At 34.0% G+C, this 69683-nt stretch overlaps 8 protein-coding genes and 1 long non-coding RNA gene across 13 annotated transcripts; 7 read left to right on the forward strand and 2 right to left on the reverse strand.

Annotated features, from left to right (window-relative positions):
- The first annotated feature begins 4115 nt into the window (after positions 1-4115).
- On the forward strand, positions 4116-12510 carry LOC105123728 (histidine kinase 4-like). Its single transcript, XM_011023434.1, has 11 exons — positions 4116-5373; positions 5870-6103; positions 6199-6368; positions 7310-7528; positions 7622-7808; positions 7909-7960; positions 8052-8281; positions 8591-8689; positions 8936-9648; positions 10578-11084; positions 11775-12510. The coding sequence occupies exons 1-11, from the start codon at positions 5032-5034 to the stop codon at positions 12040-12042; spliced, it is 3021 nt and encodes a 1006-aa protein (XP_011021736.1). The 5' UTR covers positions 4116-5031; the 3' UTR covers positions 12043-12510.
- A 6443-nt stretch (positions 12511-18953) lies between these two features.
- Positions 18954-23276, forward strand: LOC105123729 (probable receptor protein kinase TMK1). The gene is made up of 2 exons (XM_011023435.1): positions 18954-21553; positions 22352-23276. The coding sequence occupies exons 1-2, from the start codon at positions 19273-19275 to the stop codon at positions 22861-22863; spliced, it is 2793 nt and encodes a 930-aa protein (XP_011021737.1). The 5' UTR covers positions 18954-19272; the 3' UTR covers positions 22864-23276.
- A 5150-nt stretch (positions 23277-28426) lies between these two features.
- LOC105123730 (U-box domain-containing protein 21-like) lies at positions 28427-30370 on the forward strand. Its single transcript, XM_011023436.1, has one exon. It carries the CDS (start codon positions 28616-28618, stop codon positions 29942-29944), a length of 1329 nt encoding a protein of 442 aa, XP_011021738.1. The 5' UTR covers positions 28427-28615; the 3' UTR covers positions 29945-30370.
- Positions 30371-32319: 1949 nt separating this feature from the next.
- Positions 32320-35095, reverse strand: LOC105123732 (uncharacterized). 3 transcript variants are annotated; one of them, XR_841930.1, is made up of 3 exons: positions 34687-35095; positions 34127-34394; positions 32320-32330 (listed from the first exon to the last, which is right to left on the reverse strand). It is a non-coding gene; the product is annotated as an uncharacterized LOC105123732 (long non-coding RNA). The 3 variants fall into 3 exon arrangements; XR_841928.1 differs by lacking the exon at positions 32320-32330 and having other exon boundaries at positions 33948-34394; XR_841929.1 differs by lacking the exon at positions 32320-32330 and having other exon boundaries at positions 33948-34394; positions 34619-35095.
- Positions 35096-37094: 1999 nt separating this feature from the next.
- Positions 37095-38630, reverse strand: LOC105123828 (putative clathrin assembly protein At2g25430). Its single transcript, XM_011023568.1, has one exon. The coding sequence runs from the start codon at positions 38511-38513 to the stop codon at positions 37095-37097; it is 1419 nt and encodes a 472-aa protein (XP_011021870.1). The 5' UTR covers positions 38514-38630.
- A 2777-nt stretch (positions 38631-41407) lies between these two features.
- LOC105123733 (putative receptor protein kinase ZmPK1) lies at positions 41408-44264 on the forward strand. Its single transcript, XM_011023437.1, has one exon. It carries the CDS (start codon positions 41599-41601, stop codon positions 43978-43980), a length of 2382 nt encoding a protein of 793 aa, XP_011021739.1. The 5' UTR covers positions 41408-41598; the 3' UTR covers positions 43981-44264.
- A 4424-nt stretch (positions 44265-48688) lies between these two features.
- On the forward strand, positions 48689-54763 carry POD1 (POLLEN DEFECTIVE IN GUIDANCE-like protein). 2 transcript variants are annotated; one of them, XM_011023438.1, is made up of 11 exons: positions 48689-49300; positions 49395-49546; positions 49661-49764; positions 50426-50514; positions 50682-50755; positions 51554-51704; positions 51837-52004; positions 52370-52467; positions 52581-52703; positions 53757-53834; positions 54224-54763. In XM_011023438.1, the coding sequence occupies exons 1-11, from the start codon at positions 48778-48780 to the stop codon at positions 54428-54430; spliced, it is 1767 nt and encodes a 588-aa protein (XP_011021740.1). In that variant the 5' UTR covers positions 48689-48777; the 3' UTR covers positions 54431-54763. The 2 variants fall into 2 exon arrangements, with proteins under 2 accessions (XP_011021740.1, XP_011021742.1); XM_011023440.1 differs by lacking the exons at positions 53757-53834; positions 54224-54763 and adding an exon at positions 52963-53744.
- Positions 54764-57580: 2817 nt separating this feature from the next.
- LOC105123735 (uncharacterized) lies at positions 57581-59353 on the forward strand. Of its 2 annotated transcripts, none has more exons than XM_011023441.1 (4): positions 57581-57848; positions 58153-58413; positions 58560-58718; positions 58900-59353. In XM_011023441.1, exons 1-4 carry the CDS (start codon positions 57684-57686, stop codon positions 59143-59145), a joined length of 831 nt encoding a protein of 276 aa, XP_011021743.1. In that variant the 5' UTR covers positions 57581-57683; the 3' UTR covers positions 59146-59353. The 2 variants fall into 2 exon arrangements, with proteins under 2 accessions (XP_011021743.1, XP_011021744.1); XM_011023442.1 differs by having other exon boundaries at positions 58909-59353.
- Positions 59354-64914: 5561 nt separating this feature from the next.
- LOC105123737 (RNA-binding (RRM/RBD/RNP motifs) family protein) lies at positions 64915-69125 on the forward strand. Its single transcript, XM_011023444.1, has 6 exons — positions 64915-65100; positions 65952-66038; positions 66341-66444; positions 66520-66595; positions 67409-67492; positions 68339-69125. Exons 1-6 carry the CDS (start codon positions 65086-65088, stop codon positions 68903-68905), a joined length of 933 nt encoding a protein of 310 aa, XP_011021746.1. The 5' UTR covers positions 64915-65085; the 3' UTR covers positions 68906-69125.
- Positions 69126-69683: the final 558 nt, after the last annotated feature.

A 69683-nucleotide genomic window follows, 5' to 3' on the forward strand; every position in this document is an offset into this window, starting at 1 on the left:
TAAAGCCGATTCTCAAAACTTTAATTGATTTAAACAAATAAAAAATAATTTTATTTTACAAAATCGGCTGTTAACTTAGCAATGAAGTATTAGTTTGACACCTCAACGTCCTCGTTCATAGATATTCAAAACAACGCGCAAGCAAAGCCTAAAAACCCACATTATTATGATATTAAAGGGTAAATTAAAAAAACATAAAGTAAAGGACCAAAATATAATATACCTAAGGATAAAAAAAATAATAACAATAAAAAATCACCGTGGATCACTGTTGTAAACCATAATTATCTGTTTCACAGTGAACAATAACTTCTAGGGCTTGGGATTGTATTTTAAAAGTGTTCTTAAAAATATTTAATTTTTTTTATTTTGAATTAATATATATTTTTTTATTTTTAAATTATTATGATGTGTTGATTTTAAAAATAATTTTTTAAAAATAAAAAATATTATTAATATATTTTTTTAAATAAAAAATATTTTAAAAAACTAAACAACTACATTTCTAAATATAATATTCACCACGAGGCTTTGTTTTTTTATTGGAATCTGAATTGTAAGTGTAATGATCATATAATAATTTCCAACTTATTTATCAATACAAGTTTTTTATAGAATGTTTTCCATTATTAATCATCTTTCAAGAATTTAAGAGTATCTCGTGATCGTGATTAGCTATGAGATATTTTTTATTGATTATGTTTTTCAAATATCATCAATTTAAAAGTGTAATGATGTGCTTACTTGCAAATCAAGGGGTCAGTTCCAATTTATTTTATTCTGTCAGCCGAACAATAATGATTTGTATTCCATGCCTTCACCTTTTTTATTTATTTAAAAATACAAAATATATTTTTTATTTTTTAACATCAACACATTAAAATAATAAAAAATTATTAAAAAGTCAATTTATTAATTTTTTAAGGAAAATATACTAAAAAACAGAAACTATCAATATTCAAATTCTCACCAAACGTCTTCTTTACCGTCTGAATTTTTTGAGAAATAAATTTTGAATATGCTTCTTCCTTTTTCTTTTTTTTTTTTTCCTATTCTATCACGAGAAAGAAAGAAATAAATTTTGAATGCAAGTGAGGTTCTAGCCTAGCGGTGGGAGGGGCTTGTCCCCTTCCTCCGCACCTGGGTTCGAACCTCACCATGCACGCCTGTCACCCCCGCGGTGCCTTACCTGCTCACTGGGCTTGCAGGATGTTCAGTGGGCCGTGAGGATTAGTCGTGGTGCGCGTAAGCTGGCCCGGACACCCCACGTAAATCAAAAAAAAAAAAAAAGAAGGAAAGAAGATAGTGTCGATATAGAACACGAGAGTGGAGTCGCTTCACGACATAGAAGGAAGGGTAGAGTTGTAAAAGACAGGGATAGAAAAAAAATAGCTGGGAATGAGATCCATTGCCCTTTCCCGGTGTCACCATCCCAAAGATATGCGATAGTGATATTTGGCCTTCGCCCTCTATTCATTTATTTTTTTATTTTGCAAATTTAGATTCTTTCTGCCATGAATTGTTTTATAGCGTGTTTGTTCCATGTTAAAAAAATATTTTTGAGAATTATAGATTTAAGGTAAATTTTAATTATTTCCTGGGTTTTAGTGTCTTTGTCAATTGATCATGTATTGTTTTAATTTGTTCAGCTAACCCCTATAGTTCCAATCTGCCCGGTAATCTTTTCTGTAAGATTGGAACAATTCATTTCTCTGCTTTACTTTTTTTTAAAAAAATAATAATTTGTATATAGGTTTCTCAAACATACATAATTTTTACCAATAATACATCGTCACTTATTTATTTTGAGGGAGACAATCTTTGTAGTTTTGTTTTTTAACTGGAAATTGAATGGTAGGTGAGAATCCAGCCTTTCTCCCTATTAAAGTCTTCAATAAATCTAACAGATTTCTCAAGTAAATTAAAATTAAAAATCACATTAAATGACAAATTGAAATTATAAATGGATAGTTGACAAAAAAAAGATCTTCAAATTAAATGAGATATGGAAGTATGGTGGTTAGCTGACATTTTTAAGTTTTCACGGGAATAATTGACAAAACAACAGCGTGATGAAGAAAAATTGGAAGCGAGGGAGAGAGACAATAATAACAATAACAATAAGAATAATAATAAAGAACGGAGAAGAAAACTCACAAGCACAGTTCAAATAAATTAGAGAGAGAGAGAGAGAGAGAGAGATTGATGTGCGGAGTGATAATCAAACGAAGATCTTGAATTACCAAATTTGAGAGAGAGAGAGAGAGAGAGAGATTGATTTGCGGAGAGATAATCAAACGAAGATCTTGAATTACCAAATTTTTAGTTTTAAAATTCATGAACCAAACCATGGTGTTTTTTTTTTTCAGTTCGTACTTGTTTCAGATGGTGAGTCAAATTTATTGTTCTGCCTCTCAATGTCAGCCCTCTCGGCGGTCTGGATAGCGTTTGACAAGGAAGTGAGCATTCATGAATTTGTTTTTATAGGAGCAGCAATTTGACCGTCGAAATGGATGATATGATATGCAATCACAACTCTCAATTTTTGGATTGATTGATGTTCGAGAAAAATAGTGTTTTTTAAAAAAAATTGAGTTTTTTTTTATTAAATTACACTCTCTTTTTTTAATGTTTTTTTTATTATTTTAATATATTAATATAAATAATAATAATAAAATATTATTTTAAAATATTATTTAATAAAAAATATTTTAAAAAACAATTATTATTACACTTGTAAAATGATAAAGAAGATATAAATAAAAAAAATTAACAAAATTAAATTAGTAAAGTTATTATTAGTAAACTGAATATGATTTTTTTTTGTTTGTGATTATTTATTAGGAGGTATTTGAGAATATGGTAATTATTAATTTTTAAAATGTTTTTTTATTTGAAAATGCATCAAAATAATATTTTTTATTTTTAAAAATTATTTTTTATATTATCACATCAAAAAAATTTAAAAATATATAAAAATAATTTTAAATAAAAAAACATGTTAATAAAAAATACAAAATAAATACTTTAAAACTCATACCAAATACAACTTTTCAATAGCAAGTCAACTTTTTCTTTTTTACAATTATTATTGCTATCGTTGATGATATATATCTTTATATTATTTTTCTAAGGAGTGAAAATGCTATGTTTATTTATGTATTCAATTAAATTAAAGATAAGAAATCCATATATTTTATATTGATATCAAGGTTACAATAATTTTGATTATTATTACATGTTTGGTACTGATAATGTAACACATATAATATATTTTTAATTTAAAATATTAAAATAATAATATTTTTTATTTATTTTTATTTTTTTAACTATAATACATCAAAATCATGTTAAAGTGGTAGCGTGGAGCATTACTCTTATGTTTGGATTCTAGAAGCCACTTTGTGCTTATTTGGTAGTGTGCTTTGAAAATATATATGAATATTTTTAAAATGTTATATTAATATTCTCAATGCAAGATTTTAATATGCTAATATTAAAAAAATACCAAAAAAATATTTAAATATATCTTTAAATAAATAACATTTTAAAAAAAAACATTATACACCAATACACGCTTCTATAGCAGGCAGTCTTGAATTTTAATGCCAACCCAAGCTAGAGATTAGACGAAAGTAAGAGGAAAAACAAAAAGTCATCCAAATAAAAGCAAATCTAACCACAGAAAAGGCAAAAAACGAGAATTGAAAATGCATCCTCTTGCTGTGTTCTAGACCCATAAAATACAGGCAAGGAAAAAAGTACCAATGTCAAGTCAATGCGAAATGCAGACTATAAACAGAAAGAGAGAGAAACAAGAAGGGGGGAGGAAGTATGGCGTGGGAGATGCCCTAATAAAATAAACAAGAAAGACAGAGAAGAGAGAGAGAGAGAGAGAGTCAGTGAAGACTCATGGCTCTCATAAGAGAGAGTAGGAGTTATAACTCATAGTTTAATAGATTGTGCAAGGAGGGAGGGAGTTGGCGTATCTCCAAAAATCCTAAAAATTCGATTCAGTTTGCTTTAAAAAGCAAGGGGCAGATAAAAGTTTACATATCCACAAACGTTATATTATAAATAAATACAAAACCCAAGATCAAGACTGTCCAAATCAAGTTAAAATAAATAAAAAAAAACTGCGTGTAAAAACTTAGCCATTATTCAAAGCACCTCCACCTTTCTCTCTCTTGGACTACAGAAAAACCCACCATTGTTGATTGAGTTTGTTCCCTTCTTTCAACACCCTCCCTCTTATCTCTAAAAAGCATTTTGCTCGCTTGTGCTTCGCTGTTCGTGTTCTTTGGTCAATATGTGTTTAGATTTGTAGTTAGTGCTGCTAATTTTTATAATACTAAACGAACAGCAGTGAACGTGCTTCTTCCTGTCTCGTTGCCTCTCGCGCACACTATTCCCCTCTCTCTTCCTGTCTCCCATGCATAGTTAAAAAAAGAAGTGAAAGTGAAAATTAAAATTAAAAATACTAAAATCTTCACGCCTGGAGATGAAAATGATTAGTGTTTTTTCTTTTTATACAAAACAGTCTGTTTTGAGAAGTGAATGAAAGAGAGAGTCTTTGGAATTTGGGCTGTTTTCTACCTTTCGAGACTCATGCTTGTGTCTAATTAACAATCCAGAACTCTTTTATTTTCAATTCCGGGTCTCTCTATTCAGTTCTTCAGATGGGTTTCTTGAGAGGGATTTGTTTATTTCTCTAATTTCTTTTGTCTTCCTCTTTTGCTCAAATCACGCTAAACAATGCTGTAAATGATAATTTACTTGTAGTTAAGCAACAGCAGTGCCACTTTTCTCTGTACATCAGAAGAAGAAAAAAGGTCTCTGTACATCAGAAAAAAGGGTAGCTGCAACATTGCTGCCTTGTTAAGGAGTATTACCTTAGACATACATGGCTGTTTTGTGTCCCTGTGTTATTGGGTTTTGTCCTTGTTAGATATGAACTGGGGGTCAGAGAAACAAGGAGAAAATCAAGAAGAAACTGAGAGATTTTAGTTCTTGTTGTGCTCGAGTCCATCTATGGCGTTGAATATACAGCAAAGCTACCGCCACTCAGTGGCTGTTAAAATGAATGGGCAAATGGGGACCAAAAGGGGGTATACATTTATACAAGCCAACAGGACTTGGCTTCCCAAGATTCTGTTGCTCTGGGTCATGGCCATGGCACTTTTTAGTTTGACAATATACAATGGCATGGATGCTGATAATAGAGTGAGGAGGAAGGAGGTGCTGAGTAGCATGTGTGATCAAAGGGCTAGAATGCTGCAAGATCAATTCAATGTTAGTGTCAACCATGTTCATGCCCTTGCCATTCTTGTCTCCACTTTTCATTACTACAAGAACCCATCTGCAATTGACCAGGTTTGTACTCCCTTCTTTCTCTTGAAACTTTTGATTTCAGTTTTTGTTAGTTGAATTTTGAAGGTTCTAAATGGTTGCCGGCGAAAAAGACAAAAAATAAAAGAAGGGAAGATGATTTTGGAATCTCAGTTTGTTTGATGTTCTGTTCCCAGACAAAAAAATAAATAAATGGAAAACTCACTTCGATTTAGCCACTAGTCATGGAAGGTTTAGTTAACTTCGATTTCTGCAGAATTTTTCTTTCTTTCTTTCTTCTTCTTCTTCTTGTTTTTTCTTTTTTTTTTTGCATTGAAGTTGTTTAGGCTGTTTTGTTCCTCAACAAATTATGGTGAAGCCATTGGAAACTTACATTTTCTTGCGATTTGGCTTGCAAGACGTAAAAAAAACTCGATATGACTTCGTCAAATGTTTGTATACGACTAGGGAGTTCTTTCATCCTTCGATACCTTGTTATCCGATTGTGCATGCTGAGATTTGATTTTGACAAAAACTGCAGGAAACCTTTGCTGAGTACACTGCTAGAACTGCTTTTGAGAGGCCATTGTTAAGTGGCGTAGCCTATGCACAAAGAGTGGTCAATTCAGAGCGGCTGGAATTTGAGAGGCAACATGGGTGGACAATAAAGACAATGGAGAGGGAGCCTTCACCCATTCGAGATGAATATGCACCTGTTATATTTTCTCAGGAGACGGTCTCCTACATTGAGTCTCTTGACATGATGTCAGGGGAGGTAACTTTTTGAGTCTGTGACTTGAATTTGGATCCCTTGTTTACACCATTTACGTTTTAGTATCTAGTTTTTAAGTTTTCTTTGGCATGATGCAGGAGGACAGAGAAAACATACTGAGGGCTAGGGCTACCGGGAAAGCTGTTTTGACGGGCCCCTTTAGGTTACTAGGTTCTCATCACCTCGGTGTTGTATTGACATTCCCTGTTTACAAATCTAAGCTTCCTCCAAGCCCAACTGTGGCCCAGCGCATTGAGGCAACCGCTGGGTAAGTGTTGGTTTATATTAACATTTTCAATTAAATTCTGTTTCGATTTGAAAAATATATAGGCTGACTAGAAGATTCGACAAAACATGGTTCTATGATGTTACTCAGAAAATTCTCTTTATGCTTCAGCAGTTTATTTTAGATACTAATTTTGAGCTTAAAAGTTTCGCCTTTTGGTTTGTTAGTGTGATGAGATTATTTGTTTGATGCCATTAAATTTGATCTGTTGGTGCATAATAAATATGACATTTTGAGACTTTGTTTCATCTCTCCTTTTCCTTGTTTTCCTATCTTCTTGCTGCAATGCTGCATATCTACAATATCATATATTAGAAAAAGAAAAAATCTCGTTCTGTTTCACAGAGACAGTTTTGTCGCTTCAAAATGATTCAATTGTTTTATTTTTGTAAAATAGCTTAAAAGATTTGGCAAGGTAAATCCTTTGTTACTCTATATGCTTGTCATTGACATGAAAATTTGGCAACCGTTATTGTATCAGCAGGTGTGCAGTTTAGATTGAGGTGTTGTTTCTTCGATATGGATATGATGGATTTTATTTCCCCCATGCTGCCTCTGAATTTTAGCAATAATTTTGTGTTTAAATGCAAATTTGCTCCTCATTGTGATCGTTGTTCTACAACCTTGAACCAATTTCTGATTTTTCAAGTGTACCTCTCCTGAGCTGTCTAGAGATGGAAATTTAAAACTTCTTATTGAATTGCATTTCACTATTAGCTATTAGAAAACAGACAGTCAAATGCTCTTTTAGGCCTGTGGTAGTGTTTGATGTTATGGCTGGAATTTCATCCACGTCACCTTTATTTCCTGGCTATTTGGGCTCCCCGTGTTGGAATGCTTCATCCCTTACAGTTTGGTTGATGCCATGTATTTTGTAGAAAATATGGTATCATCTATTAATATAGATTTCAAATTGAAAGCAGATACCTTGGTGGAGCCTTTGATGTCGAGTCCCTTGTGGAGAATTTACTCGGACAACTTGCTGGGAATCAGGCAATTTTGGTGAATGTTTATGACATAACTAACTCTTCTGACCTTTTAATCATGTATGGTCACCAAAATCAAGACGGTGACATGTCTCTTTTGCATGAAAGCAAGCTTGATTTTGGAGATCCATTCAGAAGGCATCTGATGACATGCAGGTAAATGTATCAAATCACTGATCTTGATTTCCTAAGATAAATGGAAGAGTGAGTTTCCGGCATACAAATGCTTATAATTTGAAATCTCAGCAGGTACCACGAGAAGGCACCCACTTCATGGACTGCACTCACCACAACTTTCTTATTCTTTGTGATCGGTTTACTAGTGGGTTACATCTTGTATGAAGCTGCAATTCATATTGTAAAGGTCGAGGATGATTTCCATGAAATGCAGGATTTGAAAGTCCAGGCTGAAGCTGCTGATGTTGCTAAATCCCAGGTATTTTTCTCAACATTTCTGTGATGAATATAACTGAACCGCCCTTGTTTTCTTGCTGTAGCATCTTCTTACCTGAGTATCATTGTGTTCTTGATGCCAGTTTCTAGCTACTGTATCTCACGAAATCAGAACACCTATGAATGGCATCCTTGGTATGCAAGATCTCTCCTTTTCTGGAATATGAAAAATATTCAATGTTCTTGTCTTTTCATAATCAGTGGTATGGTCTGTGCACAATTGCAGGAATGCTTGCTTTGCTACTAGATACAGATTTAAGTTCAACCCAGAGGGACTATGCTCAAACTGCTCAAGTCTGTGGAAAGGCACTGATAGCTTTGATAAATGAGGTGCTTGACCGGGCAAAAATTGAAGCTGGAAAGCTAGAGCTGGAAGCAGTTCCATTCCATATTCGATCCATAGTAGATGATGTCCTTTCTTTATTTTCTGAGAAGTCTAGAAACAAAGGCATTGAGGTAAGTCTTAGGGAAACAGAATAAGGGCAAGTCAGTAAATTCATATCTTTTCTTGTTAGCTGAAATGAATTCTCTTAAAGGGACCAAAGACTTGTTTCATTCTTTTCCTTGGGTTGAAATATCGCGTCTGGTTTTTGGATTTTGTAAAAGACAAACTGCCAAGTTTCTCTTTTATGTTTAATCTGACCTTTTCTTTTTTTCTTCTTTTCCGTGGACTCCTGATGTCAATTGGTGGTGGCATTCTGGATGTGTTATCTCATTGTAAAAAATGCCTGAAACACGGTTGCGTAATCAATTGTGGAAGTGCAGCTGGCTGTGTTTGTTTCTGATAAAGTTCCAGAAATTGTTGTCGGTGATCCTGGGAGATTCAGGCAGATTATCACAAATCTGGTGGGGAACTCTGTTAAGGTTAGTGTATTGCTTGAATTTTGTTATACAGTTCAACCTACTAGAATGTATCTGTATGATTTCTTGTTAGTTTATTTATCAATTAGCCAACAGTAATAGTGATAGAGGTTTGTCTTAGCACAAATATTATGTTTTACTATGCAGTTTATGATGAATCCAATAATGATTTTTTTTTCACCATTAGCTTTATTGCTTTCTTTAGAATTCGACCTCTTGTTATAATTGACATTTAATTCTGTTTGGCAGTTCACTGAAAGAGGACATACATTCGTTAAAGTTCATCTGTATGAACATGCCAAGGCCACGACAGATACAAAAGCAGACACTTGTTTAATTGGTGGGTCCAATGAAAGTGTGCTTATATCAGGGTCCCAAAAGTTCAAAACCTTAAGTGGTTGTGAAGCAGCAGATGATCAAAACAGTTGGGATGTCTTTAAGCATCTTTCCGATGAAGATTTCCGATTTGATGCCTCAATAAATGTAATGACCAGCAATGAAGCTTCTGAAAATATCACTTTGATGGTATGTGTGGAGGATACAGGAATTGGCATCCCCTTAAAAGCCCAGAGTCGTGTTTTCATGCCCTTTGTGCAGGCAGACAGTTCAACATCAAGACATTATGGAGGAACTGGGATTGGATTGAGTATAAGCAAATGTCTGGTTGAGCTCATGGGTGGTCAAATAAGCTTTATTAGCCGACCTGAGGTTGGAAGCACATTTTCATTCACAGCTGTTTTTGGCACGTGCAAGAAAAATGCTTTCACCAAAATGGAAAAACGCAATGCTGAAGATTTGCCTTCTGGCTTTAGAGGATTGAAAGCATTAGTTGTTGATGGAAAACCAGTTAGGGCTGCTGTAACCAGATACCATTTGAAGAGGCTTGGTATCCTAGCTGAAGTTGTGAGTAACCTCAAGGTGGCTGCTGGTAGCTGTGGGAAAACTGGTTCTCTAACATCTGGGTAAGTTCATTTGGCTGGCTTTGCCCCTAATCATTTTAACTTAATTAAGAAATTGAAAGGTTCTAATGAAATAGCAAGAAACATGTGTGAATCTTCTGCCCATCACCAATGTCCATGGTTTGTGTTTTGGTTCGATCTTAATGAAAAAACACGTTAAATCATTCCACTTTTCATGCCACTTTGTGTCTTCAGGAGGGTAAGCTCGTTTACTAGATTGTGGCTTCTGTGTTTTAACTTAGAAATGACTTATTTTCATGTCTTTGCTGCTATGATGCACATCATCTGCCCAAGATTCAGATTGCAGTGTGTTTATCATATAGAATTCATATCAGGAACAGTGTTGGGAGTGTGTAGTTGTAATTGAATTTTTGCAATGCCAAGATTTCTACTGAAACTTTATTGCACTGAGTTGTTGGTTGGGGATGGTTTATGGATTTTTTCTCTCTCCTTATCTTTCTTGACAGCTTTGGCCTAACTGTCAAGAGTGAGTTCCAATGTTCACAAAATAATTTCGAAGTAAGATAACTGTAGGCCGATCAGCAGGGTTTTTATGTGAAAGAGTATGTTAAAAGCATAAAAGCCTATATTTTTCCTTCACTTAATAATGTAAGCTTTTTTCATAAAAACTTTTGGATTGAAATTTTCCTTGATAGGGTAACCAAAGAAAATTACTCTCTCATGGAGTGTCTCCTAAATTCTTTGGAGTGCACTTCTATTGTGCAAGCACTTGTAGTTTTGGCTGATACAGAAACCGTTAAAGAATTGATCTGAATCAGAAACGTATCAAATAATAGTTTTTATAAAAGATAACTCGTGAAGTAGCCGATAAAGATAGATCATTGATAGAGCTCCTACATTTACATTTTGTTGAGAATTTGAAATTCCATGCTACCTTGTGCTTGGCATAACCTCTTTGTTTTAAATTGCAGAAGTAAAATCCAGCCAGATATAATTCTAGTCGAGAAGGATGCATGGATTTCTGGGGAGGATGGTGTTTCAAGTGTATGGAAACTGGACTGGAAACAAAATGGACATGCGTTGAAGTTTCCTAAGATGATCCTTCTTGCTACGAATATTACCAATTCTGAATTTGATAAAGCAAAGGCAGCAGGTTTTGCCGATACCGTGATCATGAAACCTTTGAGAGCAAGTATGGTGGCTGCATGTCTTCTTCAGGTGCTGGGCATGGGCAAGAAGAGATCACAAGGGAAATGCATGCCAAATGGATCTTCTTTCCTTCAGAGCCTTCTCTGCGGAAAGAAGATTCTGGTGGTTGATGACAATAGGGTAAACCGCAGAGTTGCTGCAGGTGCGTTAAAGAAGTTTGGAGCTGATGTCGAGTGTGCTGACAGTGGTAAAGAAGCACTGAAATTGCTTCAACTACCACACACTTTTGATGCATGCTTCATGGATATTCAAATGCCAGAAATGGATGGGTATGACTTTGAGATTTTGTTTTGTGATTTTGGATTGCAATGTCCTTTATTTTTCAGCTCTTCTTCCTTGGTTGCTTATAGCATGAAATTATTTTTGTCTATACCCATTTCTCATAAAGCCAAACTGATCGATGTCTTTGATTACCTCTCTTTTTTTTTTCCATTTTTTTTGTTAATGAACCTTTTTGGCATCAAATAACAATATTGCATAAGAAATTTTAGTTCGTATATGGAGAAATTATTAGGTCAGGTGTGTTTTTAGTTGCTCCAATTTGTGGTTTGCAAGGAGCAATGTAATCTTTTTGGCTAAAAGAAGCCATGCTTGTGCCAGTCATATTTGGGCAACCAGAGCTTGGGATCAGAGCAGTAGTGGGAATGGAAGGGCATTTGGTCCTTGTTTCTGGAGATGAATTGCCTGGTTCTTGTATCTTTTCATCTGATTGAAAAGTAACTAGGCTCCATTACTTGTTAAAATAAGTTTAAAGAGCAAATTTCATGCTCCCATAAGTTTCAAACCTTGAAGGATACACAAATTGGTGATCTAGGGGCGTAGGACTCATATTCTCTACCACTACTTATGCATACTTTACAGATTTGATTGCACAGCATCAGGAACTAAGCAAGTACAATTGGCATGCTTTGCATGACGTTTACATTCCAAGTACCATTTACATGGGTTTTTTTCTCCAGGTTTGAGGCAACACGTCGTATCCGGCAGATGGAGAGCCAGGCAAATGAGCAGATGAATGGTGAATCCATGGTAGAAGGAGGAACAGCTAGAAAAGGACAGTGGCATATTCCAATACTAGCAATGACAGCTGATGTGATACATGCCACACATGATGAGTGCTTGAAATGTGGGATGGATGGATACGTCTCAAAGCCTTTCGAGGAAGAAAATCTCTATCAGGCAGTTGCCAGGTTCTTTGATGGCAAATCCACTTTAAAGTCACAATAGGAATCCCCTTGCCTCGTGGGAATTGGGAAAATCCAAATTGGAGAGTTTCTTTGGTTGATCTGAACCAGCAATTTTGAATCACCCGCTGGTGCACTTGGCTCGAGTGGATAATGGACGTTGGTTTCCTTGGATTTTTGATGATTCGTCATCGAAAATAGTTACAGGTTCGCTCAATTATTTCTAACCAACTTCAGTTTAACTTGAATAGATGCTAAGCACATGTATACTAGTAAAGAAGCCTCCGTCCCCACTTGTATGTATAAATCATTGGGAGGGGGGAGGAGCAAAAGTTGTAAATCTTATTCTCTTTTTCCTTTTTTGTTGCTGAGGAATCTTCACCCTTGTTTTGTATTGTTACCTATTCAGCAAGACTTATTGACTAGACATTGCTTTGCCATAGAAGGGTAGTTGAGAGTGAAACCATTTGCATCATTGCATGCGCATTGCCTTGGATAATTGATGGAGAAAGCCATGTTATAGGAATTCATGCTCAATGAAACTTTTCTGTTAATTGCACCATCCAGGGAGTTGCTGGAGCGCGCCTTGTTTTAGTCCCCCTCCACAGGTGGTTTGATATCTATCCCCTGTCATTGCTTGGAAGCTTTGGGATTAATAAAGACAATTTTCTAACGTGCCAATAACGAGTTTCTGTTGAAAGCGCGTTCACAGCTGCGGAATTAGAGCTCAGCATACTTCTCTTTTGATGGTTGCTTGCACTCTATGATTTCTTAACCTTGATGGGTTGTCCTCCTATATATGAATATATTTTGGAAAAATTACAAGTAAGTCCACTAAGTTGAATACACAATAACTTGTAGGCTATTTTTAGTTTGGGAAAAATATATTTGTGGGCCATCTATTCTCTCCCTCTTGTTTTCGTTAGTTTTGTTTTGTAATATAGACCCGAAAGAAAGGGTTAAGATGTTTTTCAGCTCCGGGTGTTCCTGTTTGGTATCAAAATAGCGATTGAGTCGTTTGGAAATTCCTGTTTGGTATTAAAATAGTAATTCAGAAATAATTTTTTTACGTTTTAAAATTTGTTTTTAATTGGATCTTCAAAACAATTTAGAAATATCAAAAAAAAATAAAACAAAGAAATAAAAAAAATAAGTTTTTTCAAAAACTCCAATGAAATGCATAAATAAACGCTTTTTAATTAGTAAGCAGAAGTTGATCGGTATGGTCAGTTAGCTATGGACGGAGGTCGAGTTGTCAAAACCACAACTCGCCGCAAAGTTGAATGTTGATGGACATAAGGTGTCATATGAAGACCAGACCTTCCTCGTAACAGTGGTTCAGAAGGATCGCTTTTCACATATGCGGCGGCGGACATTGATCAAAGTGAATTGGGAGAGGTAGAAGTTTCCTAGCACTTCAATCCAGCTCATCCAAGTTGTCTAAATTGCTAAAATCACATGCTTTCTTCTTCTTCTTGATACCATAACATCAACTATACTTCCTTGATTTCAATACAATAACTAAAGTCGGTAGAGGACGGAATTCACTTATTTAAATAATTATATATTTTGTTTCATAAAGAGGGAAAAAAAGAGTTACTACTAGATATTTATATATACGTTGTCCCCGCTCAACTTTTACCTCACCACTCACCAGCCCTCGCCACCGTAAGGTGGAGACCAGGCCTGAATAGCCATCAGCCCATTGCTAGACTTGTTTAGCTCTCAGCGCGATTTCTAGGCCGAGCATGAGCCCATCAATCCAAGGCACGCCCTAGATTTGTTAAGAGGATAAAAAGAATCTAACGATTTGTTTGTTGATTCTAGAGGCACAGAGAGTTAATACTGGGGATTTCTAGTAATTAGTTGAGCAATAATAATCATAATAATAATTTATTTCATTTCACGGGCGATTTATTTCATAGGAAATATCCGTGATGCTTTCAATAAAAGAATACGTTTTACGAATCACCATTTTTATATAAATGTGTGAATTGCTTGAACAGAGTGATATGACCATGTGCTAGTCGAGGGGGTTAGTTTGGGATTTTAATTATGAAAGAGGCTATTGGCGCAACCTTCTTTATTTTTGGCACATGGAATGCTCAAATTGTCCCTGTGTTCCAGTCACTGTAATTAATAATATTTATTATTATAGCTATAATTAATTAAAACCAAAACCATGATATCCATTGGATATATCAGGCCACAGCAAATTCCAGCCATGTAACATCACAATTCCTTGATATAGCCAGATCATTTAATACCCTTTTAAAATAGAGATGAAGAGTCAGATCACCCCCCATGGATTTCTGGCAGAGATAAATCAGATTGCGAGAGCCCATAAACTGTTTGATTTTTGGAATCTAAGGACAATTGATGTATTTAGTATAAATAAAAATATAAGGCTGTGCTGATAGATAGATAGATAGAAGGGTGTGCCGATAGCAACTCCCTTTAATTGTATGCTGGGTTTAGCATTTCTCAGCCTTCCCGGAACAGTTTCTGACAGCATTAAAATAGTCCGTCGAATAACAGTTTATCCGTTCAGAGGACGCTATGCCCCCCAAGGCCTCGATCTTCTATGGAGGACTCTGTTGGTGGTGCAATTATGCAAGCCCTGGAATGCCCCGAATCCACATGCACCTTTGTTTTTTCTTTCAATTTTTTGCTGCACCAAACGCATCATTTCTCCTCGATTGCCTTCATAATGTCATGTCCCAAATGCATCTTTTTACTCAAAACCATTCATAATGTATGATTTGTTTGGGTACAAATGTAAGAGATAAGAACAATCATACTTTATTATATTCACGACAGGTATGCGATTTGGTGCACCTTTCGAAAAGAGAGGGTGGGGAACGAGTCCAATTAATCTATTAATTGCGGACAAAGAATAAAATGTTCCACTCTGTGTTTCATCCAACTAGAGAATCGGCAATATTATGCTTTTAAAAAAGGCTGGTTCTCCTCGGAAACTCCACAAATAGATATTATAAGGCTGGTGCGCACGCTAAGATGCGGGTTCGTATTATTTGCCCGCTATTATATTTTGGTATTCGCCAATATGTTTTGGAATAAGAAGAGAAATACAGTAACTCAGGTTATTATCTTAACCAATTAAATAAGTTGGAATAATACAGTATTAATTTGGATTAAAAGATAAAACTATAAAAAATTATTTTTTTATAAAAAAGGTTAAGAAAAAAGACTGGAAGATTTTAAGAATAATAATCAAATTGAAAAATACCTTATATAAATTTAAACATGAAAGATTTTTCAACATGTTTTTTTATATTAAAAAATAATAAATATAAATTAAAAAACTTATACATGCATAAAATCAAATAAATTATAATTCATTTTGTAAATAAATTTTACAAAAAAATCATGAACAATAAATACAAATGTAATTCAAGAAATTTGAAAGATCAATATAAATTAAAATATTTAATATCGCAACATAGATTGTTTACATAATTGTGTTTAATAAAAAAAATTTATTAAAATTAATTTGTAATAGAAATCAACACATATAATAATAAAAATACTATGCAAGACTGCATGTATTAAAAGTAATATATATATATATATATATATATATATAGAGAGAGAGAGAGAGAGAGAATGGAGGTATTAATTAAAACATATATTTATAAATTATTTTACAAAAGATATACAACAACCGGTATTAACAAAAAAAATAGATTTTTAATAAAAGAGACTAGGCATTGTTTGACCTATATCTGGCTCGTTCATAAAAAGTTTCGTATATTGGCCTTTAATTTTTTTACTCAATTGTCTGTATAAGAAAAACAAACATCTTCTATAGCTCTTTAGAATCTAGCCACTAGCACGCTTTAAAAAAAAATGAAGTTCTTATTTTACCTAAAAACCTATTTTTTATCCAAAACATCAATGAAACACTTTGAAAGTTTTGTTAAACCAATATATTGCATTCAAAAACATGGAAAAAAAAAAAAGCTTTTTAGAACTCAATATTGAAACAAAAAATCTTTAAGAGTTTAAATTTGGTTTTTTATATGTTCTCAAAGTGTGTGTGTGTGTATATCAAAATGAAATCTTTTGACATAAGAATAAATCATTTCGGTGACCAAAATCTTATCCAATAACAACATTTTCTCTCTAAACTAGAATGTAGTGATTTTCTCTATCCTCTCCATTCAGAAAAGGATTGAAAAAAAATATGAAGTCTTGTGCCAAAATGAAATGTATAACAATTATAAAAAATGGTTACTTAATAGCTTAAAAAGTTAAAGGATTAAAATAAGCTTTGCAAACAAATTGTAGAGACACCATCTATTTTTCTTGTGTTCTTTGATTTAGTTCTTTATCTTTCAATTCAATTCTCATAAAAAAAAATGTACAATTAAGCTTTAATTTAGACTAAAAAGATTGAATTATATAAAAAAAAAGTTTGATGATGAAATTTATAATTTTCAAAAAAAATTCCACCCAAGAGAAAAAATAGGTAGTTTCACTGTGCAATTTATATAATGAGACATTGAGCTTTTTTAGCTTTATATATAATATATAACTAGTTAGGTATCATGTTTTTTGTTGCGAGACAAACAATTTTTTTATCTATAAAAATTGCATAAATATTGTTAATGCTTAAAATAAGATTAAAAAAATGATTTTGTATCAAATAAATTTAATTCATATTATTGTATTTAATTTTGAGACTACGTCATATTAGATTGACACCGATTAAAACAGTTTTATCATAACCAATTTTTAACCCCATATTAAAAAAGAAATTTCTCAAGAATTTGTAAATTTCTTAAAGTAAGAAATTTCAAAAAGAAATTTTTAACCTCATATTAGATTGATCAATACTTGAAGCATAACAATCTCTCTTTTCTAAGTAAGAATTTAAAAAATTTCTCACGGTTGTTAATATGAATTACTGTTAGAGGTCGGACAAATCCGACGACTTGTGATTTGTAACAATCTAACATTTAAAGAATTATTCAAAGTCAAAAAATATTAGATCTTCAAATAATAAATTTATAAATAACTCTAGATTTGTCGAACGAAATCTTAAGACTCCTGAATAATTTTATTTTATTGTTTTCATTGCATGTGTGAAATTTAGAAATCTAATAGCAACCGCTATCACAAGTGCCAGGTCAATCTCTATGACCTTCTTTCTTTAGCCTCGACTTTGATCCGCCTAAGAAATAAGTTGAAATAATAGTTCTTTTTTTTCCAAGGTAACTCAAAGGTCACAATTTTGATTCCTCCTAAAAAATTGTTGTTTTTTATTGGCTTATTTTTGTAGGTTCTAGTAGCCACATGAGGAGCGCACACTACCATCAAGAACAACACATGACTTGTAAGCACTTGACTAGCACACACTAATATTATTTCTTCTCGATTCATTATGTTTTGCTTATTTTTGACAGCTCAGTAGGTTAATTATTAGATTCTGATGAATATATTTTTATTAGCTTTGAATATTTGTAATATGATATTAGATAGATTCTTATTTAAATTGATGATATTGCTCCCCTGTAAAATTGCTACTTGATGTATAGATGACTTGTTGTGTGATTTTTTGTCTTTGCATGTGTGAAATGTCATGTGTAAATATTTTTTTTTGAAGTGTTGATTTGGGATTTTCCTAGTGTAATGCATTTGCTATATTTATGATGTTTTTATTTTAGTTTCCAATGATTGCTTTTTTAATAAGGAGGTAGGAATATTTTCATTTATCTATCTTGAAAGTTTGTGTGGATTGTCATCAAAGAATCAAGCCCTACTTGTCCTTAAATAAGCCATGTCTATTGGATATAAAAACTTTGTTGCTTTTCTAAAAATAGCTTCTGATTTGCTTTCAAACCAGGGATAGCAAGATCTTAGAAGGATTTTATTTTTTACTAGGAACTGAAAGTAAAAGAAATCTACAAGTCTTGAGAGACCAAGCAACAAGGGCATCCTCGGAGGCTGAGAGATCACTAGATGCCACTCGTCACATTGTTGATCGAGATCTGGGCTATGGACGTATAGAACACGAGATGAGTAGTCATAATAGTTGTATACGATTAGTTTTAGTTGTAATACAGCTGTAGCTGCAGTGCGTAGCTCTAAAAGCCATTACATGCATTCTTTATTTATTTATTTATCTATTTATTTATTTTTGAAGTTTCTCCTCAAATTGATGGGTCAAGGCTTTGAATATTTCCATGTTTTGAATGAATGAAAACTTCCCAAGATATATTACTCAATGTTTCGAAGTTAAATTTCTGAAATTCGAAGGATGATGATTTATAATAGGAAATGCTTCCAGTTATTATGCAATTAAAAATCCTTTGAATTTTCAAATGAAGCCAAAAAGGAAATAAAAAAATATCAATACCGCGTCGAGTCGAAAAATAATAGGTTTGTCTGTTTGTTTATTTGTCGGATTAATCCAACAACAGCAATTAAAAAAAGATTGAATGTACTGGATCAACGTGAAGGATGTGTTTTTAATATTTTTTTAAAATAATTTAATTTATGTAGACATATAAATTAGTTCGAAGAATCTCTTATTGTTGAATAATTTCTTTTATGCACCACAACAAAACAATTTGAATGTGAAACATTTAATATTTAATTTAAATATGTGAAATATCTGTTTATATCTATAAATTCAGGATATTGAAGGTGTTCATGGAAAATATCAAAAGTCAGAGATGATTCCTCGATATTTTCCTGGTTTAATTAATTGACGGTGGAAGACTTGCTTTTTTCTTCTATTTATCAACCCGTTTGTTTTTTTTATTTTTAAAATATTTAAATTTTTATCTATTTAAAAAATTTTAATATATTAATATCAAAAATAATTTTCAAACAGTAAAATATATTTTCAAATAGAAAACACGAAATATTTTTAAAAAGAAATTCAAATACATAACCCGGAAGAGACAACACAAGGCTGGACTCACTCACCTGTGCCAACTGTAATCCGAGAAAAAGATCCAACGTGGAATCCGTAGAGTTTTCAGTTCAAAATACATACAAGGAAGCTTGCGTTCCTTCAGTCCACGGCAACAGACAGAAAAAGGGTTTCATCTTTTTTTTTTTTTAATTCACACTGTTCTCGCCACTCTCTTCCTCACCTCCATCTCCGCCTGTTTTCCTGCCAAAATTCTCTCTCCCTGCAAATAAAACATAAATAAATAAAATCTCTCTCTCATCTGCTTTCGTAAACCCTAGCAGATAACCCTCTCTCTCTTAAAAAACAAAAATCTCTCTGAAACGCCACATGGGTGTTTGGCTTTTCACCAATTTCTCACTCTTTCTTTCCCTGCTACTATGTCTAGCCAATTCTCAGCAGAACGACGACGCAGCAGCCATGATGAAACTGAGAGACAGCCTTGGCAACCCATCTACTCTCGGCTGGTCTGGCTCTGACCCATGTAACTGGCCCCACGTGGCTTGCTTAACTAACCGGGTCACTCGGATCCAAATAGGCAATCAGAATTTACAAGGTACTCTCCCCCCAGAACTCAAAGACTTGACTCAGTTAACTCGGTTCGAGGTCATGAACAACCAGTTAACGGGCGCATTACCGAGTTTATCAGGTTTAAGCTCTCTCCAAGTCCTCTTTTTAAATAACAACACTCTCTCTTCAATTCCTCCTGATTTTTTCGCCGGAATGACGTCCTTAACCAGCGTCTATTTGGATTACAATCCTTTTGAATCATGGGAGATACCGGAGAGTGTCAAGGATGCTAGTGCTTTGAAGGAATTCTCGGCGAATGGTGCTAATGTAGCTGGCGAAATCCCTGAATTTTTTAACAGCGATGTGTTTCCTGGCATGGAGACTTTGCATTTAGCTTTTAATTATTTAGAGGGTGGATTGCCCCTCAATTTTTCGGGGTCTACTATACGATCTTTATGGCTTAACGGCCAAAAAAGCAATTCAAGGCTAAATGGTACTATTTCTATCCTGCAAAACATGACTTCATTGAAAGAAATTTGGCTCCAAGGAAATCATTTTACGGGTCCTTTGCCTGATTTCTCTGGGATGATTTCATTGGAAGATTTGAATTTGAGGGATAATAGCTTGACTGGTGTTGTTCCGCCATCATTGCTGAACATTTCTACACTTCGTGTTGTCAATTTCACTAACAATAAGCTCCAGGGACCGACGCCCAGTTTTGCTAGAACAGTTGATGCGGATATGCTTCCTGGGACTAATAATTTTTGTTTGGATGATCCTGGTGTTGCTTGTGATGCTACTGTTAATGTTTTGTTGTCGGTTGCAAAAAACTTTGGATACCCTGCTAGTCTTGCTGACTCTTGGAAAGGAAATGATCCTTGCACATCCAACCAAGCCTGGAAAGGAATTACTTGTGTTGGAGGGGATATTTTGGTGATTAACTTGAAGAAAGCAGGACTTAGCGGTACCATTTCTTCAGACTTTACTTTGATGTCGAGACTACAGAAATTGATTCTTTCTGATAACATGCTTACTGGTACGATACCCGATGAGCTTATAAGTTTGTCTAATCTTGCTTTATTAGATGTTTCGAATAATAAACTCTCTGGTCAAATACCCAAGTTTAGAAGTAATGTGCAAGTGGAATATGGTGGAAATCCTGATATTGGGAAGAGTAACACTAGCTATGCTCCCCCTGGTGCTCCTGGAAGTACACCTTCTGGTACAGGTGGTGGTTCGGATGATAGTGGAAACAAGAACTCAGCTAGTGGAAAGATTGTGGGTTCTGTGGTTGGTGCTGTTGGTGTTGTATGTGTGGTTGGGTTAGGTGTATTCTTTTATAGTAGGAAACAAAAGCGATCTAGTAAGGTTCAGAGTCCAAATATGATGATTATTCACCCGCGCCGCTCATGGGATCAGGATGCGGTGAAAATCACTGTTGCTGGATCAAGTGCAAATAGTGGAGTTGAGAGCTTTACTGATAGTGTTGGACCCAGTGACATTCAAGTGGTCAGGAATGAGAATATGGTGATCTCAATTCAAGTTTTAAGAAATGTTACGAATAATTTTAGTGAAGAAAATATATTGGGAAGAGGTGGATTTGGGACTGTATACAAGGGGGAGTTGCATGATGGAACAAAAATTGCAGTGAAGAGGATGGAGTCGGGAGTGATTAGCGAGAAGGGTCTGGCAGAGTTCATGTCTGAGATTGCAGTGCTTACTAAGGTTCGACACCGCCATCTAGTCGCCCTTCTAGGATATTGCTTGGATGGAAATGAGAGGCTGCTTGTTTATGAATATATGCCTCAGGGGACTCTTAGCAGTCATCTTTTTAGTTGGAAGGAGGAGGGTGTCAAACCGCTCGACTGGACTAGAAGATTAACTATTGGCTTGGATGTTGCTAGAGGCGTTGAGTACCTACATGGGCTAGCACATCAAAGTTTTATTCACAGGGATCTCAAGCCTTCCAATATTCTTCTAGGAGATGATATGCGGGCCAAAGTGGCTGATTTTGGATTGGTTCGTCTTGCTCCGGAAGGGAAAGCTTCAATTGAAACGAGACTAGCTGGAACTTTTGGATATCTTGCTCCTGAATATGCAGGTAAATAAGTTTTCAACTTCCATACTTCGCATGCCTAGAGTTATTCTGTTATTTTATTGTAGAGTAACCAATAAAAGAAATAGACGAACATTAGGTTGTGAGAAAAACCATAACTGAATGAATAAAAAAGCATGAGAAGGACAGGGGAGGATGCAGCAAAGAATTGCAATTGAGTTTGGTACTTTTATTTCTTTTTTTATTGGAAGGATTTTCTATTTGAAAATTCCTTTTCATGCAGGCTTTTAATGTGGCTAAAACATTGCGGAAACAACACCAGAGTTTTCTCTCTGTCAATGGACCATGTTGTTACCTTAAATAACTAGAAAGAAATCAATAAAGTGAATAAACCTGATCTATGGTATTGTATTGTTTGTGCAACATTTGTAGGTATAGGAGTACGAGATTTCATAAAACTATAAAAGAGCCTCTTCCTACACAGTATTGGTCCTTGTTTTGACACATAAATGATCTTTGTGTTTGCATGCTTATGATAATAGTTAGCATGACTGAATTGGCTGAGATGAACGATTCACTTTTCTTTATTGTATTTATTGGGCACACTGAACTGAACTGGAACATATTCATTCACTTATAATGTCAGCTGGTGCTCCCTTTTGTATTTTATTTTCTTGGTTTTCAATTCAAGTGGGTCACTGGCAGCCAAATAAATTCCTTGCATTTCAAATGATGAATGATCCACTCTTCTTTGTCTAGACTTCTCAGCATGTTAAAGGAATTTTGTATCTTTTGTTTGATAAGTCAGGAGCTAAACCTGAATTCTTCTGTACGTCTTGGCAGTGACTGGTCGAGTGACTACCAAGGTTGACGTGTTCAGCTTTGGAGTCATATTAATGGAGATGATCACAGGAAGGAAGGCACTGGATGAGACCCAGCCTGAGGACAGCTTGCATCTTGTTACTTGGTTCCGTAGGATGCACATCAACAAAGACACCTTCCGTAAAACCATTGACCCAACCATTAATCTTGACGAGGAAACCCTTGGTAGCATTAGCACAGTTGCCGATCTAGCAGGCCACTGCACTGCAAGGGAGCCCTACCAAAGGCCAGACATGGGTCATGTGGTTAATGTTCTGTCATCTCTTGTTGAGATTTGGAAACCAGCAGAACCAGATTCTGATGATATGTATGGGATTGATTTTGAGATGCCCTTGCCCGAAGTGCTCCTGAAGTGGCAGGCATTTGATGGAAGCAGCTCTTCATTTCTTGCCAGTGGGGATAATACCCAGACTAGCATACCTACTCGGCCATCTGGCTTTGCGGAGTCATTTACATCAGCAGATGGACGGTAGAGAAGGAAGGTAAAGGAAGTCATGTGTCTAGCGATATCAGTCTGTAAGCAGGCGGTTGTGGTAGGAGTGGCTCTCTCTGAATGCTTAGCTTGTGATTCTTACCACCCTCACCCCTTGGCTTGGTAGTTTATATTTTTCTGGTGCTTTTGAGTGTAGGAAATGCAGATAGACAGGTATTTGAAGAGTGGATTAGCTTCTATTTGTTCGTCGTTTTTTTTTTCTTCGTCTCTTGTTTCATTGGGATCTGACACAAATGATAATCAATCCCTTTTGTTCAATGTGTTTCCCAGCAGCTCTTTTTTTTTTTTTTCCTGTATCCAACAGTTATGATCCCATCCTGTAGAGGAAATGGCGGGAATTCTATTTATTGGGATGTCATCATCGCCTAAATCATGAGCTGCTGCTTTATTTCATGTCTCCCTTTTCCATGTCTTGTGCTTAATCCATTGCCAGATAATGACGGGTAGTGAAAAATGTGGTTGTTGGGCCCTGAGGATGAAGTGGCAGTCCCTTCTTAGCCTTTGCATGTGAAGATGGTTAGGCTCCGTTCGGCTACAATTGCACCCGTGCTTCCATATGCATTATGCTTTTTATTTAGGAACACAGCAGTAAACTCTTGTTGTGCAGTTGCGCTCTTGTTCCAAATAAATTATTTTTTTAATTTTTATATTTTTAATATATCGATATTAAAAAAATAAAAATTATACCAAACAAGTAGTACACGACACGGATTGAGGTAAGTCAAACCATATCCTATTGATTTCAACATGTATTAGATTGTGTGAAAACCATGTCACATGCAAGTATCCTCTCTCTCTCTTTTTTTTTTTTTTTTTATTAATGTGGAGTGTCCGGACCAGCTTACGCGCACCACGACTAATCCTCACAGCTTACTAAACACTCTGCAAACTCAGCAGACAGGTAAGACAGTACGGAACTGATAGGTATGTAACTCCAAAACTCGAATCCATAACAGCGGAAGGCACAGGACGCCTACCACCACTTGGCCAATGCCTTGGTGCCTCTCTCTTTCTTTTTTAATAAAAGCTTAGGTGGTGGATGATGTGATGGATTAAGACGGCATCTGCACTCTAAAATACTCTTCGAGTGTCATGCCAGATAAAACAATTGTATTCTTTCTTTTTAATTATTCTATTTTCCTGGGTGAGCGGGCAAGTGCATGAATGGATATGACAATTGTCTGGCACGGACCTGCTCGGTGGCTTCACCTGCTTGCCAGCTGTATGTATAGTTTTGGTTGCCAACATTCTGTCCACCCGGACAGCGACTGACAGTACTTGATGATATCTTCAACTTTATCATCATTATTCTATAATCAGCGGAATTGGTGGCCATCTTGTAAATAGTTAATAATAATTAATATCTCAACTAGAGGGTCAACTATTCTTAAGCCGGATATTAAGCCTCAATTTCTGGCGAGTTTCTTTTCTTCTTTTTATAATCTTGCAATTTACGCAGTTAATGTTTTTCTTCATGCCTCTTCCATTCTCCTCAGGGTCGCCACCCATTCCAAGTGTTGAGAAATATTTCTCCTGTGTTTACGGGCATTGAAAAATAAGTTATGACTACTAATATATTTAATCAAAGTACTACTCGAGGAGAGTATATTTCCTTCCTGAAGAGGTATTTTCCGAAACTACCCTCTTATAATCATTAACTGACACCGTCAACATCATCATCGTTGTCCAGGAACGACTGAGAGTAATTTAGAAAAAAATAATACCCAATGCCTTGGTTACTTGCTGCGTCGGGTATAACCCTATATGAATCTTCAATGATCCCGAAGAGAAAAGAAAAATAGAAGGGGAAAAAAAACACTATTGTCAAAGGGAACAACAACATCGTCCTGGTGTCCACATGACAGCTTGACAGCTTAATATGTACTTGGAAAAGGTGCGAAGACCACATTTTGTTTTGAACTTTAATTACAAAAACACAGTACTGTTTTTAATCTTCGCAATTATCAGTTGTTACAATCACATGACAGGCCGCGAGCAGCTGCTGCTGCCGCCACGCCTAGACAGTAGGAATTTCTGCTGCCTACGTTGCGTTCCCATGGGGGCGGTTTCCATATAAAAATAAAGGTTTTTTTTAGTATTGAGTTTTAATTATTTTTTTGTCAAAATTTAAAAATATTTATTTTATTTAAAATTAATTAATTTAAATGTTTTTAGATTATTTTAACCTTAAAAATAAATTTTAAAAAATAAAATAATATTATCATTATATATTTTAAAATAAAAATTATATGCATTATGAATGTGTTATTATTAATTGAGCTATCATAAATAATTAAAACAATAATTATTATCATATTTTCGAATATTATATATATGATAAAAATATAGATCAAAGTCCAAGTCTAAAAATTTTAAAGTAAAATGTTTTAGCTTTAAATATATGATTAAATTAAGTGTAGTTAATTGTGTTATGAAAAATGGCAATCGGAACTTAAGCGAGATAATCGTTCTCGTTATTACGAGCTAGTGCCCTGACTTGAAATAATATTAGAAAATCAATCAAATGTACTGGGTTGGGGGTTATGCATGGAGATAATATTGGAAAGTAAGTTCCGAGGCGGTCATTATATTACCTCACACTTACGTCACTCTACGGAGACCAGAAGGCCCCATGTAGGTCCATGGCCTCCAAGCCCGCTTGTGGGAAGAACCGCTTTCAGACGAGCATGGAGCAGTGTTTTGTCATTATCAATTGAGCAGAGCTACTATTTTCACAGTAAATTTCTAGCCAATCTTCTTCTTCTCGGGTGGAGAGCACGGCTTGTTGGCGCTTCATGATTTTATTTTATTTAAAAAAAAAAGGGTGTCGTATCAACTCTACAATTTCTTCCTCCTCAACTTTTCTTGAGTTTTAATCTCGACAAAGTTAACCTTCAAAGATATCCATAGCACGAAAGAGATTAACAAAAAATAAAATAAAATAGAGGATGAGGGGTTTTACTTGCCTCTCCTCCCGTGATGTTGCTCGTGAGAATTGTTTTTTTATTGATTTATTTTAAAAAAATTAATTATATTTTTAATATTAAATTTATTAAAAAATAAATTATATAATTTTTTAAATTATTTTTTATGAGATTATCCAAAGCTCATAATCTAGATAATAAGTTTAATAGATTAATTAAATTGATTTGAGTTTTTTTTACTTGATTTTTCTCTTGATTTCATTATTAAATACTTGATTAACGGGGAAATAAATTTTATAATTTATTTTGGTTTTCTTTCTATAAGTTGTTCTCTATCTCATGACCTGGATCATAGATTTAACAGGATAATCCGAGTTGTTTTTTTATATTTTTTTAATTGATATATTTTTTTATTTTTATATTTCATCAATTGTTTAATTGAGAATCTAATTTTATAATTTATTTTGATTTGATTTGTATGGGGTTATTTTGATCTCATGGTCGTGAATTTAGCAAATTAATTCAGGCAATGTTTTCAATTGATTTTTTTTTCAGTTTTATCTTTCAATATGAGGTTATTGAAAAATAAAATTCATAATTTATTTTAACTTAAATTAATCTAAATTGATTTGTTATGATTTCATAATTTGGTATATGAATGGAGAGATTAATCTAAGTTAATCTAAATTAATCTAATATATTATAATCTTAATATTTATTAAAAAAATATATCTTAAATATTTATTCTGTATCGTTTTTACTAGCTACTCAAATTACTCTTGAATTTTCCAAAACTATCCAGTTATATTAAATTAATTCCCATACCTTTTTTTTCTCTACTTGAAAAAATATTATCAATTCCAAAGTCTTTTTGACGACATTGGCATTGCAATAATCCAGTGGATATCTATTCTCTGAGCCATTCTCCTTACTCCCGATCCTGATAAGAAAAATGGATATACGGGCCAGGATGGATCAGAGTTGGCATAGAGACATTCTCAAAATAGGAATCCTTTCATGTTCAAAAATAAAACTGGGCTTTGCCTAACACTTCAGTGTAGTGTACAGAAACCAAGCAGTCCTCCAATCCGAGGAGGGAGGCTTGGGCCTACGGGACTTTCAAGTTTCCCAGCAAAGATTCGGGCCGAACAAACAAGTCGTCGAAATATCTATCGGGTCCAAGTTCCTAATTGTCAGACAGTTAAGTCTTCACTTGACTGCCCCGCATTTCTTCTTCTTTTTATTGTTGGTGCGTCAGATCTTGTTTGCTCTGCTTCTTTGGGACCTTTTCGCTTTCGGCATTCGCGCTAAAAATTGGTCCAACCAGCTTTGTATGATTTTTCTTAAAGAAACAAATCTGGTCAAAGGGCGATGATCGGAACAGCTTTGACACACAAAAAAATCATCGAAAACTATACTATCAATTTTGCAACTAAACAGTTTTTTACATCAACTTTTAAGATTTCTTTTATCTATATTTTCATTTAAATTTACTCTTTTTTTAAGAGATGATGTTATTTTATAAAAAATAAAACTTAATATTTTTTTTTGTTAATGATTCTAACTGAGGTATTCATTTAATTGAGAAATCAAATAATTTAAGAAAAAAACTGATATAATTAAAAATAGTTTTGACGCAGAATTAATACTAATATGCTAGCAATAATTTAAGAGTATATTTAAGCTGGTTTGCCCAAGATTATCTTCACTCTTCAACCCCCTCAAATATAGGGTATGTGCTCCTCCACCAACGCAAATTTAATCTCTTTTTTTAATGATCTTTTAATAATCAACAAGACAGAATATCTTTTTGGTCGTTGATTATCAAGCTAACTCTATTTTATAGCTGATCATTCACTTTTACTACATGCCAGTTCTATTTTCTTCTAATCCCCTGGTTTATAATTTTCTTTTAGTCCCTCCTCCTAATTAAAAATGGGGAAAATTACTTCGTATGTTAGAATTTGTGTACTCCCCCCCCTCCCTCTCTCTGTGAGACAAGCATGAATGTTGAAACCCAATATATGCTGAATAACTCTTTCAATTAAAGATTATCCCAATAGTAAGGATATAAAGCGTAATTAAGAAATGCAAATCTAATTAGAACAAAACTAAAAATATATAAACATTTTCTTCGTGTCATCAAATACTAGGAGACTTCAAGAAATGGGCAAATGCCGTGATAAAGAGGACGGACATGGTATGGGGTGGGTCGTCCCCCTAAATCCAACGGCGCAACCATGTGAAAAAATAGAAAGCAAAGACAAAAATAAATCTGGAAACCCAGCCCAATCCAACCCAACAAAAGAAAACCGATAAGCAGCTTTCTTTCCCTTCTGACAGCACATGCCATAGAATGGATGGACAGTCAGTCCACACCGGCCCTGGCGTTGACGACCCTTTTATTTCTTGTGCGTGTCAGAGTGTTGATTCTTCCTTTTGATCCATTCTATTCTAAATTTTCTAAAACCACCACCCCCTCTCCCTCGTGACAGTTCATATCTTGTACCATTTCAAACTTCAACGGTCAAATATTCAAAACCCCCTTCAAAGCTAACACCTCCCTAACATCATATTTCATTATTTATTTCATTCAACATTATAATAACTCTTAAGTTTCCAATGTTGAACAACCGTGTCAATCTACCACATAACACTCACATCTATATATAATTCCTATCTACCTACCCTTTCAATTCCCTAGCACAAAGCACATACGTTCATTCTTCCTACCACGAAAAAATCCCACCACCACCATTCCTTCTTTCTTAAGTTAGTTGTTTCTAGCTCAACATCAACTTTAGGTCCATGATGATCTCTACATGGAGAAAGCGAAGAGCAGCTCGCCTGGCCGGCAAGCGGCGACTAGGGAGCGAAATGGGAGACATCGAAGTGACAATACCAAATCATTTTCGATGCCCGATTTCGCTGGAATTGATGAAAGATCCGGTCACCATGTCAAGTGGGATTACTTACGATCGTGAGAGCATCGAGAAGTGGATAGAGGCTGGGAATGTGACCTGCCCCGTTACCAACAGGGTCTTGAGGAGCCTTGATCCTATACCAAATCACACCATACGTAAAATGATACAAGATTGGTGCGTCGCAAATAGTTCTTACGGGATAGAAAGAATTCCAACGCCTAGAATTCCCGTGAGTTCTGAAGAGGCTTTGGAGATTCATTTCAAAATTAAAACAGCTTGTAAAAATGGAGATCAGATTGGGTGCCAAAATTTGGCAGCGAAGATTAAGGCACTAGCGAAGGAGAGCGAACGTGACAAGAGCTGCCTCGTGGCTACTGGAACGGCTGGTGTTTTATCATATGCTTTTGAAGAGTTTTCAAAAGCTTCTTTCGAAGAAAACGTTGCGGTCCTGGACGAAATACTGTCAAGTTTGGCAGTACTTCTGCATCATGACAAGGCAACGAATTGCCCTGGCTCAGATGCTTCTATAGATCGCATCGTGTTGTTCTTGAAAAGTGAGGATTTGTCTGCGAGAAGAAATGCAGTTCTGGTGCTGAAAGAGCTTGTTCCAGTATTGGATTACAGAAAAGTAGACATGTTTCTAGAAATTGAAGGAGCCATGGAAGCATTGTTTAAGCTAATTAAGGCACCCATTTGTCATGCTGCAACAAAAGCTTCATTAATGGTCATTTATCATATGGTCACATCACCATCTCCTTCAAGCGCAAAGATCATAGCTAAGTTCGTTGATTTGGGTTTGGTCTCGTTGCTATTAGAAATGCTTGTAGACGCAGAAAGAAGTTTATGCGAGGAGGCGTTGGGCGTTCTAGATGGAATTTGTGGCAGTGATCAAGGGAGAGAGGAGGCATACAATCATGCTCTCACGATACCAGTTCTCGTCAGGAAAATACACCGCGTCTCAGACTTAGCAATGAAGTTCTCTGTCTCTATTCTATTTAAACTCTGCATGAATGAGAAGAGAGAAAATGGAGGTGTTCTAGTCGAGGCTATTCAAAGGAATGCTTTTGAAAAGCTTTTGGTTCTCTTACAGGTTGGCTGTGATGAGAGAACAAAGGAGAAGGCAACTCAGCTGTTGAGGGTGTTGAATGCTCATAGAAGCAGTGTGGACTGTATCGATTCTGTAGATTTCAAGAACGTCAAGAGGCCCTTTTAATTCAAGGCAACCGCCACCGTAGCAGTTTTGTAGACAAGAGAGTTTGCCTGTTAGGATCTACATCCGATTATGATATCCAGTTTCATGTACAAAATACAAAAGCTTACCGTAATTAATTATACCGTCACAGATTTTGACAGTCCAATTCTCAATTCAGGACATTTTCATTTTGCGCTGTATGGTTTTTTTTTTTCCCTCCCCTTACTGATGGGATATATGCATGACATTAATAAAAGTCGGACTGGATTATATGACATGCCATCATAATCAGACTGGTTGTTGGTTTTTATTAGATCCGATCCAACATAAACTAATGCTTTCACATTTTATCTGAAAGCACCTTACTTTTATTTTTATTTTTTTCTAGGAATATGTTATGTTTCTGAGGAGTTATGAGGATAATAATAATGCTTGTCGGACCATTTAGCTTTTAAAAGGACTTCATCTTTCTGATCAGGATTTAAGATATTTCTATAAAATGAGATTCACAGGATGTAGATATTTCATCCTATCGAATAAATAGATAAATAAAATAAAACAATAACTAGTCGTAAGTGAGTTTCCTTGTACAAGTGCTTGACCCAGTCCCTTATACTCTTAACAATTTACGGAGTAATTCTGCGGTGCTCGTATAATACTGTCCTTTGCTCTTGAATTGAAACCACACGGTTTCCTGTTGTATTTTTTTTTTTTCAAATTATATATTTATCAGTTAGTTCCGAGATGAAAAGTTGAGATCATCTAGTTCCACGTATTAACACCAGGCTTCTTTAAAATTAGAAAGGTGACCAGACGTGGAATAATCTCTAAATTAAGAAACCTGTTCATATATCTTGTTGAGTTGTTAGGTGGGAAGACCGCCATTAATCATTGTGTACCTAACTTGGAGGGCATATTTTGTAGCAGGCAGAGGAATAGAATGAAAAGAATCACAGAATTTTAACCATCTAATTCAACGACTCGTTACATTTCTTCATTTAATTAGTTGTAAGATTCTTCAACATATAATAATTACTAAAAACTAGTGCTTAAGAATCAAGTGAGTTGTTAAGGACGAATCATGGCTAAACGGACCGGAAGAATATAATTACTCATTCTATTACATGGTCTGTTTATAGGACCAAACATGGCCTTATGAGTTCTCCAAGGGTCGCATGAAGGTGAAGTAGTTTACCATGCTCGCTGCTTTGGTCTTATGGTTTACACTGGTTTTGTAGTTCCAAATTGAACTTCGAAGGTTCAAAAGTTCAAACATTGTTTGCTGCAGCTCCCCTCATATTTAATATAATATCATCTATCATTTTTTCTCCAATCTGAACCTTCTAAAATAAATGAATGACTAAGATCTTAGTAAACAATATTTTTTTTTTAAAACCATCTAGGTGGTGGCCAAGTGGTAAGGATTTAGGATCAAGGGGTTTGCTCCCTTTGTGGTCTCAGGTTCGAGTCCTTGGTTGCTCATATGATGGCCACTGGAGGCTTACATGGTCGTTAACTTCAAGGCCCGTGGGATTAGTCGTGGTGCGCGCAAGCTGGTCCGGACACCCACGTTAATTAAAAAAAAAATATTTATTTTTTTTTTAAAAAAATTGTAGTTCCTTTGACCAAACGTACACATGATGAGTAACAATATTGCTATGTGTGGACATAATTAATTATTTAGCGAGTAAAAGAGGTTGTCGTGATTAGAAAACAAAAAAAATAAAATAAAAACTTAATTTGTAATAAAAAATAAAAAAATAATAATAAAGAAGGAAAGACATCATATGATATTTAATAGCTTTTATTATTGTTTAATAATTGGTATTTCTTAACATTTTTCACACTAGGTAGAGGAAATCATCTTGTCTTGGACAAATATAAATCTTCATCTCAAGCTGACTTTTAATTAGAACTCCATGATCAGCTACGCAGGAGAAATTCAAGTTCAAACGATGGTTATGAACAGTCATCCATCCAGAAAATATGAAAACAAATTAAAATAATAACAATAATTCTGTTTTCTGAAAACTTTCTATTAATTATATATATTGGCCTCCCAACATAATTTGCCTTGACAATACTGTAGTTTTTTTGCGTCAGTCTCTCATATTAATGAAATTCTATCTTTAAAAAAGAAGACTTAAAAAGAGTTTTTTTTTTTCAACCAGCGAAATATCAACGACTTTAAATATAAAATTCACAAACAATTCTCATATAGTGAGAAATATTCAATTTTGTTTTTGGAGAATCTTAAGAGTTATAAACTCATCTTAAGCATGTATAGAAAAAACAGCTGTAAGTATTTTTTCGTCAAGGTTTTGTGTTTACTTCCTTTATCTTGTCTAGACTTTCCATCATGAATTTTAAAATGTATGTAAAAGGTAAATATTAATACAATTAACATCTTAATTTTAGTGTTTAATTAAGTAAATATTGGCTACTAAGATATTGGTCATTCATTTATTTTAAGATTTTTAGATTAAAAAAATAATAAATCATATTTTCTTTAACGTGGAAGAATCTCCATCAAAATAGAGCCAAAGGGCCATGAAATATAGTAACTAGTTGGTGGATTTCTTTAGAACCAGTTACCTATAATTCTAAAATAATTGTAATTTTTCATGGTGCTTTGTCACTGTTTATACGAATAATTAAGCAAGTTAATATAATTGTTTAATCTAGATCACAGCAACTCTATGTTGCAAATGAGTAAGTTAATGGGCCATCTAAGCCTCGAGTTCATGGGTTCGAAAGCTGGCATGGATTATAATTGTTTAAAGAAACATACAAAATGTTATCCATGTTTTTTATTCAAAAAAATAAAGCAGGGCTGCAGCCTCTCGGCCATGCACTATTAACAGGGATGATGATTTCTTAAAAAAATATAAGTAAATCAGTTTTTTTAAAAAAATTAAAATGAAATTCAAAATCCGTTCAAATCAAATAGTTTTAGTTTAATATGTTTATTTAAAAAAAAATATATTTAAACTGGTTTGATTCGGTTTTTTCTAGTTGGCTTAGTTTTTTCTGCTTTGACTCGATTTTTTATTTGACTTCAGTTCAATTTTGTTTTTTTAGTTTTAGGTTTATAAAATCGAAATCAAACTGATTGATTTTTTAAAATTTTAATTGGTTAAATTGATTTTTTTAATTTAATTAATTTTTTAATTTTTTTCTCACCCCTGACTACTGGTGAGCAATCTGCTAGGTCTCGTAAATTAACTAATAAAAGGGTAATTTTACAGCTAGCGTTGGATCATCTTCGATGTGTATATAGATTGAATTCCAGTCCGATATTCTGTAGAGCTGTTTGTACGTTACACAATATCAGTCCTTGTATAAATTTTTGACCAAGTCACAACATTCCTGTATTCTTTCCATGCTGCCCATGCAATCTCTAGAATCAGCTGCTTGTATTTTTGTATTACCAATTCTATCTAATTAGCCGGTCAATGTCAATGTTCGTACTCAATTTGTGCCTCCTTTTCTGAATAAAGAGAGGACGACTGCAATAAATTATTGGCTCGGTGCCAGAGGCCATGAAGAAAAAAACAAAAAGAAAAGACAACTGGGCTTAATTTACCAGGAACTCTTTAATAATTTTTCTACTGTCAAATCCAACCTTCGCCATATATGAAAGTCATGGATGGCACCGATGCAGCCTGACCACGGTTGTTAAAATCGTAATTTTTACACGGTATAGAAAATATTAAACAAATTTAGATTGTAAAAATAAATCATAAAATTATAAAATTATAAGAAATTTTAAAATATATAAAAAAAATTCATGCTTCAAATAAAAATTTATAATACTTTAAAATATATACTTCAAATAAAAATTCATATTTAATTTAAACATCTTAAAATTCAAATAAAAATTAATAAATAATTTAATTAACTTTCCATTAGCTAATAATATTGAAATGGCATTCAATTTAATCCAATTCAACAGTTTTCAGTTCAATTTTCACCCGAGTAATATTTAGTCCAATTTAGTCGATATATAATATATACTGTGGCATTCAATTCAACAATTTTCTCACCCGATCAATTCCATTCAATTCAACATTATACATATACAAATTACAGGACTGGGCAAAATGAATTACAGGGCAAAATACAAATCTATTAGAAGATTTTGAAGGCAAAATGAACAGGGCAAAATGCAAATCTTTATTACCGGACAATTAAACTCAACACTTAACAGAGCAAAATACAAATCTATTACAGGGGCAAAATCTACTACTGCAGTGATGATGATGAAGGCAAAATGAACTTATGGTGTCGCCCGCTACTGTTGAAGATGATGATGATGAGCTGAACGGCTGCTGGTGAAGAGGCCCGATGTCGCCTGCTGCTGTTGAAGATGGAAAAGAAAGGAGATTGTTGCCGGCGTGCTGCTGTTAATAAAGATTGCAGAGGAAGCCCGAAGCCGTGAGTTGTTGAGGAGATTGTCGTCGGCCCGTTGCTGTTAAAATCATGATAAACAGAAAAGGAAGTAATGTTCGACCTCATATTTTGTGAGAAAAAGCATGGGAAAATACATTCCTAGTTTATTAGGTGAATAAAGAAATACAGAGGAACAATTACCAAATAATGGAAATGGACAATACCAAATAAATAAAGAAATGCAGAGGAATGAATACTGAATAATGGAAAAGCTTTTACAAGAAACACATGAAGGATTCAAACCTTAATTTCAATTTTTATTCAAGAAGCACTTCAATTTCAGAGACTGCAGTAGAGGTCTTTGAACATACCAATCTTGGTTCATGTGTTGTCGCGACCGTGAGCACTGAGGAAAAAGAAGGAGTGAAAACTGAGTCACTGGACTGTAAGCACTGTCATTGACCGCTTTTGTGGAGGATGGAGATCGTTGTCGCCGTTGTTATGGTTGCCGATTAGGGATTTGTTCAGCTGGGAAACTTGGGAAGAGTATTTTCTGCTTTGTGATTTGTGAAGATTGAAGGCAATGAATTAATTCACTAAAGTGAAGAGAGTCATGTGAGTCCGTGACTGTGCAAAAAAATGCAATAGGTGCTTGACAGCTGGACAAGAGAGGGGGATTTTATTTCGGCACCTTATTTTGGCACAATCGCAAAATCGGTCCTGAAATCGCGATGTTACGCGATTTCATCCGATTTTTACGATTTAACCTGATTTCAACCTGATTTTACCCATTTTTGATTTTTTCAAGCGATTCAACACATAAAGTATATTTTGACTCATAAAATCATATATTTTGACTTGTAAAATCGTATAATTTTACGAGTCAAAAAGCGATTTTAACAATCTTGAGCCTGACTATCGGCATCTGTATATTGAATGTCCCGCGTGATTGATGTGAGCATTGATTTTAAGCAAGTTTTCTCGTGTCCGAATAATTGCGGTGACGAAAAGGTTGAAAATACTTTTATTATAATATGCTTGAATCATCATTTAGTTGCCATCGCATCGAAGCCCTGCCCTCTGGTTTTATATCAGAGCAAGTTCTTCTGGAGATAATTTGAATGTGTGACAGAGATGGAACCATCCCCCATCCCCCCCAAGAAAAAAAAAAAAAAAAAAATGTACAGCAAAAAAAAAAAAAAAAAAAAACTGTACAGAGAAAGAAAATCAAACCCCTTTTGTATTTGAGATTTTGTTTCTGAGAAATCCTTCCCCGGAAGACTTTCCGGGGAAAATTAATTCAAGCAATCCCCAGATGGAGGAAAGGAAGCCCTCAGCCAATAATCAAATATTAATCACAATCTCGTGAATTAATAAAAATACTACATCTTATTAGCAAATGTACTCTCCTTCTGGATAGGTTTCAAGGACCCACTGACTTTTATACTGCAGAAAAAATCGCACGCTGGCTTAGCATTTTGGAGAAATCAAAGGCTTTTCCCACTTATCTTTTTCTTGTTTATATGCCTTGGGGTCTGCCCCCCAAGCAAAAGCAGATCAAAATCAATCCATTTCCAAGCACACCCTTGACATGAAGTCCACTCCACCAGGAAGAGATCAAATTTGAGTGTGCTTCTTGGGTTGATTAGGCCCAGATAGATTTTAAGATTGGGGGCTATGATGGCTCACTTTTACTTTTGGATTTGAACGATGAGCTGTGTTTCTATGACGTAATTTATGTTTAGAAGCAAATAATGTGGTTTACAAAGATTCCATTAGACGGCGTCATTTTTTTTTAAGAAATATATTAAAATAATATTAATTTTTTAAAAAATTTATTTTTGATATTAATATATCAAAATGATATAAAAATAAAAAAAATATTTTTTTAATTATTTTAAAAACACAAAAACAAATAAATATTATTAAAGAATTTAGGATTGGCCACTTTAATATTCTGCAACTCTTTCCCTCTCCTCCAGTTCTACACAACGGAAGGAAAAAAAAAAAAACCCTACATTATTTTTAAGCATATCGCATGCGTGTATGGAAGCATCTAGAAATGGATTTCTAAATTAAATAATGTCGCTCTTTCTTTTAGACGAAGAAATCTTCACTAAATATATATATATATATTTTTAAAAATTACACCAGTTTAAATAAAAGATGAAAAAAAATAGTTACTTCTTTTACATTTTCAAATTTTTGTCTCGATCCATGTAAAAGAATCTCTAATATACAGAAAATTATTTTTATCATCACATTATTATTAGTTTGCACCTACAAAATTAATTATGGCTCAATTACAGCATGTTGTGAGAAGATTCTTGTGTGCAATTAGCATTCTTAGTTAACAATTTCAAAACAATTAATTATTATGTCAAAGGCAACTTTATGCGAAGCAAAATACTTTTCCACTTGTTCAGCTAGTTTAATAACTGTGTTGTGAATTAATATTTTTGAAAATATCAAATAAAGTAACATTTTCAGTTAAAATTTTATGAAAATCAGCATCGCAGGATTTAGCAAAATTATAATAGAGTAACCAAACAGGGGCGACAATGGTTCTGTGATTGCATCGCAAGAGCGATGCTTGACACCACGAATTTTCCAGCACGAAATTTAACGAACACTTACAATGGCAGCGAGCGTGATAATGTGTTACTTTACGGTTACACATTCCATCTCTAATTCGTGATTCTTGTCTTCCTTATAATTTACCTCGAGTTATAAGAAATACAGGCAAGTACTGCCTCACCATTTTAATAAGCTAGCTGCACTAAAATCCCCATGGAAATGCCGGATTGCATGCTGATCCATTGAAATTGGGAAAGTAACTATGAAGCTGACAAAAAGGATTTGGATTGTATACTTGCAGTTGCCATTGATCTTGCTCCTCTCTCTTTGTGTGATCGTCCAAACAAATAAGCTGATTCTCATACCCATGTCCATCGCCATAGCCATTGCTAAAGCTATTAGGGTAAACCAGGAAGTTCCTTCGATGGTCATGTGAAGAAGTATTGGGGGAAGCTTCCAGCAAGGCCTCCCAGTTGTCATCTTCCCCTTCTTCTAACTGAATTAGAGGTGCCACCTCTTCTTTTCCCAGCTCAAAGTTACTTGCCAAGCCATTCTCTTCGGATCTCTCCAATTGAGAACTAATCTTAATTATAGTATTTGTTTTAACAACTTGCTTCTCTTGATCATCATCTTCCGTTGAATTTGATTTACACTCAACCCAAGAGGATGGTGACGTAGTTAATGATGATGATGATTGATTAGTTAGCTCCCACATCCCATTGAGAAAAGTCTCGAGAGCCTGAATATGTATCTGTGGAATTCTGTCTATGAAAGGGTACTCGTATGAGCCACAGAACCCTTTAGCTTTACACCAATCGTAAAACTCGCAAAGCTGACCTGCTTGCATAGCAGATTTCTTGTAAATACCGAATGCCGAAACACAACTCCTGTATGGCATTTCAAGCAAATTATCCAAAACCATAACAATCTCTCTTCGAAAAGTTACGTAACAAACGAAACTATCACGAATGATATGTTTCATTGCCTGTTGAACAATCAAGCTTCTAGGAGTAACCCCAGTTGGTATACAATCCAATACTCGATCTATTAGGCTTTGAAGTCGTGGCAAAAGCTCAAGCTTTCTACTCACTTGTTTTATTTTATGCTGTAAGCTCTCATGCGTCACTTCTTCCTCTGTTGCCTTGTTGTCCAAGGAAAAGCAATCAAGAGCTTGGTCGAGTAATTGCGCGTAGGACCTAATAAACACGGTGTAAGCTTCAGGATTTGAAGATGAATCATCTCGGAAATGACATGGATAGAGAGAGAGCAAGCCATTGGATCTAATCCATAATAGTTCTGCCCGAACAGGGCTATCTTCAGGCAATGACCTGATCAAGCGGTGGAGGAGAATGAGGCATTTGAGAGCAACTTTCCAGGATCGAGTATTGCCAAAACGGCGAGTGAAGCTAAGAGAAAAGGAGTGAAATGATGAGTTAGAGAAGGAAAATATCTTCACGAGCTCGTGCATGTATTTTTCGGGCAACGGTAAGTCATCAGGAGCAGTTGCTTTGACAATTATGAGATCAACATCACAAAACCCTCCAAATGTGGCGATTTTGGCATAACTTACAGAGGTGTGCTCCTTTAGAGCACAAACAACTTGCCTGAATCGCTTGTGCATGGCTACACCAAAGAGAAAGAGAGAGGGCCAGGGGGGAGAGAGAGAGAGTTGTGTTCTGGACGGCAAATGGTGTTTTTACAACATGACTGCAAAAACAAACAAGTTTTAAAGATATGATATAAAATGACATATGACAAGCACCCTCGGCATTATCGAGCTATAACTACAAGGAAAAAAATTGTAGTTTTACAGCTAGGAGTTGCAGTCAGGCGTCTAAACTACATGGAATGCTACCCATAAGAAACAATGGAACCCTGCATAATACAAAAGGAGAAGCTACATGATCAATTACCAGTTCCTTTTTGTCCATGACAATTAATTTTTTTAAAAGGAGATTCCTAGACTTACTTATATGGTATCACGATGCAAATCTATTTTCCAAGTGTCATTAAAGTACTGGCAGTTGATTTGCGCAATATTTGTCTTGCGATGCCTACCAAATTTATACTATTCAATCACCTCCCCAGGTAATGTTTCATTTATTTATTTCTAAAAACTAGCTAACAAAACTTGATTAAAGAAATGTTTTTTTATTCGATTTACGTTTTACATTATTTTTTATCTAAAAAATATTAAAGTGATAGTTTTAAAGTAATTTTCAATGATTCTAGCTTGATGAAGTAAAAAAAATCTTAAAAAGTAATTTTGATATACTCTTAATTAAAAAATACTTTTAATTTTTTTTGAAAGCACTGAATTGCATTAACAAAACACACTAATAAACGCTGGAGGATTGGACTGGATTAGGGATTACCGAAGCACTGGATTCAATTGAACTCCACGTAAATGAAAAGTTACAAATGGAGAGTAAGCGTGTAGTCATCGATCGCTCATCAGTAATGTCATGACTGAAAATATATTATAGTCGAGGATGCTATAGAGACTTGCAGGTAGGGATGGGGTTAATTAATTATTCTTAGATCAGGTTTGATATTATTACCTGAATCCGAAATAATTATCCATATTTAGAGTGTGTTTGTTTTAGAAATTGAGGTTGGATTTTGTATATGAAAACCATAAAAAAAGCTTGAAAAAAACAAAAAAAAATCTAGCTTTTGTGATTGATTTTTAGGTACAATTAAATTATATCTAATTTCAACCTCAAATTTTAAAACAAATATACCCTAATTAGACCTGAAACCTAAGAGGTGTGGATCTTGAAAGCCAGGACCCAAAACTGAATTGTGTAAACAATTTTTCAGAAGCAAAACAGAATGAATTTTTTGTTGTTGGGTTGCGCAGAAATGGATTTAATATATAATAATAATTATTATATTGTGTTTAAGAAATGTATTTTTTTTAGTTTCCTTTTTTCGTTTAATGTGTTTTCAAATATATATATATTATATTTTTCTTTAGCTATGTTCTTTATTACGTGAAAATTGAAAGGAATTAAAATAGTATCAAAACAATTTAAAATTTTGAAATTAAAATTTTTTTCAAAACAATTTAAAATTTTGAAATTAAAAAAAAAATTATCTCTTTAATCAAAATATTGATTTTTTTAATAATTTTTTTATCCAAGGTATTTTTTTAAAATAAAAAATTACCCTAATATTAAAATCAAGTCTTCATGAATAATTAAAAGAAAATGAATTGATCATTTAAAATGAATGTATTAAAAAATATAAAAGTAAAAAATTTGAGATATATTATATACAAAATTTATAATAATAATAATAATAAAAAGTAGATATTCAATCCACGCGTTGAATATTCAAGGTTCATGTATAATTATTAAAAAAAACAACAGTTAATATTTTAATAAAAGATACTAATTTTATTTTAAAAATAACATAAATGGTCAATAATTTAAACATCATGTATAGTCAAAGGTCAATTTCCAAGGAGATGGTCAAATTCTTATGGTCATCATCTCATGCCTCTGTTGACTCTAACCGAGAAAAACTCTGGGGAATAATTACCTGTCCAACAAGCAATAACAAACTAATTTAATAATTTGAGGTAGCTGATGATCTCTTGGATTTACTTTTTAATAATTATGAATTTAAGTTTTCTTGATATTATTAAAAATTTATATATTATTGATTTTAGAGCCTGTAAAATTATTTAAAATTCATATAAATTGATCTAAAAAATTAAAACAAAAAAAACTAGTTTCTCTTACATGTAAAACCAAAGCCGCCTGAAGAGTGGGGCTCGTTTAGCTGGTCTCTGGTGACGCCACCGATGATTTTTCTCTCCTTTCCCTTCCGTTGACACTCAAATTCCAAGGTCGAATTATTAGAGATGCTTTAGATGGTCGGTCCGAAGTTATCAGCTAATTCTTTAGTTAGCGAATTGAAGCAAACCGTTAGTACCAAATCACATTATATTTTTTTTTTATTGTAAGATTAATGTATAAAGTAATGTTATTAAACTCGATAACTTCTATTACTGGATTACTAGGATAATGTTTCAATTAATACATGATTGTTTCAGTCAATGAGTAAATAGTTTAGAGTATGAAATCAGTGTATAACAAGAAACTGTGAAGTAATAACCGTGTAATGTTAGTTTTTAAAAGTAGATATATTACATTCAAGTTCCACGAGTTACAATCTCTGTTTTTTTTTGGAGTAAAACTTGGTTCAACCAGCAAGATTTTCCCATGTTTTTGTCAGATTTTAACAATTTTGATTTGATATTTTATACTTTGTAAATTGGTTTTTAAAATTAATTGGAATAGTTTGAATTATTGGATGATTAGGTGTTAAATTAATCTACCCAGATTTAAAAGCAGCAATACAACCAAACTGGTTACGAGCTTGTTTATATTTGTATTTTAAAAATATCTTTCAAAAATTTTACTACAATCTGCCAAACGTTGAAGGGGAGTTATATCAGTCTCTACATGTCTTTTTCAAAGGCCAATCAAATCTTGCACGAGATGATGCAAAATCCAGGAATTAGAAAGGAAAAACAGACCCACAGTTAATTAATACAGGTCATTATAAGCCAGCGAGTCATGGCGTCAACGCCGGAAGTCGGTCCATGCGGGTGGCCTTAAAAATACGTCCGTTCCACTGCCTCCACACGGCCATCACAAAACCAGACTCCAAAAGGAAAAAAAGAAAGGAAAAGAATGGCTCCCTTCTTTCTCTTCTTTGCTTTCCTTCTGCTATCAAATCCTTCACCATCAACATCCCAACGACAACAAAACCTGACATCTTTCTCCTCCTCAGACTCTCCATGGCTTCCGACGCAAAATAAAATCCTTCTTTCTCCCAACTCCACCTTCGCAGCCGGCTTTTACCCTGTGGACAATTCTTCAAACCACTTCAATTTCTCAATTTGGTATTACAAATTGCCAAGAAACATCACTACTACTGTGTGGTCTGCTAATAAGCACGATTCTCCACTCTCTGCCAATGCTTCTCTTGTTATCACAGCGACTCGCGAGCTACGTTTAACCGATTCTTCAAGCAGATCAAACTTGTGGCCTGGCGCCCCTAAGTCAACAAATTCTAACTCAACCAGGCTTGTTTTAAATGAAGACGGGAGTCTTGTCTATGACAAGTGGAAGAGTTTTAATTTTCCTACTGATACTTTCTTGCCCGACCAGGCTATAAATGGCACTGAACTTGTCTCACAAAATGGTAAGTTCAGGTTCTTGAATTCTTCTATTTTGTCTTTCAATTACTCTGATAATTACTGGACCTCCGATAATGTGTTTACACAACTAAAAAGCGATGGGAGTGTGAACAAAGGAAATGATGTTTCAATCATTTCTGCTGATTACGGGGTTGCCAGGATGCGGAGGTTGACTCTTGACAATGATGGAAATCTAAGGGTTTACAGTTATGATGAAAGCCTTGGCCAATGGTTTATTGCTTGGCAAGCACTGCAAGAATCGTGTACAGCTCACGGGCTTTGCGGGCCTAATGCCATCTGCTTGACGGACAGCTCAAATTCCTTGTCCTGCGTGTGCCCCCCTGGATTCAGGCAAAGTTCTACAAGTCGAGATGCATGTGAGAGGAAAAGGAAACTCACTAGCAACACCAAGTTTTTGCAGCTTGATTATGTCAATTTCAGTGGTGGATCAAATCAGACAAGTCTCAATGTCAGAAATCTAACAACTTGTAGAGCAAACTGCTTGGCTCATCCTAATTGTCTTGGTTTTATGTTCAAGTATGACGGTCAAGGTTACTGTGTGCTTCAGCTTGACAGACTATTATATGGGTACTGGTCTCCAGGGACTGAAGTTGTCATGTTCTTGCGTGTGGATAGTTCTGAAACAGATGAAACAAATTTCACGGGTATGACTCGTGTGCTGGACACCACATGTCCTGTTCGTATAAGCCTTCCTTTCCCTCCTCAAGAATCCAACACCACAACCAGAAATATTGCAATAATATGCACGTTATTTGCTGCGGAGCTGATTTCCGGGATTCTTTTCTTTTGGGCTTTTTTGAAGAAATACATCAAGTATAGAGACATGGCTCAGACTTTAGGCCTTGAATTCCTGCCTGCTGGTGGACCTAAAAGGTTCACATATGCAGAGCTCAAAGCAGCAACAAATGACTTTTCCAATGCTATAGGAAAAGGTGGATTTGGTGATGTTTATAGAGGAGAGCTGCCTGATAAACGAATTGTTGCAGTCAAGTGCCTGAAACATGTCACTGGAGGGGATGCTGAGTTTTGGGCAGAGGTTACAATTATTGCCAGGATGCACCACCTTAATCTGGTCAGGCTTTGGGGCTTTTGTGCGGAGAAAGGCGAAAGGATTCTAGTTTATGAGTATGTGCCTAATGGTTCTCTTGACAGGTACCTGTTCCCTGCGGGTCGGGTAGCATCTTCAGGGACCGAGGTTGAGATGGGTCTGGTGGCTATTGATGGGCGAAAGCCGATGCTTGATTGGGGGATCCGATATAGGATTGCACTTGGTGTAGCTAGAGCAATCGCATACTTGCATGAAGAGTGTTTGGAGTGGGTGTTGCATTGTGATATTAAGCCGGAAAATATACTTTTAGGTGATGATTTTTGCCCAAAGATCTCAGATTTTGGGTTGGCCAAGTTGAGGAAAAAAGAAGATATGGTGAGCATGTCTCGAATCAGGGGTACTCGTGGGTACATGGCACCAGAATGGATTAAGAGCGATCCAATCACTCCCAAGGCTGATGTCTACAGTTTTGGGATGGTGTTGCTAGAAATCGTAACTGGGTCTAGAAATTTCGAGACGCAAGGTTCTTTGATGGACAGTGAGGATTGGTATTTTCCTAGGTGGGCATTTGACAAAGTGTTCAAGGAAATGAAGGTAGAGGACATTTTGGACCGACAGATTAAGCACTGTTATGATAGTAGAGTGCATTTTGATATGGTAGATAGGATGGTGAAGACAGCAATGTGGTGCCTTCAGGATAGGCCAGACATGAGGCCGTCAATGGGAAAGGTTGCTAAGATGCTCGAAGGAACCGTGGAAATCACTGAACCAACGAAACCTACCATCTTCTTCCTAGAAGACTAATGTATTAATGATTGATCCAAGTTTCTGATTTTGTTAATGCGGTTTATATTTGTCTTCTTTGCTCTGTGTTCTAGTTGTGTAGTTATAAAGTAGTAATGCCGTATGACTATTAAGCAGTCCAGGCTGATGTAAAGGATAACAGGCCTTTCCATTTGTAATTTGTTTCCTTTTCCTTTTTCCTTTTGGCTTCATCAAGCTTTTGTGATGCCGGGTATGGAGAATTATGCCTTTTTTTTGGATTCATATAGAGTAAAAATTGCAGAAAGTGAATAGTCGGTTTGGTTTCTTTTGTGTGGCCAACAAATACTACTTGATAAATGAGAAACAGTGAAGGGAGAACAAGAAAGCTAGACTGTCGAGTTATTTCTGGCCTCATGAATAATTTCCTTCACAGAATGAAGGGAAAGATTAGGAAGGACCCTACACAGGACCAATAAAACATGCCATAGCCCAAACATCAGCAGCCGAAACTTCCTCATAAGTAAAACCAGTGAAACAGCAGACGTAATTTCCCCAGCAATCAGTTCTTTAGAAGCTAAAATAATAAACTTTTGCTAGCTTCTCTTCAGCAAGATCTCAGACTAAAATTTGAGCTTACTCTTCAGTCTTGGATCACTTGATTGAGCATTCTGCAGCAGGTATAAACTAGACAATTAGACTAGTTCACTTTTTCCTCTGGCCTCCTTGCCTTCCTAGCTGATCGAAGAATGTGCCTGCCTCATAACTTACTCCCATTCTAGCAATCCTTGTGATAAATATGGAAGCAGGATAGCAGGGGGTCTATAGAACAAATAACCAATTAAAAGCCCAAACAATCCACCGACTACTTGAAATAAAACAACTAACAGTACAAAGAAAAGATCGAATGATTGTGTTTAACTATTTAAATGACTGGTTTAAACCACCGTCTGAATGGGAGCGCCATGAAACTGCTGTAGGGTCCTGTTGTCTATGGAAAGTACCCCAAATCGACACCTCTCGTTGCGTAGAATCCTTCCATAGAATCATCATCGAAATACATGCAGCTGGTTTTACAGGTATCAATCGCCAAAACACATCTCGAATCATAATTTGCTAAGAACAGCGCAGCTTGATCGCCCGAGCTTTGCCCGCCACAGTTGGTGAGCTTATGCATCTTAAACATTGGGTGGGGTATTACGGTAACCGAAACCAACATGCCAACTATTTCCAGCTAATAAGCATCAATAATCACCGGATAAAGACTCCATCAAGCACCTGCAAAACATCCCATACTTTCCGATGAATTGTGATTAATAATCACAGCCTCTGCTCTCCGGATTGACGTGTATAAGCTTTTCATACCAGTACTTTCTTCTTGGTAGTGTTGTTATACGTTTCATTTATGATTACTAGACGAGAATGATTAAAAAAGTAATGCTCAACAATAAGCTCTATAATATTTATTATGAAATATACTTAGATGGGTTTCTTTATAACTGATTTTTAGCTTATCAGAAAATGAGCTCACGTTGTCCAATATTTCAAGATTATATTTTGATTTTCATTGGTTATGCATCCAAAATATTGGATTATAAATTTCTTCGTACATGTTCACACTCGTGTGTGCTTGTATGGATGTATTATCTTTCCTGATCATTCTTCATGGAACCGGAGCTAACTAAACGAGGCCCTGCAATATTTGAAAAGTGTCTTGACTGTTTCGTGATTTATTATTTCAATTAGGGATGTCTGTGTAATTACGCTTACAAGAGTGCTGACAATGCAATTATGGTGGACGATAAAAGAGGGGAAAAGAGAGAAGAATATTGAAACGTGTCACTACAGTATTCGTTAGGGCGTCGTCACTCTTCCATTTCTCTGCGAGCACGTGCCTTGCAACATGGCTAACCGTGAATTACAGCTCAGAAAACGGAAATGACACTTCTATAGTATTTCCAGCCTGTCTGACAGTGATTTATATATTATTTTGAAAAAAGTAGTGTATTTCCAGCCTGTCTGACAGTGATTTAGATATTATTTTTTAAAAAGTAGTTTTTATTTTAAAATATATTAAAATAATATATTTTTATTTTAAACTCATTAAAAAATACTAAAAATTATTAATTTAAAGATAAAAAATTCAATTTTTTTTAAAAAATACAATAAAAATTATTAATTTAAAGATAAAAAATTCAAAAAAATTTAAAAATACAATAAAATTGCAATGCTAATGGACCTTGTGTGTTTTATGTTGACATTAGTATTGTTTTTAAATATTTTTAATTAAAATTTTTATTTTTTAATTTTTACTTCAAAATTATTTAAAAAACCTGAAATTAGTATTGTTCTTTAAAAAATATTTTTAAATTAAAAAATATACAGAGATATAAATATTATTTTTTAAAGTATTTTTTATTTAAAAATATATTAAAATAATATATTTTTATTGTTAAAATTTTTAATGTTAGTATATTAAAATGATCAAAGAATTATTGATTTAAAGCTAAAATTTTAAAATTTTAAAAAACATGGTAAGATTGCAGTGCAAGATGAGACCTTCATGTGTTTGATATTGTTGCTGATTTTTTTTTAAACATATATTTTTAACCTTCATGTGTTTGATATTGTTGCTGATATTGTTTTTAAAACATATTTTTTTGATTGAAAATATTATTATTTTATATTTTTTAATTTCACTTTTAAATCATTTTAAAACACTTGAAATTTTTACCAAATTAATGTTTTTTTAAATAAAAAGTAATTTGATTTTATATTTTTTAATTTCACTTTTAAATAATTTTAAAACACCTGAAATTTTTATCGAATTAATGTTTTTTTAAATAAAAAATAATTTAAAAAATATATTATAATATAAAACCAAACATTTGTTTAGCTTACTTTTTAAAGTGCTTTTTCAATTGTGTTTTTTTTAATAAAACCAAACATTTGTTTAGCTTACTTGTTTTTTTAATTGTGTTTCTTTTTTAAAGTATCAAATTAATTTTTTAAGTATTTTTAATTTTTTTGATGTACTTATACAAAATAAAAATATAAAGAAATTATTTTAATATATTTTTATTTTTATAATATAAACAAATTATTTTAATATATTTTTATTTTTTTTGCATTACCAAATATACATATTAACCATTAAATTCATTGAAAATTAAAATTGAATATGATTACTATGAATGATTTTTTTCCCTAACAAACCTAAAAAAATACCATAATACTGTGTAATTAGTCTTAATATTATCAATAAATTATTTTTTATATTGGTTCTATTTTTAAAGTTCTTAAAAATATTAATTGAAAACTTTCATCTATTTCTATAATTCTTATTTATATTTCCATTCAATTTATACATTTTGTATTAAAAATAATGTCATTTTAGAGATACTTAACATTTTCTATTAAGTGATTTTAATAAAAAAATTACATGAAAAATAAAAATAATTTAATGATTTTTTTTTTTGTAGAAAATAACTTGGATGTGAAAGTGATAATACCTCAATAATTTGATAGTATATTTGATGTTTACCGAAAAAGATTATCTTAAAATTCAACACAAACTGATATACAAATGGTTGGGAGATAAAAAATAAATACTGTAAATGATAAATTAAGGATCTTTTGAAGGAAAAAAAGACTAATTGCTCGTACAGTTAGATGAACAAATTATATAAAATATTTATTATACAATATTGTGCATAAATTAATTAACCCGCATCATTATCGAAAAAAATATAACAATACAGATATCATAACAACATTTATTTTTCCTGAAAAAATGTACCCGTAGAGAAGCTGGCTAAAAATCTTATATAGACAGTACTTGCTCCTACATTTCATTCCTGGAAGAGCACAGATTCATCTCTATTCAATCGAAATCAAGCTTAGATTACATGTGAGGTAGTGCTACTTTGAGGTAGATCATCACTAAGTCGTTGAAAAGTTTCACTTTTTTTTACGAGTTTTAATTAAAAATATATTAAAATATGTTTTTATTTTTTAAAAAATTATTTTTGATATTAATACATCAAAATACATAAAAATATAAAAAACTATTAATTTAAAGTAAATAAAAAATAAAAAAATTAATTTTTTAAAAATATTTTTAAAATGTAAAAACAAATAAAATACTGAATTGATTTTGCCAAAAAAAAAAAACCTTTTGTGAAATGCTATACACTTTTACATTTAAGTTATTATTTGAATTTATGCGATTAAGTAAGTAAAAAATTAAAATATGTGATTTTTATGTGGAGAAAATGGATATATCAAATCTCAATTTTCTTTTAAGACTTAAAAATATGTAAAATGGAAAATATTTATGTGACTTACCATGAAAAGTGATAATTTTCTTAATAATCTCATTGGATATCTATATCTTTATCATTTGTTTTTTTGTATTATCACCTAAAGTTGGATCATCAAACTAAACTTGTCACCTTAACCAACCCCCCCAACGCAAACATATATATATATTTTAATTTTTTTATTTAAAAGTATATTAATTTTTTTTAAGATTAACATATACAAATAATTATGAAACACTGATCATTTTCAAGTGAACATATCTTTGAAAACATATAAAAGCAAAAGCTGGCACTATAATAGTCGCTCACTGATTTTTAACAGAGTTGTAAAACGTAAAAAACAAATCTAATAAAAATAAACAATAAGCAATCCCTTTGCGCACAATAAAAATAAAAATATAACACTTCTGTGTGTGCATATATAAACTAAATTAAACATACAAGTTTTGAATTCCTTCTGATACAAAAACCGACGATAAAGAAAGATTTCTCTCTCTCAGACCGGGAGTAACTCTTGATGGCTTGGAGATCCTCAGGCAGAAAGCTGTCCTTCGAGATTCTAAACCATAGCAGTTCCCATGAAGAAAAAGAAGACCAATATCCCGTCAATTACCAATCAGATCCAGTGGAGAAACCCTACCGAAAAAAGAAGAAACACAAGCGCAAGCACAAGCCTCTCCATCCCGCAATCCACGAAGATTCAATCACCCATTCCTACCCAGTTGTCCAAAATTCGCATCACACAGACAACGGAAACATCCAAAACAGTTATATAGTAGGCGGCGACGGGAGCGTAGTTTGCAGTACGGTGAGTGAAGTAGGGGCGGAGATTCAGCGCGTGTACGGGAACGGGGAGTTGAGGCAGAGGAATGTCAATTTTTCCGGTGTAGTGGAGACTGCGATGGAGGAAAATGCGTTGGAGGAGAGTGCAGTGGAGGAGAAGCAGCGGAGAAGTGAACCCCCGAATGGAAGTGTTGTTACGAAGTTGGAGACGGCGGAATCATTGGATTGGAATAAACTAATGGCCGACGATCCTAATTGTAAGTTCAATCAATCTTATTTATTCGCTTTTTGGAATTTATTGCTGTTAATTTTTATTTTTATTTTTGGTTTTGTGCTGCATTTGCCTGTTAGATCTCTTTTCGATGGAGAAGTCACCGGTGAAGTACTTTATGGACGAAATGAATAAAGGAATTTCGTTGAGGAGCACAACTACTCCTGGGAGTGAGAAAGAAAGGGAGAGAGTATATGATACCATTTTTCGCTTGCCATGGAGATGTGAACTGGTAATCCTGATTGGCTTTACACAAGCCATTGTTTGCGCTTCGGTTCATTTTGTTGCGAATTAGTTTTTCCTTGCAGTTGCATCATGCTTAATTAATGCAACAATGTTGTTGCAGCTTATCGATGTCGGCTTCTTTGTATGCCTGGATTCGTTTCTATCACTGTTAACTATTATGCCAACTAAGATTCTGATGATCCTCTGGAGGTTTCGGAGTGCCAGGTCAGTCGTGGTTTCATACATTCACTTGTAAACATACCTGAATGCTTCCCGCACGCAGAGAGACGAATGCTTGATTTAGCTGATTACACATTGACTGTTTTCTCAACATTTTATCAATTGTTGATTTGAATGATGATATTTTTTTTTTCTTGCCAATCCCATTTGCCTGTATCATTTACCTGGGTCTGCAATATACTAAGTCCAATCAATATTTTTATGAATGAAATATACCAAACATTGCAATCCCATGCACAAACTAAATAATACTCTCAAAAGAAAAGAAGTTTCGAATCTTTGATGTGCATGTTGTCACAAAAGACAAACAACAAGGATTTAAATCATAAAAATACAATCCAAGCACATGCTTCTTCGCATGAACTATCAGTGTTCGTTATTGGTACAAAAAATTGGTGTTGGTTTTCTACGAAGTTAAAAGGTGACTATCACGTATCACAGTTAAGAGTCAGAGTTAGGTCCACAAGTTCACTTTTGATAGCAGTTTAGCTGTTTAATAACTACTTCTGCTCTCTTGAAATTGAAAAATAATTTGCTCAACCCAACTAACATGTGCTTGAGGCATAATTATTTCTCTGTCTGTGAATGCTGTGGACAGGAGGTAGCTTGTAATAATTACAAAATAACCTAATCATGCTTGTGGCAGGCAGTTCAAGAAGCCTTCTGCAGCAGAGCTTTCTGATATTGGTTGCTTTATTGTATTGGCTTCTGGTGTTGTACTTTTGGGACAAATAGGTACTGAAGAATATATTGTGATATGCATGATTGCAATATTAACTAGTCTGTGGACGAATGATGTGACCACTGAATTAGAGTTAGAATTTATCATACCTGTGTTACAGGATTTTGGCATTGAAAGTACCATTTCCTCTTTTTTTATTATTTTATCCCCGCTACCTCAGATATCAGCTTAATATATCACATGATTCGTGGCCAAGGAACAATCAAACTCTATGTGGTTTACAATGTTTTGGAGGTGAGAATAAACTAAACTAACCTGAGAATTGGTAACTGTTCATATTTTTGAGTCACTTGTGGAGATTAATGTTGGTGTCCTTGAAGTAGATTAATATATAACTGAAAAAGTATATTCTTTCTTGATTTGGAAATGCAGCTTGATAAATGAAATACATTTTTCTTCTCTTAGGATTTGCTAGTGCTTTGTCAACATGTTATTTAAATGCCTGCTCTTTCAAAAAGATTAAAAAAAAAAAAAACATTTTAAAAGACTTTTGGATCAGTGTATGACTTGATCAGCTCTAGTGGGGGTGGATTTAGAACTCCAATGTTGGGTGGGCCAGACAGAAACATCTTTCTTTTATAGTGGTTATTATCTAAAAGGAAAGCGCCTGAAATTGTTCCAACATTCTACAGCATTAGAAGCTTTCTTGATATTTGAAGCCCCATGTGACCTGTACCCGACTCCTAGCAGAATTTCAATGGTGGAATTGAAACCAATGTCAATATTGAAATTCAGGAGCAGTTTTATAAATGACTCCTGAATTTTTTCATTGGTTTTTGTTTTATTTGTTATTCATGTTTTGGCCATGGATAAATTTTGGATGTCGATGGTTTTATAGGCTTTTTATCCATAACCATATCTTCTTCTGTCCCAGATTAGTCATATCACCATATCTCAATGGAATTGTGTTTTAATTGACCATTGGATGACAAGTGTTCCTTTAACATTACTTTTGGAGATTGTGAAGTGTCCTGAATTGATTTTAATAATTTGTCTGGAATCATGGAAACATATTTTTTATCCTCAATACAGATATTCGATAAACTGTGTCAGAGCTTTGGTGGAGATGTACTGCAGGCTCTATTCAATTCTTCAGAAGGGCTTGCAAATTGTTCATCAGAAAATATGAGATTCTGGATTTTGCGATTTATCTCTGATCAAGCTTTAGCTATGGCTTTTTCAAATATCCTTTTTCTTGATTTTGTCTATTTATTCATTTTATTTTTGTTTTAACAATGGCTTGGATATATTTTCCAGAAAAAGAAAAGTCCACTGACATGCTGAGGTTTCTCTTTGGCTCCTTGACTATTCGTACTTCTTCATTCTTTCATTTTATTGGCTCAGGCAATTACTCTATCAACTTGTATCGTTGCTCACAATAATGCTTTGCTGGCTTTGCTGGTATCCAATAACTTTGCTGAGATAAAAAGCAATGTCTTCAAACGTTTCAGCAAAGATAACATTCACAGTTTGGTGTACTCTGGTGAGTTTGCTTATTTGTACTTCTCTATTTATGGTCCTTCTTAATGGTGAATGAAACTGTGTCATCTTTGACCAGTTAACATTCTGCTTGCTGTCGATTTTAGATATTAAATGTGATGATTTATTGGCTTGATATCAGACTTGGTCTTTGATTATGCCTATTTTCCCAGCAAGTTAAAAGCTGATACATTGAGAATGAGTTGTTTGAAGACATGAACCATCAATTATGTTTGTATTGAGAAGTTTCTGGACCAGCATTTAAATCCATGATCCTACATTTGCATTTGATGTTTAGGTTTTATTTTCTTTTCAATTTTGAAGTTCGTGTTGTCTCATAAATTTTGTTGTGCAATTGCTAACTGCCAGATTCCATAGAGAGATTCCACATTTCAGCATTCTTATCAGCTGTTTTAGCTCAAAATATACTGGAGGCTGAGGGTCCTTGGTTTGAGAGTTTTCTTCTTGTAAGTAAACCAGAAGAGATTCTGTGCACTCTGTGCCTTAAAGGGAAGAACTTTATAATGGATTCTTCCGGGCTTATTTGTTGTGCTTATTATATCTTCTTTGAACTCTGCAGAATGCGCTCATGGTTTTTTTCTGTGAAATGTTAATTGATATCATAAAGCATTCATTCCTTGCCAAATTCAATGACATGAAGCCTATCGTATACTCTGAATTTCTTGAAGAGCTTTGCAACCAGGTATTTACTTTATATATTGTAGCCTTATTCCTCTGTCCTTCTAATAAGTAATTTATGGATTTAAGAGTTGTGCTTATGTAGAAAGCACTCTACGCACTTTAACTTTATTCATTTGTGTCAAGTATTCCACCTGAAGTGTCAATTGAAGCAATCTGTTGCTAAACTATGCTGGTCTGTTAAATCATTCCTTCTGTTAACTTCATTCAGTAATTGCAAACAGAATTCTTATATTATTGCTTGTAATTTTTAACCACTTCAGGTGAAGGAAATGCCAAATACCATTTCACTAGTTTTGGTCATTATCGGTCCCATGACTCGTGACTAGGTAGTCTACATTACAGTCAAGATTATTGAAATGTATGTGAAGGGTCCATGCTCTGTGAGTTTATAAACTATCCTGTAAACTATCTAAAGGGAAAACAGGCAAAAATTCTTAAGCACCATGATCACCATGCGTTTTCCTTTAGCTGTCCATCTCCCCCTTGCTTTCTTTGCCACACCTGGTCTTACTAAATTTCCTGTGATATTCATAATTTTACTTTGGAACGTGGATTTTAGTATTTAAAACTTAAATTTGGGGTGTGGGTTCTGAGAAAATCCAAATGGATAGTCATGGAGAGGAATGAAGTTGGAGATCTTGATGGATAATGCTGTTGGATTTCCTCAAGGAGATATGGATCCAGCTGTGAATGTTTGGTAACGTTCATCATCATAACCCCTAAATCTGGAGGAAACATTATTCAGGAATTTCCTGAATTGTTTGAAGAATGATTTGTTTTGTAGTCCTTGAGATTCTGGCAGGGTTAAACTTTAGTCCTTGCACTCAAATCAAAACCCGATAGATGTGCTGGAGCGGGAAATAAAATACATAAGCACTAAAGTCTTAGTTCATTATAAAACGTCAATTAGTTTTGGTTTGGTTTAAGAAGCACTTAAAGTTCTTGCACTTTGAACTTTAGGGCGTTAAAATCTGTTCTCTCATTATTCTTGGAGTTCTGTTCGTGTTGTAAACTTGAACTTGGTGATTTATTAGTTTCTTTTGTTTTGCTACAGACACTGAACATTCAAACAGAGAATACAGAAAGTAGAAAGAGAACTCTTACATTCATTCCTTTGGCTCCAGCGTGTGTGGTAAGCACTTGTAAATATTTTTGCACTTGTAGCTGCTGTTGTGGGCACTCCTTAGGGTACCCCCCTCGATACAAGGAGCTGACATTCTTGAAATGCCTTTGATAACGAAGGCTTTTAATAATATTCAGTAGGGCTATATGATTTCTGTGTTTGCAGGGAAGGGCCTTATTTAACAGAACAAGATATTCTGCATTCAAAATACGAACAGTCAATGGCTTTTGACTAAATCCTCTAATTGGGCTGCTAAATGAGAATATTCTTGCTTTGTGGAATTCTACTTCTTGTCAACAATATGAGAATCCAAAATGGTTTTCTGTATTGTGTTTAATCTATTTTTTGATTTGAGGCTGAAGATTTTAGGTGTAAGGGATTTATCTTCTGGGTTTCAGGTTATCCGAGTTCTGACTCCAGTATATTCTGCTCACCTCCCCCCCAGTCCCCTTCCGTGGAGGCTTTTTTGGATCCTTTTCTTGTCTGCCTTGACCTATGTTATGCTCACAAGCCTGAAGGTGATGGTTGGCATGGGCCTCCAAAAGCATGCCAATTGGTACGTCGAAAGGTGCCGAAGGAGGAAAAAACGTATTCACAATGATTAATTCTGATAAAAGAAACAGATCTCATTACACACACATAAGATTTAATGAGGTTCTACATCACATGGATGGAGAAGGCTTCCATTGGCAACAGATGGAGGCGGTTGGTTCCAGTTGCTGGAAACGTAACAGTGAATTAAATCTCCAGGAGGGGGATTAAGTTGCAACAGCCGCCCCGCTGTTTCGGTTCAATTTCAACTTTCACAAGGGTCTTTCCTTCAATTTTGTCTAGAAGAAACATCATTTAGTGCGTTATACGAAACATTACAAAGGATCAGAATTACACCAAATTTATTGAATATCCAGTAATTAAAAGAAGAAAAGAAATTTGTCTCATTCTCTCCGTTTCGTCTGTTTTCTATTTTCATTGTTATCTTTAGTTGTAGGATTATTGATCTCTCTTTTTTATTCCAGCAAAACTCAATTTTTTGCATTTACACTTCACAATGATGGCTTGCCCTATCAGGTGTTGAGGTTTGAAACCTGGATTCTACCCTACGAAATCGAACACGTTTTGCCCATTACAAATCACGTAGCATGCCGCTTACCACTTACTTGTCTCAATTGGATGGAGTCTGGGAGGAGCTAGGATTTTAGGTTTGGAGGGGCAAATTAGGGCCCCCCCTGCCAGCCACCCCTGGACGGAGCATCCTATCATTCGGACCAACGATTGTTGATAAACAAGAAAACTCATTAGCAATCATGTTTGGAGGAAATCGAAAACCATTTTTTCTTCACTCTCTTTCTTTTTTATATAAATTGGAAATCTCTCAAAAAGTTGACCACCTGAATCAACCTCTTAGGACCCTCAATTGAACCCCCAACCTTACGTGTATGAATTTGAATATTATATGCGTGTACGACGCATGCATCTCCATAAACTTTGTATGTGCTTTTTGGTTAGTATGGATATCGTAGTAGCTCTGTAGCATATTGAAGTTTAAAAAATAATTATCATTTTATTTTATTTGAATTGCAGTATAATAAATTTTATAAAAATAAAAAGAAAGAAAGTAATTGGGCAAATTGATTTAACTAGTCATATCGTCAGTTTGTATAATTTATTAATTTGACCGTCGAAGTGATTTTTCAAGCTGAAGTCAAGAGAAATTTTATGATTTTCAAGCTATATTTAATGTCATATATTAGTTATCTAAACTCACTTTATAAAAATAAATAGATATAATTAGAACAGATAAATACAAGATGGTAATATTTTTATTATCTTCTGATAAATCATATATTTTATTCTCTCTTAATCACTAATTATATCTTAGCACCGTAAAACTTTTGTAGAATCAATGAGATTAGAACCGAATTGACCGAAGCGTCGATTCATTAGAATTCAAGTTCCGTTCGAGTTCTATAAAATTTCTGTCAAACCAATGTATTGACTTTGCAGGGTGGGAAAAGGAGATATACAGCGAGATTTCTGTGGAAAACAATGTGATATCTTCCAAGGATCTAATATGGGGTGATAAATAAAGAGTAGGCAAAAACGATAATAATAAATACAAGCTGTCAGCTGCCTTCTCTATCGGGAAAAAACTCAACGAATCGCTAACCATCAATTTTATTTTATTTTTTAATTTTCCTTTGTAATTTTATTATCAATCACAGATAAATCCAGACTTAAACAATTTCGGAGCAAATATAGGGAATTCCTTTATTTATACACCTTCCCATATAATTACCTTTTCACAGGAAGACCCGTAGTATTTTACACTGCAATACTAATTATTTTTCAAAATAATTTTTATTGAAAAATATACGAAAATAATATATTTTTTAAAATTTATTTTTAATATTAACATATAAAAAAATATTAATTATAAACAATTTTATTTTTAAAATAAATAATAATAAAATATTAATTTTAAACAATTTTATTTTTAAATTTTGTAAAACTTCTACATAAAAAACAAACAAGTCTCCGAGAGTCCCTGTAGTTTATTCTCTCTTTTCCGCCACGATTCAAAGGGCAGTATAAGCGTTCACCTTTCCATGATTGATGATAAATAATTGGCTTGCAGCTTGGAAAATGCTGACTTATTGGATAAAATAAAAGTGAGGCTCGAGAAAACCCGGCCTCTTTTTGTCAAGCCCCCGAGATTTCTTTTTCACCCCATGACAGTCGTTTAATCATCATGGAATACGTACATAATGTAGAGGTTATTTTTTATTTAAAAATATATTAAAATAATATTTTTTTTATTTTTAAAAGTTATTCTTAATATCAATACATAAAAATAATTCAAATATAATAACAAAATTATATATTCTTCAAGGAAAAAAGTTCTTAAGATCCTCGGTTCTTGTCATCAACAATTAATTAATTAATTATCCCGTTTTCTATGGGCTGATAATGATACTATAAGAAATTTGAAACTTCAAAATTCCCCTCTCATGGCATATTTTAGAAAATCCTTTGCAAATAATAAAATATGAAAGCGATTTTCATTTGTCCAAAGCTTTTGAACATATTCTTTAATAATAAACTTAAAATATGGATTTTATTGAAAATTGCATGTTGACTGAGATTAAATGTCGTTTTCAAACAATCTATTTCTTACATCAACTGAGTAACTAATTTGATTGTAATGAAATGGAAAGTTTAACATAAAATAAATAGGTCAATGAAAGGATCATGCCAGTGAGCATAACACCCCATATATTATTGGTATCATTAATTTTCTAGGGCAAAAACAAATGCGTGGCATTGTCTGCAGCATGGGCAAGCTGATTGCCATTTCATGGCTTCACAACTGGTTATCTTTTGTACTCTGAGATTTTATGTTACTTCACATTTACACTTTACTGTAAATGATTATTTGATTCCAATATAATAAATACTAATCTTAATAATCTAAATAAACAAGGTTTTTTTTTAATAATTAAGTTACCAAATAAATAACAGTGATAAATAACAAGTCGAAATCAATTTCTAGCCTGTTTCAAAAAATATGTAAATTTGTATTATATATACGCACAGATAATATAATACATATTCGACATTTATAACTTACCATTTAATACACATATTAAATAACAAATGATATTTATATATAAATAGTTTTTAAAGTACAATACGAATAAAATAGAAATACGATTAATAGGTATCCATTATCATGTCAGGCAGATACATACATCACATTCCCGCCGCTGGTAGGCCACTTCTGTGCTAAGCAGCAGTAAACAATATCCACAGCGATTTCTCTTTCCTTTTTGAATTTTTTTTCCTGAATTTGTCTTTTACATGCCTCGTTCATACCGGGACAAGCCTTTCATATTTTATAAATGCTTTTCATTCTCTTCTTTTGCTCATTTTTTCACAGCCCCTGTTTGCAAATTCTTGGTTTTCACTGTGTTTAACTGTCTTTCAATCCAACAACAACAATTCAATCTCGAAGCAGAAGAAATGGTATGAATTCCACGTTTCGGATTGATTTCAATCATTGTTACTGGTTTTATTCGGTTTGATTGATTGTTTCTCTGATGTGTTTATTAAATTTCAGCCATTTTAGTTTCTTTGACTGGTAATATGTGTAAAACTATTAGAAACGCTGGTGTCTGTTCTTGTTGATTGGAACTGATTTCAGAAAACTGTAATTTGACTTGAGTTGTCGATACTCTTTTTTATCTATTTGTGATCGAATTACTGCAATTACTCAGTTGTTGAATTGAATTATCCATGAAGTAGTTTTTGATGTTCTGTAATGTCGCAGGTAGGTTGCAAACTTTATGTAAAGAACACAAATTGGCTCAGCAATCTTTTCCATAGCGAGTTCTTTGATTCTTGTGGTCTGCATCAAGAACACAGAAAGAACGAGAAAAATGTGTTTTGCATCGATTGCAGAGTTGGGTGCTGTCGACATTGTATGGAATCTCATTTTCTTCATCGACAATTTCAGATCTGCAAATATGTTTATCATGATGTTGTTCGCCTTCAAGAGATTCAAAAACATATTGACTGTTCTAAAATTCAGGTTTTTATTTAATATTAATATTAAGAGCAAAGATTTTTTATTTGGATCCTCCAGTTTTTTGTTATTTTTATTATTTTGTTGTCATAAAGTTTTATTTGCAAATGATTGATTATGGTTTCCTACGGAAAACCAATTTGATTCGGCAGACTTACAAGATCAATGGTGAAAAGGCTATTCATCTGAAACCACGGCCTCAGCCTAAAGACGCAAGGCCATCCACGAAAGCGAAGCTTGGTGCTTCTTGTGAAGCATGTGCAAGATATCTACAAGATGTCCCCAATCGCTTCTGCTCTATTGCATGCAAGGTAACCAAGATTAGCCTCATAATCTCAACATCATTTTATTTCTTCCTTTATGTTTTTGTTTTTTTTTTAAAAAAAAAACCAATAAGATTCAATTTGTATCGAAGTTGCCTCCTCTATTCTTACAGGTGCCTTGCCTTCCTCAAAATCTCTGAGTAACACCCCTAAAAGTAATTTCTGATAGTATTTTCAGGTTTCAGTGGAGCTTAAAGATCAGAGCCACAAAATCATCCCCTTCTCAATTCAGGAATTTCCTGACCTCTCCTGGAAGGAAAACTGCAGTGCAGAAAGGCATTCAAGTGAGAACGAATCGTCACTTTCCTTGACTGATATGTCTGAGGATACTCAAGGTTGGATCAATTCAGCTTTGAAACCAAGAAGACAATTGCACAAGAGAAAAGGCGTCCCACGTAGGGCTCCCCTCTGTTAGGCAAAACAATAAACATGTTTCTTTTTCCACAAATCATATTTCTCTCTATATATATATACATACACTTGTTGTTCATATTAAGGTATTTAATTATTAAGATCACAGTTATATTAATCCATAAATAGCCTTTCAGAACAAATTACTCCCCAGTAGCCCCCCATTTGGAGGTAAAAATTATGTTAGTCAAGATGAAGAGCCAACAATAAGGGGGGGGGGGGGGGGGGGGGGGGGGGGAGTTCACTTTAGGTTGCATAGCTCGCGTGTTTGTGTCGGTTATATAGAAATAATGAAGAAAAACTTAGCAAATCTTTAATTTGTATCTATGCTGAAGAGTCTAGGTGGTTCTATTATGACTAATTAGTTCTATAATCTTTGTCTGTAGTAATTTTAGTAAAACAGGATAGAGTAAGAAACATTAGTTATATGTATGCGTCATTATGAAGTGATTCCACTTGGGGTCTCTGTTCTTGATGGGAATGTTTCTAAATTTGTTGGCATGCATGTGGTTGCTTTTCTCTAATTTGTTAGGCCGTCAAAGATCGATAGGTTGGCCTCAATCTGTGTCGAAACCGGTATAGATAAACTATTTCAGCTTGGTTCTTAGCAGTTTGTCCAATATGTCTAATTGGGACCCTCTCCTTGCATTATGGGAGCGATGTTTTGTTAAATGCTGTTATCTTCAAGAAAGTGGCTGACAAAAAGAGCCGCCAGAATAGTTCGTAAGCAGGTGGCCAAGCCTTGAAATAACTAAATAGGTACATCTATGAGCATGTTGCACATGGATGCCCAGATCTTTTCCTCTCTTTTTTTCTTGGGTAGGCACATGACTATACGCTCATGTCGTGCTCTTGCGTTTTGTACTCACCTTGTTATAGAAAATCCATGGGGAATTTGTCATGTTTTGATGTGCATGCATACTGCAGAGGAATGTGTGGCCATCTTTTGATACAAAAAAATAAAAAATTGGGTATTATTTTGGGGAGTTCCATGTGACGAGCTTTGGAGGTTTGAACCTGGTCAGTGAGATTGGTAGCTTTTGTCCTTACTAAGCGTGAGTGCATCTTTTTGTTTCACAATGACCATCTTTTGTTCTTGGACATCTTAGGCATCACGAAACAGTTCAATCCTTTTTTTCTTTTCTTGTTCCTGGCATGAGTGCAGTGCTGTGACATCTTTTGACCTATAGCAATGTAAACAGTTAAATCTTTTTGGTTTTTGCTTCGTTTAGGATCTCAGACAGGACCAGAAAAGTGCAAGTTCTTAATTTCAGACTCGTCTACCATGAAGAAATACAGCCACGAGGATGCATGCCTTGATCTTTATGCACTTTCTCTAAATCAGATCAAAACGCGGAAAGAGTGGCGGTCATGTGAACTGTAGATGCGATGCTTTAGAGGTCGTTTAATATCATTTATGCTTTTCATTTTCTATTTTCATTGTTAGATTTTTTATAACAAAAACATATTTTCTAACAGGTTGTTTAAGGGTTTTTTTTAATATAAAAAAAAAGGTTGTTTTAAAAATTTGTGATAATGATTGTTGATTTTTTTTTCAAAAAACGAAAAACAAAACAAACAAGTTTATTAACTCTTTTTCAAAATTCTGAAAACAAAAATACTGCTTTCAAAATGTTGGTAAGATGTCTGACTTCCATCTATTACTGGATTATTGGATTTGTTGATTAGCGAGAGTCAACAAATTAAAAGTCAATAAACTCCACTACGATAATTGAGCCCTGGTGCTTTCATTTCAATATCTGATGGTGAGCCCATTAATGGATTCACAGGCTTCAAACCCCTCAGCTGTTCGCATCAACTCCATTACTGGATACACTCTTTCTAACACACAGGAAATTATCTGCTACCTTATCCACTACTAAACTCGAATAAATCCGAAGCATCATGTTCATCTCAGAATATTTGAATTCTGATCCCTCCTCTTCTTTTATGTACTTGGCACCTCCATGAGAGATTGGTGAGAAAACTGTACGACTCAACAACCTTGTTTGGTCCCTATCTTCATCGTAGGATGTTGGGTTGAGAACTTGTTTGAAATGGTATATTTTTTAAATTTTGATTTTTTCTAATTATATTTAATATGTTTTTTATCCTTTTCTATGTATTTATATTAAAAATAGTTTTTTTATAAAAAAATTATTTTAATATATTTCTAAATAAAAATATTTTATAAAACAACTATTATTAAATTTCCAAACATCCTCGATCTAGATGATTTGACGTCATTATACAAAAATTAGATGAAGGAAGATGCTCTGCATGATTGATGAAGATAATTCGTCCAACAGTGCACGTGCACTGTAAACTCTATTTTTTTATAATGACGTCAAATCATTTTTATATATGTATTAAAAAAATCGATCATCCTCGTATATACTACTAATACTTGCGCCGTTTCTTATCTTAAGAATATTATTTGTAACTGCCTCTGAAACTCTCTCTACTTAAACACAAAGGACATTGAAACAGATTATTCACAAAATTTTTTTTTATTAAATAACACTCATTGATATACAATAAATTAACTTATAATAATTAGTATTCTGTATTGTAGTGAAACACTAATTAATTTTAATTATAGTTAATATATATATTTTTAATAATATTTTATTGAAAATATATTTTTTAATATAATTAATATTTAGACAATATTTCACTATAATATAAAATACTAATTATTATAAGTTAATTTATTATAAATTACACTGTATTATATTATGAATACATTATAAATGTTTTGACTAAGAAATATGAGAGCTTTTATTGTACACTCCACTGTTTGATAGCACTATAGTTGGGTTGAGGGTAGCACTATAGTTGGGTTGAGGGTAGCAGTGCCAGCTTGAAGGCAAGCCCCCGACACCTGATCTGCCGACCTTAGGGCTAGAGGCAGATAAGGATGATAGGCGCGTCGCCAACTAGCGTTTGATCTGTCTAGCCTTGAGTCCCAAGGCAAATAAAGAGTGTAGTGGCGCTTTGGCTGCCACACCCATAAGCAAATCGTCCAAATACTATGTGACGCTTGATTTCCTTCATCTTGAGTACAGTCCACGCGCCACATGGTACTTGAATTGCTTATATTTTTAGTATAATTATATTAAAAATATTTTTTTAGTATAATTAATATTTAGAGTATTAATAATAAAAATATTATTGTTTGTTTTATTAATATTAATTTTTAGTATAATTAATATTGATTTTTTTTATTTTTAGTGCAATCCAAGCGTCACATAGTACTTGGGCTACCTATACTTTTATTATAATTCTATTAAAAATATTATTATTTTTTCTATTAATATTATTGCTACTAAAAATATTATTATTCTCATTGAAATTTATAAAAATATAAATATTATTATCATCGTTAATAAATTTTAAAAAATTTCTATTATTATAAAAAAACCATGTTGGGACACGTGTCACTTGAATTCCCTCCCAAAGGTGGACAACCCAAGTGCCACATGGGGCATGACATGCTTCCTGCTGTAGTCCAAGTGCAGAATGATGCTTTGGCTTGGACATTATAAAACATGGCTCAAGGCTAGTCTTGGACTTGGCAGGACGGGACCTATAATAACATTAGATGCTGGCTGTCGGAATACCAAGCTTCATGTGGTGCTTAGACATCTCCACCCCAAGCTTGTAGCAAAGTGCCACTTAGCGCTTGCTTTTTTTTTTTTTGGTACAGTCCAAGCACCATGTATAATTAATTTTAATTATAGTTAATATATATATTTTTAATAATATTTTATTGAAAATATATTTTTTAATATAATTAATATTTAGAGTATTAATGGTAAAAATATTATTATTTATTTTATTAATATTAGTTTTTAGTACAATTAATATTGATTTTTTTTTATCTTTGGTGCAATCCAAGCGTCACATGACGCTTGGACTGCCTATACTTTTATTATAATTCTATTAAAAATATTATTATTTTTTTAGCCTAATTAATAGTATTGGTGTCAAAACTTTCATTATTTTTTCTATTAATATTATATTTTAGTATAATTAATAGTATTCATCTCTAAAATATTATTATATTTGGTGTTATAAATAATATTATTTTTATAATAATTCATATTATTGCTACTAAAAATATTATTATCTGTGTTATAAATATTATTATCATCGTTAATAAATTTTAAAACATTTCTATTACTATAAAAAAAACTACATTAGGATACGTGGCCCTTGGATTCCCTCCCAAAAACAGACGACCCAAACACCACATGGGGCATGACATGCTTTCTCTGTGCTGCAGTCCAGCACCAAGTGACGTTTTGGCTTGGGCACTGTCATACATAGCCCAAGACTAGCCTTGAACTTGGTAAAGCAGGACCTATAATAACATTAGATGCTGATTGTTGGATACCAAGCTCTATATGATGCTTGGACATCTCCATCCCAAACTTGCAGCACAGTGCTGTTTATAACTTACTTTGTTTTTTTTTGGTGCAGTCTAAGCATGACGTAATGTTTGGGTTGTCTATATTTTTAGTATAATTATAAGTATTGATATTAAAAATATTATTATTAGTTGTTTTAATATTTTTTTCTAGTATAATTAACTTTTAGAGTATTAATAATAAAAATATTATTATTTTTTTATTCTAATTAATAGTATTGATCTCAAAACTATTATTATTTGTTCTCTTAATATTATTTTTTTGGTATAATTAATATTAAAATTATTATTTTATTTTTTCTTAATATATTTTTTTAGTATAATTAATAGTATTAATCTCAAAAATATTATTATTTTTGGATTTATAAATAATATTATTTTAATAATAATTAATACTAAAAATATTATTATTTATATTGTAAATATTATTATTTTCTTTAAATTTTATAAGAGGATATTTTATTGTAATTAATATTATTAATAAAATAGTTGATGAATTTAAAAGAAAATGTTATATTATTTACTAAACTTACCAAATGTATTGTAATAATAATTTTATAAATTATACTTAATTTCACATTTACTTTTATTTATAAATTATACACGAATTATTAGTTGTAGAACCCAAAAATAAACTTGGGCTCTGCACAATAACTAAAAATTAGATTTGAATACTCAAATAGTCTTAGATCCTGATCTTAATAGGACCTAGATATGCTTGGGATTTATCTTGGCAAATATAATAGGACCTAAATATACTTGGGATCTATCTTGGCAAGATTTAAATAGGCTTTGGTTTTGCTTCTAATTATTTTTGGGAAGTCAGAGGTGAGTCTGTGGGGTTGCGTGAGCTACTTAGCTAGCACTAAAACAAGAATATATTTATTTAAAAGATTAATTTTTTTAACAAATATATATGTATATATGATTTTATAATTTTAAATAAATATAATGTTCCTTGTAGCAAAAAAAAAAGATTTTTAAGTTAAATAAGATAATCAAATTTACTGAATAAAAAAAAGATTTTTGAGTTAAATAAGATAATCAAATTTACTGAATTGATTTAGTATTTTATTTTAAATATAAGAATTATAATAGATTATGAATTGAATTCAAATTATCATAAATTTTATATAAATTTGATTTTTTTTTTTCTGATGAGTATAATTTTACATATTTATGTTTCTGGGTGTTTCCAATTCACTTCAGGAGTATTTACCGAGAAAAAGAAGAGGAGGAGGAGGATATTAGGAGAATGAGTTGGTGTGACAGCGACTCAATTTTGACCCAAAACCATTCAAAACCACACACGCCACCACCAAAACGAGCGCGCGAATTGGGCGCATGCAAAAGAAACTACCGAAAAACCCACCATCTCTTTTCTCTCTCTGTTTTTCTTTGTTGTCTCGTTTCCCTGTCTATTAAATCATTCGATCTCTATATATCCAAACCGTATTATATTTGTATCTATAGTGTGAATTTCCTTAATTAACTGTGAAGTCTTTTTTCATAATGTCGTCGACGCCGGTGAGTCATTCATTCTTTTACTGTTCCACTGCATGTTTTGGCATGATGGGGTTTATTTACTTCTGTTTTAAATCCCTCCATCTTTTTCCCTTCATTGCGATATGTGTGTTTATATATATATTGTTGTCTGAGAAAGTCATTGATCCATGTGCTGTGATACCATTACAAATCTTTTATACGTATGTTATGATCAGATGTTTGGTTTCACGAGAAAAAACAATTAAGCAACGCCCCATAATTATATCAACTTATTAACTAGGTCTGTTAATTCGCATCAATCCTATTTTTAAAATTTTTTTCTCATTTTGAATTGCTTTATTTTCTCAGTGTTTACATTGCTGGCATTCTTCCTGATCATGAGTTCTGTGTCCCATTTGCTTTCATATCGCTTTGCTAGGTTGAGAGATAATTGGTATTGCAACAAGGAGGATTTCATGTTACAGATCTAACTTAACCAAAAAATTGAAAATGAGGGTAGTTTTTTTTCGCAAAATAAAAAATAAAAAAAATGTTCAAATTGTGTTAATGAATCAGTTTCCACGATTGTTAACATAATTTCTTGACATTGATGCTTCTTGAAGGATATAATTTACTGTTTATCTTTCTCTAGTTGGTCACATTGATGCTTCTAGAAGGATATATTTATCTTTCTCTAGTTGGTTTTGTTATTTCATGATGCTTCTTGAAGGATGTAATTTACTGTTTATCTTTCTCTAGTTGGTTTTGTTATTTCTTCTTATTAATCTATAAATGCCAACCATGTATCCAGTTGAATTTCAGTATTTCTGTCAGCTTCCTAAGCTTTTTCTGTGTTACATTTTTTAGATCCCAATCGAGGTTTACTTGTGCAGGTTCCGGTACAGGAAGATGCTGGTCAGAAAACCGAAGCACTACCCCAGTCAAATAGTGCAACCAACTGGACAATCAATGTTTCAGATGTGAGTTCATCCTAGAAATTAGTAATGAACAAATAAGTAAATCCCAGTAAGAAACTGTTCAGAAATAGAATTGCTGATTTCATGAGTGGAACACTGATTGGGGCGAAGTGAATATGCTCCAGAGAAGGCACCTAAATACCGAAACCTTACCCATCTAACATGGCGGTTTTGCTTATAATATTTCAGTACTTGGTCTCAAATGGAAATGTTAGGCCAGTACGGATTGTTTACGAAGTTAGTTTAAACAAGGATTTCTTGGTGGAAAGTTATGTCTCTTAATCTTCCCTTTTCATTCCTTACAGGTAAGAACAGTTAAAGTCAGCAACATTTCATTAACTGCTACTGATAGGGATATCGAAGAGTTTTTCTCCTTCTCTGGTGATGTTCTATACGTCGAAATGCGAAGGTCAGTACTCTTAGATCAGAAGCTAAAAAACTGACTTGTTAAAGTGACTGAGAAGAAACTTGGTACACTTTGCAGGGAAAGTGAAACAACTCAGCTTGCCTATGTTACATTCGAGGAGTCACATGGAGCTGATACGGCGATGCTTCTTTCAGTATGTTCTTATTCTATACTGGTGAATCAATGTTCATCTTTCAAGGCTAACGCGTGAATGTGTAGATGTCTTCATGTCAAGATATCCAATTATATGAGTCTCTGGCGCTCTCATGATGAAATGATTAACAGAAATTAGAGCTAGCATTCCAGGAATAGTAAAATTTCAGAATATCAAGGCATTAATGCCAATCTATGTGGTTGAATTTGTTCCAGATATACATTGTCCACATGACATAAGGTATATAGTCAGGCCTACTGCAAGAGGAGCAGTGTTTATGCCTTTAAATGTGACCTCTTCAAACTTGAGATTCCTCTGGAGTTGACAGTGAATGTTCCTCTAGACAATGCTGGTGGATATGCAGGCATACATGCCTTCCAAAAAACCGGTCTGTCATAATTTATCCTCATGGATTTTAACAAGAATCTTCCATGGGCAACTTAGAATTTGCATTACCTCATAGAACTCAAGTGAGATCCTCATTCCCAACCAGGCTTGGCTAATGGTTTTAGGTGATCCATTGAATAATAAATGAGTGCACGTAAATTTCATAAAAGAAAAGAACTGTCATTTCATTGCCTTCAAATGACTGTTAAAGCTTATGCATTTTGGGTCGTGAGTGTGGTTGAAAGACTTAAAGGGAGTGGCCAAGATTGCATCTCATTCTCAGATATAATGTAGACATAATTTATTTCTCTACTGTTTTTTGTATCTTCTTTCATATTCTGCCTCTCGATTAATTCCTTCCTATTTGACATGCCTGGTACAGATTTTGTCTTGGAATCTATTTTTGACTTTGTGTTACTGACTCAGGGAGCCATCGTAGCTGATCTTTCTGTTTTGATTACGCCTGTTGAGGATTATCAACTGCCCCCTGAAGCTCTTTCATCAAAATTGGTAAATATTTTATGTTTGTGTTTCTGCGTCTCTGTTATTGATAATTATCATATAATGTGATGTTGTAGCCAGCTTCTATGCGTGTGAAGTAGAATGACATGCATAGCCAGAGTATATGGTGTTCAATTATCTGCCCTTTTTTCTGTTCAGTCGTAGGCAATAACTAGTCTGGGAAATTAAAATTCATAATATTCAATTAACCTGTAGACTATGAAAGGTAGAGGTTCCACGCATGAAATTAAATGCATTTCATGACAGTTTTGAGTTAAATTCCAAAATTCTCGTGATCTTTCAGTGGGCCTTTATAAATGTGATAGCTTGAGTTTTTCTTCTTTTTTTTACCCTTTTATTTGCATAAAAATTATCTTGGGACTTTGAGATAACCAGAAGCCTGCAGAGGTTATTCATTCATATTTTAATTCTAAGAGTCTGGAATGGATTGCTATCTGTAAAAGATTTTCTCTTTCTCAATGAATATGAACTATGGATGAACTCAAGCATGACCATGTAGCGTTCGAATAAATATGGACATGGGGTGTCAACTGACGAATTTTATTCAGATTAGTTAAATAAAATCACGGTGACTTGCCGATGCTGGATTCACCAGGCTAGTAGTGTCTAACCATCATCAGGTTTGCTTATACTTTTGTTGCTTTTAAGGGTAGTTTTTCCCTCTCGTTCCTATGCTTTCGGCAGGAGTTCAAAGATCAGCATCTGCATTGATATGTGAATCGAATTTTTCATTCGTTTTCGTCTTTCTTTGAGCGGGAGAGGGGAGGGGAATGGGTTGTACCAGGAGGTCAATTATTTTTACAGTTTTATTTTTTGTTTTCTACCATTCCTCAGGAGCAAAAGCCACCTGTTACTGATTCTGCTGTTAAGAAGGCTGAAGATGTGGTGAGCACCATGCTTGCCAAGGGCTTTGTATTGGGGAAGGATGCAATCAACAAGGCCAAAGCCTTTGATGAACGTATTCATCTGACTTCAAATGCCTCCGCAACAGTTGCTTCAATTGACCATAAGATTGGTCTGAGTGAAAAGCTTAGTGTGGGCACAGCTGTGGTGAATGAAAAGGTCCGGGAGATGGATGAGAAGTTCCAAGTGCTTGTAAAGACGAAAACTGTCCTTTCAGTAGCTGAGCAGAAGGCAAGCAGTGTAGGATCTGCCATCATGGGTAACCCTTACGTATCCACAGGAGCTTCATGGGTTTCAGGTGCGTTTACTGCAGTGGCAAAGGCAGCTGAGGATGTGAGCGTGATGACCAGGGAGAAAGTTGAAAAGGCTGAAGAGGAAAAAATGGAGATTCCTGTAAGCGAGGGGAGCCCAGCACACATCCATCACAATGGATCTCCAGCGGGAGAGCCTCCAGTGATTCCAATTGATTCAGCAGATAGTAAGCTTGCAAATATTTGAGTGATACGGCTTCTTCTAACTACACCTGATTTTATTTTCTGTATGTATTTCCCATGGTTTCCCCTTTGTATTTAAATGTGAGCAGTGAATTGCAGACTCTTTTCTCCGTTTCAATGTGATTCTGCACTTCCACAAATTTTATTGGCATTTTGTTTAAAAATATTGCTCCCCATCTGTATTCTTCCGTTTATGCTATAATAAATGCAGCCAGTGCTCAATCAAGCGGAACCAATTTCTTGTTTCAGAGAATAACGTAAAGCCTAACAATACTTCCTCGCAGTCAGCCTCCAGGTGCAATGGCAGGGGCCCGAGGGGCACAGAACCTTAGATCAACAAGTTTGCACAGGAATTAGAAGGGTCATGCGATCGAATTCATGAAGGCATTGGATTTAGTCATCCATGACAAAACTGATGCCTTCTTACTCCACAAGCTTATCTGGGGTATGAAATCCTTCTAGACAATGTACAGAGCTAATTCTAGACCAAGAAACCCCGGAAGGATAGTCCTGTAGAACTATGAAGAATTGAGATGTGTTTGACACAAAGATCAAATCTTTTGTGCACTCTCACTATTCAAACTATGGTCGAAAAATGGAGCATTGACTTCCTTTAGAAGAACAAATTCCTACCAAACCAGCTCTGCGAGACAATCCTGGACAAATAATTTGTGTTCTCCACATTTTTAGGTCATTGGCGATAAGTATTTGCACCAACTGGTTCCGGACCAACATTAATCAACCTTCTATTCAGTTTCAACCGTTCCAGGCCACTGAAATGT

Source organism: Populus euphratica, unplaced genomic scaffold, assembly GCF_000495115.2.
Source record: "Populus euphratica unplaced genomic scaffold, PopEup_1.0 scaffold9.1, whole genome shotgun sequence".
Taxonomy (NCBI): domain Eukaryota; kingdom Viridiplantae; phylum Streptophyta; class Magnoliopsida; order Malpighiales; family Salicaceae; genus Populus; species Populus euphratica.

Excerpts from the sequence above, each read along its gene's own strand:
- LOC105123728 (XM_011023434.1), top strand. The coding sequence starts at position 5,032 with ATGGCGTTGAATATACAGCAAAGCTACCGCCACTCAGTGGCTGTTAAA. Across the intron at positions 6,104-6,198 it reads TTGACATGATGTCAGGGGAG|GAGGACAGAGAAAACATACT; the intron begins GTAACTTTTTGA and ends GGCATGATGCAG. Across the intron at positions 6,369-7,309 it reads CGCATTGAGGCAACCGCTGG|ATACCTTGGTGGAGCCTTTG; the intron begins GTAAGTGTTGGT and ends AATTGAAAGCAG.
- LOC105123729 (XM_011023435.1), top strand. The coding sequence starts at position 19,273 with ATGGGTGTTTGGCTTTTCACCAATTTCTCACTCTTTCTTTCCCTGCTA. Across the intron at positions 21,554-22,351 it reads TCTTGCTCCTGAATATGCAG|TGACTGGTCGAGTGACTACC; the intron begins GTAAATAAGTTT and ends ACGTCTTGGCAG.
- LOC105123730 (XM_011023436.1), top strand. The coding sequence starts at position 28,616 with ATGATGATCTCTACATGGAGAAAGCGAAGAGCAGCTCGCCTGGCCGGC.
- LOC105123828 (XM_011023568.1), bottom strand. The coding sequence starts at position 38,513 with ATGCACAAGCGATTCAGGCAAGTTGTTTGTGCTCTAAAGGAGCACACC.
- LOC105123733 (XM_011023437.1), top strand. The coding sequence starts at position 41,599 with ATGGCTCCCTTCTTTCTCTTCTTTGCTTTCCTTCTGCTATCAAATCCT.
- POD1 (XM_011023438.1), top strand. The coding sequence starts at position 48,778 with ATGGCTTGGAGATCCTCAGGCAGAAAGCTGTCCTTCGAGATTCTAAAC. Across the intron at positions 49,301-49,394 it reads AATGGCCGACGATCCTAATT|ATCTCTTTTCGATGGAGAAG; the intron begins GTAAGTTCAATC and ends TTTGCCTGTTAG. Across the intron at positions 50,756-51,553 it reads TGGTTTACAATGTTTTGGAG|ATATTCGATAAACTGTGTCA; the intron begins GTGAGAATAAAC and ends TCCTCAATACAG.
- LOC105123735 (XM_011023441.1), top strand. The coding sequence starts at position 57,684 with ATGCCTCGTTCATACCGGGACAAGCCTTTCATATTTTATAAATGCTTT. Across the intron at positions 58,414-58,559 it reads TTGACTGTTCTAAAATTCAG|ACTTACAAGATCAATGGTGA; the intron begins GTTTTTATTTAA and ends TTGATTCGGCAG. Across the intron at positions 58,719-58,899 it reads TCTGCTCTATTGCATGCAAG|TATTTTCAGGTTTCAGTGGA; the intron begins GTAACCAAGATT and ends AATTTCTGATAG.
- LOC105123737 (XM_011023444.1), top strand. Across the intron at positions 66,039-66,340 it reads GGACAATCAATGTTTCAGAT|GTAAGAACAGTTAAAGTCAG; the intron begins GTGAGTTCATCC and ends CATTCCTTACAG. Across the intron at positions 67,493-68,338 it reads AAGCTCTTTCATCAAAATTG|GAGCAAAAGCCACCTGTTAC; the intron begins GTAAATATTTTA and ends ACCATTCCTCAG.